We start from the raw sequence: 70,513 nt of genomic DNA on the forward strand, positions 1-70,513 counted from the left end.
TATGCGAATAGTGTGATTTCTGTGGGAGCCTTGGACTGTGCAGTATCAGTTGACCTCTGGAAAGTCATCTCCTGTGATTGATCCTCAATAAAGATTGGACACAAAGCTTCCATGGTTACCAGTGCTCCGTGGTGTTGCCATGCATCACTGCTGGGAAAATTAAGCACTGTCCATTTGACCCTGGGAGAGGACAATTGGAAACTTGGGTCTGATCTCTCTTGGACTCTGCCCTCTGTGCCTTTTTCCAGGGCTGATTTTTTTTTTTTTTCCTGCAGAGTGGATAATGAGAGAGACAGAGAGAAAGGTCTTCCTTTTTGCCATTGGTTCACCATCCAATGGCCGCTGCGGCCAGCGCATCTTGCTGATCCGAAGCCAGGAGCCAGGTGCTTCTCCTGGTCTCCCATGCGGGTGCAGGACCCAAGGACTTGGGCCATCCTCCACTGCCTTCCCGGGCCATAGCAGAGAGCTGGCCTGGAAGAGGGGCAGCCGGGACAGAATCTGGCGCCCCGACCGGGACTAGAACCCAGTGTGCTGGCGCCGCAAGGCGGAGGATTAGCCTGTTAAGCCATGGCGCCAGCTTCCAGGGCTGATTTTAATGTTTCCTTTCATCATAATAAGCTGTAACCATGAGTTGATGAGTCCTGTTTTCCCCTCTGGGGAATCTTTGAGCCCAGGACTGGTCTTGGAAACCCCTTCTACCTTAAGTGAATGCGTATGTCTCGTCAGGAGGTGAGATGGATCAACAATGGTCCTGAAATAGGCTCATGGAGAATGGAATTAAAAAATAAGTTTATTTTACTGCAAAAAAATTTTGAGATCTATACAGATAAGTCTTCAAAAAGTTCATGAAAAATGTGAATTATGGAAAAACTATGCATCTATTTCAATTTTTGTACCAAAATAAATTTGTCTTTTAATTCCATTTTTGACATACCCTCATATATTTTGAAATCAAATATATCATGACGTATACTGACATTCCAAACGAACTACCAATCTACAGGCTATTTCATAGTCACTAATCTTACATCTGGATCCCCTATCAACTACAATAAAAATACCTGGCTTTCACTGGTACCAAATAATCATTTTTATTTATCCTTATAGTACAGCAATGTCAGAAAAGCAGCAGCAACTCTGCCACAAAAAATACGATTACTTCAAACCATTTAAGGCTTTGTTCTTATGTTTGCTCATTTTTATCCTTACAATTGATTGATTGAATTAAGGTGATCCCAGTGAGACTATATGGTCAAATTACTGCTTTTAAAGTCATTTGGAATAGTTTCTCTTTGAAAATTGCTGTTAGCTGGATATATCAATCTACCTATATCTATCAATCTATATATATAATCACATTTTATTTTTGGTTTTCAGAGATGAGTGTTGTATTTAATTTTATAATTTAAAAAACTGTTTCTCTAAAGACAAATTTTTGCAGTGTTCAAAGATGTTCCTCCCTCTTTCTCTATAAAATGATTTTAAATTTTTTATTCATTCATTGATTTTGTAACATAAGCAAAAGCAGAGAAAGAGAGAGACAGAACTTAGTTCTTCCCTTTCTTAAGTAAATGGTAGCATACTATATGCATGTTTTTCTTCATTTTGCTTTTTTCACTTAGCAATACACCCTAGAGATCACTTCATTACAGTATTTATAAACCCTTATTCTCTTTAACACTGAACTATATGTCACTGTGTGACCGGAGTGCTGTTTATTTAGATGTTTGACTGCGTCAGGTTATTGCCAATCTTCTACTACTGAGAATGGGTCTATAATAGTAGCCTGTGCATGCACCTTGTCACATTTTGGCCCATGTCTCTTTGGGATTGTGTTCTAGAATCCAGAATCAGTTATCTTTCTGTGAGATGACTCAGCCTCAAATCCTAACAAGAGCAGGAAGCAGGTCCTGTCGAAACTGCAGTGGAAAGGTGGCCTGGAGACCACAGAGTACCACAGATGGGTACTTTGCACATGGACAAAGCACAAGTACTTTCAATTATTGACTGGGCTTTGGAATTGTAAGACGAGAAATATTGGATTTCTTGAGTACTTTTATGCTCATTTCATTAATTCAGTGAATATGTGTTGAGCACATGCTTTGTCCAAATACTGTTTAAACACTGAAGTTACAACGGCGTATACAGAGAGGGAAGTCACACTGCTCAAAATCACACAGAACCAGGGCCCCTGGTTTTGAAGTCTCCCAGAGGTATTCCATAGCATCAACCTTGTAGAAAAGTTGAGGAAGCAGAAATAGCACAAATGCAACCCTGCCGTTTGGTCTCATCTGGTCCAGAGAACAATTCCTATTCATGGGGCTTGGGCAGTGTTTGGTGATGGCATTGTTGCTGCTTGACTGTACCCTAGCCAAGCCACACAGCTCTCCTGGGTCACAGAATGGGTTCAAAGACACTGCAGGATGTTTTAATTTCACGAGAGAGACAATAGAGAGAAGCAGGAGCAAAAAGATGAAAGCAACACGTTGGGAGAGGAGGAAGGCTGCTCCGAGCTGATAGGCCACAGGGGCTGCTCCTGGGGAAGGACTAAACAGCAGGCTATGAAGAATCGCATGGAAGCAACTCACATTTCTTTAAGTGTCTGGCTCTCTCTGGAAAGAAAAAGTCTAGTAAAGCCCAGAACTGAAATAGCTAGGCCTGAGTTTGGGCCCCATCTCTGGCGCTAACCAGCTGTGTGATCCTTGACAGTTCCAATATTCCGAACCTTGGTCTCTTCATCTGAGGTTCACAATGCCTGGCTGATAGTGTGGCTGTGAAAAGTTCAGTGCGTCACATCTTGAATATGCTTTATGACATCCAGGGCTGCTTTCCTGAGCTGGTGACACACGTAGCTCTGTGTTCCAGCCTGGACAACCTGTAGCATGGATACACAAACCACAAGACAGCTAGATTGCGAAGCTGACCAAGGCTGGATTTTCTAGAAAAGTAGAGATGACGGTGAATGCGAGGAGAGGACCTTCTACTTCATCTTGTCCCAGCCTCCTGTTAGCAATAAGGGGAAAAAATTCCCTGTAGCTTGTCACTGCTCGAAGTCACACAGAACCAGGACCCCTGGCTTTGGCACAGCGGGGTAAGCCACTGCTTACAATGCCAGCACCTCATATCGGAGTGGCAGTTTGAGTCCTGGCTGCTCCACTTCCAAACCAGCCCTGTGCTGATGCGCCTGGGAAGGCAGAAGATGAAGGTCCAAGTACCTGGGCCCTTGCCACCCATGCAGGAGACCTGGAGGGAGTTCCTAGCTCCGGGTTTCAGCCTGGCCCAGCGCTGGCTATTGAGACCATTTGGAGAGTGAACTAGCAGATAGAAGATTAATCTGTGTCTGTGTCTGTTGTCATGCTGCCTTTCACATAAATAAGTAAATACCTTTTTGAAAAGAGATTGTGAAGTGTTTCAGCAGTGTGTGTGACGCCTCTCCCGGATGCCCGAGATGAGACACTGGGATTCCACCTCACAAGGCTCCTGCTCCAACACAGCTGCAGCCTGTGCTGTCTTTCCAGCCGTTGGAAGTAATTGCCCATTGGCACAATCAGCCCATCTCCTTTCTGGGCGGCACAAAAGAAAGCTCAAAAGCATCTCGGTTTTGATTGCTAAGTGAGGGAAGGAGTGAAAGTAGCCTTAATTAAGAGTGCAGGTGTCTCCCTGAAAAAAAAAAATCCACTTCCGCCTGGCTGCCACTCCCGAGACTGTGTAGGCATCAGCTTGTCCACACACTGGCTCCCAGGGAGCTCCCTGTGCAGCCCAGAGCAAGCTCCCACGTGGAAAGCGCTGGATGCCTTGCTCCCCCTAGCCAGAGACCAAACTGTCTGGGCCCGACAGGGCTGCTGGGAACCTGGGAGCTGAATTTCAGGTGGGAACAAAAAGGCTTATTACTGAGGGTAGTTTTATTTTTATTCAGAAAAAAAAAAATAGAAGATTGTCACACCAAATAAGCTATGCTCAATTAAGTCTTTTGTAGAATTCCTCTGATTGATTTTCTGGGGAAAGGGATAAACAGAAACAGGATGGTTTCTTTAAAATATGTTTAGATTCTACTGCTCTGTGGGCCATTCTTTACTGGGTTTTCCCCCAACCTGGCTTCGGGTCTCCGTGAGCCCATCCACTGAGTGTTCTTCCCCCACCTGCCACTGGAGAGCCCCTGAGCTCAGCTGTGGCTCCTTTCTCACCGCTCCCCCTGGCCTGGAGCGTGTCCTCTCCACATCACCCCCCCGTGTATGCTGTGACTCCCAAAGCACACAATCAGCCCAGCTCTCTCCAGGGCTCCAGGCCCTGGAATCTTACTCCCTACAGCTCTTTGGATTATTCTCATTCATTGCAACTCAATCCTAGCTTGTATTTAAAAGGATTTCAGGTGGATCTCACACATATATAAAATATAAAATAGAGGCAAAAATCAAAGTGAAGACAAAAATGCTGTGCAATTGCTTGATGTGCATCATTAAATTTGAACTTGAGGGTCCTTGCAACCATTACTAAGAGGAAAACACAAGTTATACGTAGTTTATGGTGTCCTTAAGTTAAGAACATATGTCTAGAGTACATTTGTTGTTTATTAGTAGCAAAAACCCTGCTAGTTAGCAGACCTCAGAGAAAATTCTCTGGTGGATTCTCATGAACAAGTAATTTGCAACATAGTAAATGGTGTCCTCAACATCCTAATGATAAATACAACAATGAAAGACATAGTATTGTTTCAAGAAGTTTTCTGCAGTAGCATACAAAATAATAATGCCAAAGGAGATACATAGCAGGATTCTGGAAGGAACCAAGTAATCAAGCAAATTGAATATCCAGATTTAACAGTGTGACTTAGGACAAGGGTGAAGCAGCCATATCATATACTTTGTATAGTTTTTGGTAAGCATTATATATTTCAACATATAAAGTTTTTTTTCTTTTCAACTTTTATTTAATAAATATAAATATCCAAAGTACAACTTTTGAATTATAGCAGTTTTTCCCCCCATAACCTCCCTCCCACCCACAACCATCCCATGTCCCACTCCCTCTCTCATCCCATTCTTCATCATGATTCATTTTCAATTATCTTTATATACAGAAGATCAACTTAGTATATACTAAGTAAAGATTTCAACAGACTGCACCCACAAAGACACACAAAGTATAGAATACTGTTGAGTAGTAGTTTTACCATTAATTCTCATAGTACAACACATTAAGGGCAGAGGTCCTACATGGGGAGCAGGTGCACAGTGACTCCCATTCATATAAAGTTTCATATAAAGTTTCGAAATTTATTGATTGGCAATGGGTCGGTCCAAAGTCACAGTATCTCGAAGTTTCTGAGGTGCAAATACCTTTGTTAGATTTAAGTGCAGATGCACTTGCTTTAAAAGCCAATCAAGCATGCTGGGAGGGGGGTAAAGGTGACATCCTTTTATAGAGGTTGCAATGCCTAATGCAGACACTTGCCTGAGTAGAGGCCACTCCATCTGTTTCTGCAAGGAGTTGGCCTGAGAGGCTACCACTGTACAAAAAAACCATCCAAAATTTTCTTCAAACCAGGAATATATCAGCAACGTAGACTCCAAGCATGCCATGGGACAGCGCTACAAGAAGAATGGACAGGAGGAGGATTCATCGGACAAATGCCTAAGGGGTGACATTGAGAACTGGCTGACTACTAGTTGACAAAAAGGAGAGAGCAGAGTCTCAGGTTGGGAAAGACTTTCACTGTGTGGTCTTTGTTCTTCACCATATTGTCAGGGGCAAATCACCCCCTGTCCAGTCACGGCTGGTAAAAAGAAGAGGGGCCGCTGCAGCCCAGCATTACAGACGTTGGCTGTGGGCATCAAGGAGATGTCTTGCCAAAGAAAATAGCAAGAGAGGGACCCTGGCTGGTCTTCTGCTGCCAGGAGAGGAAGGATCCTGGATGGGGCCAGTGCCTGGACTGAGCTTTTATAAAGAGGCTCCCTGGGGTCAGGGTCAGGGTCAGGGTCTTCTTGAGGTGGGGCAGCCTTGTAGGCTCTGAGCCCAGGGCTTGAGCAAATGTGTGTGGGTCCCTTGACCTCATGCCCGTGGCCACCTGACTTCAGTGCAGCTGTGGCACCATGCTTCCATGCCGAGTCAAGCGCGTGCTACAATCTCCCTTCAGTTTTGTCTCAGGAGGACGCCACCCATCTGTGCCCCAGGCAGCTGGGAAGTAAGAGGAAAGCGAATGACAGAAACAACCCTGATAAAAGACAAACTTACAACAAATCTAGTTTTGCAGATCTCAATTGGCTTTTGTTTGTGATTCTAGAATCTGGCAACGACTCAGAATACTCCACTCCGCCACTTGTGCAAGGTTCTATTTGTATTCTGGGAAAAGGAAGTGAGGTCCAAAGACAGTTGAATTGGTGACAGCTAGGTGTTTGAATTGGCGACAGCTAGGTGTTTGCCTTATTTGAATGTGGTTTAAGCAGTTGGCAGTCTGTGATTGGCTGAAGCTCAGCTGCTGTGATGGGCTGTGACTCAGCAATTTGTTGCAAAGGCAAATCCCTTTGGTGTTTGCCCAAAATCCCTTTTGGGTGTTTGCTTTCTGACTAAATTAGGCTGCGACTCCTTCTCCGACTAGATTAGCTTTCATTTAACAACACTGAACCACTCACTATGGGATGTAAGTTGGTAGAAAACCTTATCAACTAGTCATCCCTTCAGTGGGACAAGCCTGCGGTACGTGCTGCCCTGTCTCCTGGTGTCCCTAGGAGTTGGAGCCCTAGTTGCCTACAGCAATAACCAGCTCAATAACACAGATCTTTCTGACTCCTTCCCTATCTCATTCTCCCAGCTTCACCACTTCTGAAATGGGCCTTAGGCTCTACTTTCAGAAGAAACTAAACTAAGCCCACGCCTATCCCAGAATAAGTGAAAAAAGGTTTCAGGAACACTCTTAAAGGCATCAGCAAGGAATAAGGTATTGGGAAACACAAAAGAAGTGTTAGGTGACCCGACTGCTAGAAGTAGATGCCAGTCACCACTCAAGTAATAGTTTTAGAGGAAGATGAAATTATTGCAGTAATTCAAGTTAGATTTTCTCTGTTTAACTTTGTTAAGTAGATATCAACTGCTTTGTCTGTCCCCTTATCTTCAACTTCTCTTCCCTTCCAGTAAGGGAAGTAAAGAGAAAATAAGGGCATGTTGCCCTTGGGTCAGTTTCTCTTGGCATCTAATGGTCAAAACCATTCAGACCCCAGCTTGAGTAGGTCACGTCTCTGACCTGTAGCTAGGATAGCTGACATGGTTGCTGGCCTTCTGTTACCTTGACTTACTGGACTATTCACCGAGACCTGCACCTGCAGCCCACACCACTGCACCTTTACATATATATATATATATATATATATATATATGATTTATTTTTAATGGATTGTATCTGCTTTTTAACTCTTTTTTTTGACAGATACTGAGAGAGAGAAAGAGAAAGGTCTTCCTTCCGTTGGTTCACCCCCGAAATGGCTGCTACGACCGGAGCTATGCTTATCCAAAGCCAGGAGCCAGGTGCTTCTTCCTGGTCTCCCATGCGGGTGCAGGGGCCCAAGCACTTGGGCCATCCTCCACTGCCTTCCGGGGCCAGAGCAGAGAGCTGGACTGGAAGAGGAGCAACCGGGATAGAACCCAGTGCCCATATGGGATGCTGGTGCCACAGGTGGAGGATTAACCAAGAGAGCCACAGCGCTGGCTCGACCACTGCAACTTTTAATCATCTCGGAGAATGGAATTCTAAGAGATCCAGGGTCCAAGTGTGCATACGCACTCCCTTCCTGGGAGTGGAGGAGCGAATGTGGAGCTATTTCTCCGCTGTGTGGTCCCTGTAAGGCCAGAGAGAGCGTCGTCGTGGGCTGTCAGGTTCAGAAGGAGTCAGGCCATGCCGCGCCATTTGGGATCAGAAGCAGCGAAACGAGAGGACATCACAGCAGGCACGCTGGCAGCCCCACAGCCTCGCTGTGCTCTTCCTTTTTTCCCTTCCTCCACTGTCACATCTTGGGTGGACTCTGCACATGACCTCGGACTACCGGCGAGAGCCCCCTGGAACATTCCTCCGAATTCTTATCATCTTTTCCTTTCTTTCTTTCTTTCCTTCTTTCTTTGTTTCTCTTTCCTTCCTTCCTTTCCTTCTTTCTTTTCTTTCCTTCCTTCCTTTCTTCCTTTCTTTGTTTTCTTTCTTTCTGAGAGGGGAAAGTTACTAAGACAGGCGATCCGGGACATGCTACCTCCCTTAAATTTGCCATGCTAAATTGTCCCTGAATATCTCTTACATTTGCAAAGAAAAAGATCCCTGACTCCTGAGTTTTCATGCCTTCATCAGAATCTGTTAAGCAGGGGTGCCCAAGAGCCAAGAGATTTCACTGGCTTTTTATAGGAGCTGTGCTAGCTATCTTTTCCACCAAATCAACTCTGAAGTCTCAGTGGAACCCATGTGACATTAATATTTCAAGGCCTGTTTTCCTGAGGAAGAAAAATATAAAGCGTAGTGAATAATTTAAGTGCATACCATGTGTGTGTGTGTGTAGTAGGCACTTTTATGTACATTATCTCTAATCTAATAGAGATATTTATTTGGAAACACTCCATTAACACGGAAGAAGAGGGAAAAAGAGAATTGGAACTAGAAAAACCTAAAACAAGACACATAGGACAAATAGAAAATGAATAGCAAAAGGGCAGACTTAGAACAAACTCTATCAATAATTTACATAAATGAATGAAACCCTCCAATTTAAAGGCAGAGATAGGATTGATCTGGGATAAGGCAGGTATTAGGGCCTCTAGCTGGAAGGCACACCTCCCCTACCCTATGTAATCCCATCTGCCTGTCCAATAACCCCTTTCCCAGGGTGCATCTCCCTTGCCCTGGGACCTGGGGGAGGTACCATGTAACCACTCCCCTTCCAAACTCATAAGGGGCTGGCAGCAGGGAGAGGCTCTGGCCCTCTGCCCACTCCATTCCTGAACAATGCCCACATGTGTGTTTCTTTCACTTTTTAAATAAACTTTATCACTTTATGCACTGTGTGTGTGCCTGTACTTAGAATACTTCTCTAGGTAAAAGGCAAAGACCTGGAATAGGAATTTAGACCCCATCTCACCCACAACAGAATGGACTTTAAAAGGAAGATTCAATATAACATGGATAGAAAATAATTTTTAAAATATCATGAAGATGGTAATCATAAAAAGTTGTTATATTCATATCAGTCAGCATCAAGTTCAATACAAAGTCCTTCTTACAGATGAATAAGGACTCTTCTTTCCACTAACAAAGTCAGTTCATCAGGAAGACATAATTATGTAAATGTGTGTCTAGGGGCCGGCACTGTGGCGTAGCAGGTAAAGCCACCGCCTGCAGTGCCGGCGTCCCATATGGGCACCGGTTTGAATCCCAGCTGCTCCACTTTCAATCCAACTCTCTGCAATGGCCTAGGAAAGCAGTAGAAGATGACCCAAGTCCTTGGGCCCCTGCACCTATGTGGGAAATTTAAGGTCCCGGGTTTCAGCACCAATGTAAGGCTGCCACAAAACACACCAGACACCAGAGTAAGAGAAAGGGTTTATTAGGGAAAACCCAGCAGACCGGAGGGAAGGGGCGAAGAAGGAAAAAGAGAGCGCGTGTCTGGGAAGCAGGTCTAATATCCCTTTTCCAGGGGTGGGCTGGAAGTAGGAATAGCGAATCCCACTAGGTTGGGGGTGGAGCTTGACCCCGGTGGTTGGGCCATGTGGCTACCTGGCTTTCAGCAATGGTGGCAGGGGCTAGGGCCTAGGATGTAGATCAGGTGTAGACCGCGCCATAGATAAGACTGCACCATTTTCCTAACAGGAGACCCAGAGGAAGCTCCAGGCTCCTGGCTTCAGCTCAGCGCAGCCCCATTAGGGAAGTGAACCAGTGGATAGATGAGATATCTCTCTCTCTCTCTCTCTCTCTCTCTCTCTCTCTCTCCTCTCTCTCTGCCTCTGTGACTATGCCTTTCAAATACATAAATCTTTTTTTTTAAAGATTTTATTTATTTATTTGAGAGGTAGAGTTACAGACAGAGAAAGGGAGAGACAGAGAGAAAGGTCTTCCTTCCATTGGTTCACTCCCCAAATGGCTGCAACGGCCAGAACTGCGCTGATCCAAAGCCAGGAAACAGGAGCCTCTTCCTGGTCTCCCATGCAGGGGCAGGGCCCAAGAACTTGGGCCATCTATCACTGCTTTCCCAGGCCACAGCAGAGAGCTGGATCAGAAGAGGAGCAGCTAGGACTAGAACCGGTGCCCATACGGGATGCTGGTGCTGCACATGGAGGATTAACTGCACCATGATGCCAGCCCCCATAAATCTTTTTTAAAAAAATATGTTTCTAATAGCAGAGCTTCAAAATAAATTAAGCAAAATTGACATTGAAGACCAATTCCATTTTTAATACTACAAAAAGCATAAAGTATTTTAAAATTTAACAAAATACCTAAAGTTCTCTAAATTCAAAACTAGAAAGACTTCTGAGAGAAATTAAAGAGACTTAAAAAATAGGAGAGCTATACCATACTCATAAATCAGAAGAATTAACACTAATGTCAGTTCTCTCAAATTGCTCTATTGATTTTAGGCAATCCAAATCAAAATGGCAGGCATTTATAAGAACAATATAAGAATTGATTCTCAAATGATGGTTACCTGCAACGGCACCCTGTATGAAAAATAAAGACTCACTGCCAACAAAAAACAAAAAACAAAGGAGCTAGAATAGCCGAAACAACCTTAAAGAACAACTCAGTTAAAGGACTCCAGCTGATTTCAAAACTTATCATATAGGCCAGCGCTGTGGCATAGCGGGTAAAGCTGCCACCTGCAGTGCTGGCATCCCACATGGGCACCAGTTCGAGTCCAGGCTGCTCCACTTCCAATCCAGCTCTCTGCTATGGACTGGGAAAACAGAAGATGGCCCAAGTCCTTGAGCCCCTGCACCCACAAGAGAGATCCAGAAGAAGCTCGTGGCTCCTGGCTTCGGATTGGTGCAGCTCCGGCTGTTGCAGCCTTCTGGGGAGCAAACCAGCGGATGGAAGACCTCTTTCTTTATCTCTGCCTCTGACTCTCTGTAATTCTGCCTGTTGGGCATTGCCTACAATATGGCTCCTGGCGGATGTTTGAGGGGTGTTCTGGAAACGTGGACAGTGCGTGATCTCTATACTTTGCTTAAGGTGCCCCTGTGCGTGTTCCACCCACACCTGAATGACCTTTTCGCTGATTGGCTCCCCTACTGCGCATGTCTTTTTGTAAGCTTTATAAGCCTGCACACTTCTTCAAGAAAGCGGTTCCTGCTTTGACAGAACTCACAGGTGCTTGTGTTGTGTTCATCACCCGTCGACCTTTCCTCTCCCATTCATCTTGTCAGGGAGTGTCTGTAATGGCCCCTGCTGGTCAGGGGCCAGCCTAGGGCTTGAGACCCCGATACTGCCTTTCAAATAAAATAAATCTTTTAAAAAAACATCATAAACCATAGTAATCCAGATGGAGAGACATTAGCATCAAAATCATCAAAAACTAATTGGAAGAGAACAGTAAATCCAGAAATAAACCCACATATAGATGGTTGATTGATTTTTTTTTTTTTTTCAAAAGTACAAATGTGACTCAATGGAGGAAAGAAAAAAAAAACTTTTCAATAAGTGGTGCTGAAACAGTTGGGGAGACATACAGGAAAAAAAAACTTCAACCCCTAAGTTGAGCCCCTTACCCCATACTCAGAAACCTAGATGAAAAGGATCATGTATCTCCATGTGAAATCTGAAAACTGTAATGCTTCTAGAAGGTGTATGGAAGATCTTCACAAGCAAGTTAGGCTCCTAAACAAGGAAGTCGGAGCACAGACAGGGTTAGAAGTTTATTTACATGACCAAGAGAGCAATGGCAATAGAGGGAAATTGGGTACAATACAGGGAAACAGATAAGTAAACAAATGAAAGAAAGTAGGACTCTAGCTTTTCACTATCTGAGAAAACATGAATGAACCTTGTTTGTTGGATTGGAACTGGTGGCAATGGTGTTAACTAGTTGTCTTCAATACGTAGAGATGAATACAGAAGCAAGCATGGAGGTCCAGAATTCCTGGTATGCGTGTATTACATTCCTGAGATCTTTCCACAGGTGGGGGTGGGGGGGAGCTGAGAACAGCATTTCCTTCCTCTCAATAAGTTCCTCTGATTTTCAGATCTGCACTTTGGAATACCAATCTCCACTAAACAGGACAAGTGCTCCCTGGAGAAACAGCTGATTTCAGGGCTGGGGTGGAATAAGCCCAAAAGGAGACTAGAATACCTTCTGCAGGTCAGTGAGGAGGTGTATGAAGAATGCCAGGGACGCATAGGTCAAAGGAGCAGGCTAGAAACAAGTTCCTGCTGGCAAATCTGGGACAACTTGAGTGCCGGGAAGTAAAATAGAAATGCAAGAGTCCACAGAGATTTCATACATTAATGAAGAAATCAAAAGTGTGATGGGAAATGAGATTTTTACATGGCTTCTAAGAGCCTCTCAACAAAATGGTTATCAGCTGCAATGGGAAATGAGCAACTTTAACATGGAAAACATTTGCAGATGCTGCCCGGATCCAGTGAAAATGAAACTCCCAGGGAACAGCAGTGATAGGAAAATTGAAATTCTGTGCCACCTGATAAAATGCAATGGACAGAACACAGCTTCCTTTCTATGATAATCTTGTCAAGAATACATGCGTTTAAATCATGAGGAACCATGAGAGGACCCCAGATTAAGAGATGGGACACAAAATAACGGATTTATAGTTGTCAGGTGTGTCACAGTCATGAAAATCAAGGAAAGCGGGGGGATTGTGCGAGGCGGGAGGAGACCAAGGGGGTGTGGTCACTAAAGGCAATGAGCAGCTCCCAACTGGATTCTTCTGCTCTCATGGACATTACCAACAGCTTGGCAAAACTTGAACACATTCCGAAGATACAATGGTGATAATGTGTCAGTGCTGAGTTCCTTGTTTGTTTTCTTAAGATTTATTTCATTTGTTTGAAAGGCAGAGTGATAGAGAGAGAGAGGGAGAGACAGAGAGAGTGAGAGCTTCCATTCACTGGTTCACTCCCCAAATGGCCACAATAGCTAGGGCTGGGTCAGAACCGAAGCCAGGAGCCAGGAGCTTCTTCCATGTCTCCCACATTGGTGTGGGGGCCCAAAGACTTGGGCCATCTTCTGCTGCTTTCTCAGGCACATTTGTAGGGAGCTGGATCAGAAGTGGAGCACCTGGGACTTGAACAGGTGCCCATATGGATGCTGGCATTGCAGGCAGAAGCTTTACCCGCTATGCCACAGTGCTGACCCCAAGTTCCTGGTTTTGATTGTTGGATTAGTATCCTGCAGGAGAGGATCCTTAGACTGAGGAAATATACGTGGAAGTATTTGGGAATTGTGTTAGTCCATTTTTCTAATACACAGCGCTAGAGACTTGGTAATTTATAAAAAGAGGTTTATTTAGCTCACAGTTCTGGACATTGAAAAGTCCAAGACCAGGCAGTCGCATCCTCTCAGCTTCTGGTGAGGGCTTCGTGCTGCTCTGTGCTCAGGCAGGGAAGTGGAAGGAATCACAAGGGAGCAGCACAAGGAAGACCACGTCCAGTTAAACCAACCCAGCCCCAGGGTGGCTAATCCAGTGCCTAGAGAGGAAGCGCTCACCCCTCCCACAGAAAAGGCATCTCGATGATCTACGCCCCTCGTAAAGGCTGCATCACTGTTCAACACTGTTGAAATTGGGGAGCAAATTTCAACATGAAGTCTGGAGGGAACAAAACACATTTCGGCTCTAGAAGGGGTGATGGGGCAGTGTATTGACAACTTATTCTCATAGTTCAGGAAAAAAGACTTTGTGTTGTCCTTGCATGGTTTTGGTAAGTCGGAGATTATTCAAGAGTAATGTGACAAGAGGGAAGGGTTTAGGGGAGGGATACTGGAGAATCACACATGCTTGGCCACACTGTACATACGGGCCCCTCCTACAGCCTCTCCCCGCCACTTACAAGGGAGCCCATTGCACCAGGCATCTGAGGACTCGTCGCCATTTTCTGGAACTGGAAAGACACTGAATGACGCCCGATCTGTATACTCTCAAAATAGGGTATGAATGTTTCTGAAATGCCCTTTGGGGGCCTGGTCTGAGTCACTACTAAGTGAGTTTTGGCTCTTTCAAAAGGTAGAACCAGTCCAACCTGTCCCCTTTAAAAAGGTGCAGGAGACGGGTGGGATGGGGTTGAAAAGCACCTGTTGAGTGAGAACACTCACCTTGGTTGTGGGTGAGACAGGTGTGGGGGTCATTCTTCCTTTGCACACCTCTCTTTGTCTCCACCTCTTTGCTTCCTTTTCTTCCTTGCTTGATACTCCCGGAGGCTGACCCCCACTGAGGCCACAGCCCAGCTCCCTACCACATGCTTTCCATCTGGTCTCTGCCAATAGGAGGCAGAGCGGGGCAGGAGAGTGGGAAGAGAACCCAACCCTGGACTTCCTCCGCTTTCACTCCCACGTTGATGCTGCTGCCTGGCAGTGATGTCTTTCTGTGGCTCCATCCCCTGCTGGAAACCCTGCCTCCAAACCTCCAGCTCTTGCTGGGTTCTTCAGAGTTTAATCCCTTCTCTCTCCTTGCCCTTTCAGGTCTGGGGGAAGCGATGGCTTTTCCAGGACATTGTTTTAGGAACATGTTTTCTTACAATGAATGAAAACGGCTAAGCAATATATGATGCCCCAAATAGAAAGGAAATAGTCTGCACCAGAGCCTTCCTTTTGTGCAAGAAGTATGCATTAATCTGCTTTTCATTACTATAATGAAATACATGATGTAGGCTACTTATGAAAGAAAGGTTTGTTTTGGCCCGTGGGTCCAGAAGTTCACAGCCCAAGGTTAGGTGGTCCCATGGTTTTCCATTGTCTGATGCTAGTGTTCTTGCTGCCAGAGCCAAGGCAACACAGAGCATCACATAGCAAGGAGCAGGTGTCTTGTTGTCTGTGTCCATGTGGTTTCTTTCTTTCTTTCTTTCTTTCTTTCTTTCTTTTTTTTTTTTTTTTTTGACAGGCAGAGTGGACAGTGAGAGAGAGACAAAGGTCTTCCTTTTTGCCGTTGGTTCACCCTGCAATGGCCGCCGCAGTAGACGCGCTGTGGCCGGCGCACCGCGCTGATCCGATGGCAGGAACCAGGTGCTTCTCCTGGTCTCCCATGGGGTGCAGGACCCAAGGACTTGGGCCATCCTCCACTGCACTCCCTGGCCACAGCAGAGAGCTGGCCTGGAAGAGGGGCAACCGGGACAGGATCGGTGCCCCGACCGGGACTAGAACCCGGTGTGCCGGCGCCGCAAGGTGGAGGATTAGCTTAGTGAGCCGCGGCGCCGGCGCCATGTGGTTTCTTATAAAGCCATTAGAATTTAATCCTGGGGGCTCCAGCCGAATGTTCCAATTCAATCCAACAGTCTCCAAGTCTGCCACCTTCAACACTGTAGTTGCATTAACTTTCCATCCAGTTAGACTTTGGGGACCAAGCCTTTAACACATGGGGCTGGGGCAGAGGGAGCGGGCACATTCAACATCCAAACCGTTGCAAAGTGGCTTCAACTCCAGTGATTTCAAGAACTGATTCACTTGGCTTTATGTTAAGCCATATGGAGAGGCTGTGAGTACAGATGAAAAAACTATGAAGGTATGGGAAATGGTATGGTTGTTCAATATATGTATTGACCATATGTATATGGCACGTGGCTTGACCTGGGTGTGACCTGGAGCAGAAATAGCAGGCGCTCCTGCTAAGCAGAAGCTGGGGGCTCATCACATGGGCCTCTCCGTTTTCTCTTCCCCTGCCGTGAGGCTAGCTCCATCCCAGAAGGTTGGCTGATCTTCAGCCTAGGTCCCAGGATGTGGGCGATGTGGAGGGAAGCTTAGACAACCCGGGACAACATGTTGCCTTGTGGTTGTGAATCCCCGACATTTCATGTTATTGCCACAGTGTAATTTGACTTTGATGGATACAAAAGACACATCCCAGGTCTGGCATACTCGTGGCACCAGCATCCAATATCTGAGTGCCAATTCAAGTCCCGGCTGCTCCTCTTCTGATCCAGCTCCCTGCTAATGTGCCTGGGAAAGCAGCGGAAGATGACCCAGTGCTTGGGCCCCTGCACCCACACGGGAAACCCAGATGAAATTACAGGCCCCTGGCTTCAGCCAGGCCCCACTTTAATTGTTGAGGCCCTTTGGGGAGGGAACCAGAGTATGGAAAATTCTTTGTTTCTCTACCCTCAAATCTTTTGAAAAAGATATTTCTTGAAGCTCTGGGCTCCTGGCTTTGACCTGGCCCAACCTCAGCCATTGCAGCCATTTGGGGAGTGGACCAGCAGATGGAAGACCTCTCTCTCTCTCTCTCTCTCTCTCTCTATATATATATATATATATATATATATATACATATGTTATGTATATACATATAGACTTCACATATATATATAACTTCACACACACACATATATATAACTCTGCCTTTCAAATAAATAAAAAATAATAAATCTTTAAAAAGACACTTGCGTGTGTATATGTAATGGATAAAATCAATTAAAAGGCCACACCCTGGGTTCTTGTTCAGAAACATGAGCTGGTGGTGCAAGCCTTCCCCACAACCAGCAAGAGCAAGATGCAGCTATCCACCAACAGGGAAAGTCAAGTGCAAAGGCAAGCACTTGGCTGAAAACCGAGAGGAGGTCCCACCCCCAGCTCTCGAGTCAGATGAACTGTCGGGTTCATTTTGATTTCTGATGAGGCAGCCTCTATTGAAATGGGTGTCCACATTAAGGTGGACAGTGATGCTTGTTAGTGGCAGTGTGCATTTGAGGTCACCTGTACACTCACCAGCATTGTCATCGTCTCCAGAGTGATCTGGTCTCAAAGTGCCGCTGGTTTTCAGAGTCCATGGGTTTTATGTGATGTGCCTATCAACCTAATTTTCTGGGCAGTCCTACGATTTTTAGTGTTATGATTTTCCAGAAGGCAAGGTTTTCCAGAAATGCAAATGTAGCATTACATCTGAGATGCCCGTGTTGCAACAGGTACAACTGACACACAAAAGCTTTGAATATTGAAAATACTGACTCTGTCTCCAGTCCTGCATTTTCCCCACGTGGTCATCCTGTGCATGAAGGTGGGCTCGGGGAGAAGAACAAAGACTTCAGAATCAGACGGGATCGACGGAATGATCAGTTAACACTGATGGCAGTGTTAACTCTGCTGCTGTCTTCTCCCTGAGGGTAGGTTAGGTAGAGGTTAGTATCAATCAACTGTGCTGCGGTCACGAGCCTGCAATCCTACGCTGCCACTGCATGGCGGCACTGTGACGAGTGCTCCCGGACGCGGTTCAGGGTGGGCACCCCTCCATCAAGGCTTGGAGAAGCCCCTTTGCCTCTGCTGTGTGCTCTTCCCTCCCTGATGGCTGGGGGAGGCCAAGTCCCGGGTCTCTGAGGATGGGAGACCCACTGATGTAGACAGTTGGAGATAAACAGAAGACAGGGTCTCTGAGTCTGTGTCAAAAACCATTAGGAGTGTGAGAAGGAAAACTGTGTTCTACTTGAGCCATTGTACGCATTTTTAGTCCATTTCTTACAGCAGTTTTTAAAGATTTATGTATTTGTTTCAAAGGCAGAGTTGCAGAGAGGCAGAGACAGAGACAGAGAGAGAGGTCTTGCATCCGCTGGTTCACTCCCCAGATGGCTGTAATGGCTGGAGCTGTTCTGATCCAAACCCAGGAGCCAGGAGCTTCTTCTGGGTCTCCCACATGGTGCAAGGGCCCAAGGACTTGGGCCATCTTCTACTGCTTTCCCAGGCCATAGCAGAGAGCTGGATCAGAAGTGGAGCAGCTGGGAATCGAACCAATACCCCTATGGGATGCTGGCACTGCAGGTGGTGGCTTTACCAACCATGCCACAGCGCCGGCCCCTACACAGTTTAGTTTTTTGTGATTGACAAAAATTCACTCAAAAACTAGGAAGTCATGGGCCTGGTGGTATGGCATAGCAGGTTAAGCTGCCATTGACAACGCTGGCCTCCCAGTTTGAGTCCTGGCTGCTCCACTTCTGATCCAGCTCCCTGCCAATGCACCTGGGAAAGCAGCCAAAGATGGCCGGAGTACATGGGCTCCTGCCACCCAAGCATCAGGTTCACTTCTTGGCTCTTGGCTTCGGCCTGGCCTAGCTCTGGTTGTTGTGGGCGTTTGAGGAGTGAAGTGGTGGATGGAAGATCTCTCTGTGTCTCCTTCTCTCTGTTGTGTTCTACCCTTCAAATAAATAAACAAATTGCTTTTTTATAAAAAGATTTATTTATTTGAAAGTCAGAGTTACACAGAGAGAGAAGGGAAAGCAGAGAGGGAGAGAGAGAGAGGTCTTCCACCTGCTGGTTCACTCTCCAATTGTCTGCAATGGCTGGAGCTGGGCCGATCTGAAGTCAGGAGCCTCTTCCAGGTCTCCCACGCAGGTGCAGGGGCCCAAGGACTTGGGCCATCTTCTGCTGCTTTCCCTGGCCACAGCAGAGAACTGGATCGGAAGTGGAGCAGCCAGGACTAGAACTGGTGCCCACATGGGATGCCGGCACTGCAGACAGTGGCTTAACTCACGATGCCACAGTGCCAGCCCCAGTAAATCACTTTTAAAAATGGGAAACTCAGAATCTCTCTAAAGATAAACTCCAAAATCAGCACACCCTGGATCAGAGCAGAGATAGCATCTGCTTGAGAGGAAATGCCAGCTCCCAGACCTCAGAGTTCATTGGAACAGGAGGAAAGTTGTGGAAAATCTAGAGAGACTTACGAATGGAGTGCTCTTGGCTGGCCAAGTGCAAACCAGGCCACCACAGGCAGAAGCCGGGGCAGGGCCTGTCTGGAAATGGACCTGGAGAGAGACGATCTCAGGGAGCAAACCCAACAGCGAGCATTCCCAGAGGGGCCGGAGCCCAGAGCTACACTACCCGGTGAGTCAGTTCTGCAGGCGTCTGGGCCCTGACCCAGAGCGCCCAGAGCCGGGGCCTTCCAGCTTCTCCACGGCGGCTGGACACCTGCCCGCACACACCGCACAGCGGATGGGAGTTCCCTAAAGGTCGCCTGCTTCTCCATTCCCATTCCATGCCAGGTCAGCCGCTGAGGGCAGGGAGCCGCGGGGTGGGCAGGCCTGGGTCACGTGGAAAGAAAGGCGGGTGTACTCAACAGTTGTAAGTAGTAAACTGACATTCTGTGAGGTTTTCAACTCACTTCAACTCTCTATGCCTCAGCTTCCTCTTCGCTACAATGGGAATCATAACAGTGCTTATCTCGTAGAGTTAGTGTGAAGATAAGGTGTTATATAGGAAGTGCTTAGAACAGTAGCTGGCCCAGAACACATGTTTGTACATCAGGCTCTGGGAGCTTGGTTAATGTGTGTCTAGCTTTGAGAACGGATGCCCGGTTTTCTGTCCCACAAAAGAAGCAACTTAACAAAACCATGAAGAGTGGCTAATTTAGCAAGCTGTAGATTGTCTCTCTGAAGCGGCCAGGGTCCTTCCTTAGCTGACAGAATGAACACTCAACAATGCCAAACCCCTCACATTTGCAGCCGTCAGTAAGGACTGCATGAAAACCGTGTCAAGTCCTTAATAAGCGTGCAGTCGACGCTTCCGTCGGTCAGTGATGGCCTTTGTCTCTCTTCTCAAACACCATACATCTGTGAACAGTCAGCTGGAAACTACAAACTGGGCAGGGATCCCTGGCAGCCTAAGGAGACTCACTTGCTGGGCTGACCGTCTGAGAACCTCCGACAATAATTCTGAGTCCCTGGACTGAAATAACTTCAGCCGGAAACTGTCGCCTCACCACCTGATGGTGAGGCCTGACACCCAAGTAAGATGCACTGGAGGCGGAAGGCATGTCAACGCCAGCCCCTTTACACTTCCGAAACGCCTCGCCTTTCCTCAGGGTGCAGCCCGTGCGGCACCGTCTCTGCCGCTTGCCTGAGCTCCCTCCGGCCGAGCTCCCTCGGCCCCTCCCTGTGTCCCCGTGGCAGCCTCTCTGTCCCAGGCAATGGCGTTCCTGATCTTAGCTCTTCCTCAGTAACGCGGCGTTAGGAGTCGTCAGATACCCTGCAAGCAGCTCAGTGCTTGGCACACAGTAGATGCTCACCAAGTGTTTGTTTGGGATTCATGCCACTTCCCCCATTTTCTCCTGTAGGCCTGGAGCTCAGGCGAGGGAGCCGTCTGAGCCCTGGCAGGGCGGTGGGGGTGGGGGCGGGGGGCTATTTCAGTGCAATCTCTGGCTGGGAGAAGCTACTTAGGAAGGGAGAAGGTTTGCTTTGACTCACAGTGTTGGAGGTTCCCAGTTCAAGATCAGGCACTCCCATTGGTTTGGACATCTGGTGAGGATGGACAATGGTGGAGGGACACTCACACCGAGAAACGGGAAGCCAAGGGAGAGAGAACAGCCAGGCCGAAGTCAGCTCACATAACCACCTCTTGTGAGAACTGGCCTCAGTGGCACAAGGATCTCCCACCCGGCCCACTTCCCAGACACCATAATCTGATCGATCCTCCATCCTTAATCCATTATCCCTTAATGTTAACCCATTAACCACTAATTCAAGACTCTGGGGACCAAGTTGCTAAGATGTGGGCTTCTGGGAGACACCTAAACAGTTATCTGGGAGAAAAGTCAGGTCAGATCAGGGGAGGTGGGGGGAAGGGGTGCTTCCCCTTCCACAGCTACCCCAAGCACGTGACTGTGGAACCTTGTACCGTGAGAGCTGCAAGGCACAGGAACGTATCTAGAGGGCCAGAGACACCCTCAGCAAGACACCGTGACAGCAAACATTCACTCAACAAACTCTGTGACACCAAGCATTGTTCATTTAACAAAGCTTTATCCAGCACATCCCAGTACCTATCTCTGTGACTCTCCCAGACTAGACACAGGCAGACCTGTACACAGGTTATGACAGTACCTGTGTCGGGTGGTGGGATGGGAGGCAACACAGAACCACAAGGAGGGACCCAGAGAGCGACTGCGGAGCCAGGCTGCTTTGGGGGATGGAGAAGAACAAGAGAGCTTCTGCTCCCTCTCTCAGGAGCCGCGTCCTTGGGTGCATAACTGGAAGAGCATCCCCCTCATCTTCCCTGGAGTGTGCGGGCTTCCTGACCCTGCAGCCTCCTGGGATACGACTCCACCTCCAGGCAGGGCTCCCCGCTGTTCCCTGTGACCACCGGAGACACCACCTGGCCCACCACGGCCAGCAGCAGCGGGACTCCAGCACTCTCGACTCCCACCTTGCCTCCTGGGATGCAGAAAAGGCCTATGGCAGGGAGGCATGGACTCACCAGATGCAAGCTCTACTTTGGCTGAAACAAATCCTACATTAAAAGGGAAATGAGGGAGCTGGTGCTGTGGCGGAGTGGGTAAAGCCGCCACCTGCAGGGCTGGCATCGCATATAGGCGCTGGTTTGAGTCCCGGCTGCTCCACTTCCAATCCAGCTCTCTGCTACGGCCTGGGAGAGCAGAGGAAGATGGTCCAAGTCCTTGTGTCCAGTCTACTGTGCCTGCGTGGGAGACCTGGAAGAGGCTCCTGGCTCCTGCCTTCAGATCAGCACAGCTCTGGCCATTGTGGCCATTTGGGGAGTGAACCAGCGGATGGAAGGCATCCCTTTCTCTCTCTCTCTCTCTCTCTCTCTCTCTCTCTCTCTCTCTCTCTCTCTCTCTCTCTCTCTCCACCCCCCTTTAGGCCCCTCTGTAACTCTGCCTTTCAGATAAGCAGATAAATATTTTTTAAAAAAGGAAATGAGAATTTCCTATAACTTTGCTACTGAGGGCACTGTGAGTGAAGCTCAGAATGTAACAAAGTGTATAAATGTAAACGTCTCCTTAAACCAGATTTACAGAGTTGCTTTCCTGATTCTGCGGAGAAGATGACAACGTTTATTGAAGAGTCAGCTGCACTTGGGTGAAGACCGGCTGCCGGGCCACAAGCCCTCGGCAGCCACTGCACTGCCAGAGCTCTCTGCCCAGAGCACAGAGCACGTGGTCACAGCCCCCCACCCCCCCACCCCCCGCCTGGTGCACCAGGGCCCAGCTGGGCTGCAAGGGGCAAGGAACGAGGCACCAGGCAGCAGGGGCGAGCAGGAGCCTGTTAGCACCAGGGAGGCGGGAGTGGGCCTGCCACTTGTTCTGACCTCAAGAGAAATCACCAGGACCCCAGAATCCGGAGCCATCTGCAAGCCAGCTCCATGTGTGTTTGTTGCAAATCAGTTCCTCCTCAAGTGTCTGAGAAGTGGGTTTGGATGCGAGTCATCCTGTCTCTGGGAGACCTGGAGGGGAAGGCCCCACTGACCAGAGCAGGTTCCCGTGGAGCCACCTGGGGCCCAGGGAAAGCAGAGCAGCGAGGCCAGGCCCCTGACCTTCCCCGCCGGAACTCATCCTCTAGTACAGCGACAGACACCTGCTCAGGTGACTGTGCCAGGAGGCCCAGCATAGGGCGTGGGACACCACGATGGAGTCCCCATGTGGAGGAGTGACCAGGATGGGCTTCTAGAAACCACCGTGACCCGCGATGGGTCTGAGGATGCTGACAGGCGAGAGCCCCATGACAGCATGGGCAGCCAGAGAGGGAGGTGGCCCCCGCTGGGCGTGTCTGGAATGTATGGAGCAGGTGTGGGTATGAGGCCAATGAGATTCCCCAAACCCCGAGTGTGGACTTAAGTCTGCTAAGTAAGAGGGAGTCCTTCGCACACCCGTTTATTCTTTAGTTCATTCAGCAGAAATGCATTGAGGGCAAGCCCTCTGCTGGGTGCCCCTCCCACCCCGCAGGTGCTGGGCACTCCGGCGAGCGGCACCAGCTCCTGTCCTCCTGACACTGGCACAGCTCAGCGAGTTCCCAGCAGCAGCACCCAGGGCTCAGCCCTGAGCTTCCAGGAGCTCCTGCCGTGCAGGGGTAAGTGCAGGCTGCAGCCTGGGCCAGGGGGCGGGGCAGGCCCTGAGCTAGGCGCAGCAGTGGGGGAGGCATCCCTTCACAGGGCAGCGTGGGCAGTCACGGGCAGAGTCCCCTAGCCCAGGCCTGCAACCTCTCCACCGCCCCCTAGCGGCAGACGTCGGGGAAGACACAGCCACGCTGATGTCCGGGCGGAGGAGCAGGAGGCTGCACTTGGAAGCAGCACACTGGAGCCCCCATCCCCCTGCAGCGGGTCTGCTCTCCGGCCTCAGGGGTCAGGGGTCTGGCGCCCCCTGTGCCTCTGCTCATCCTGCCTGTCGTTGTCATCCTCCTCCTCCTCTTCCTCCCTCGCCCTGGAAAGCTCTTTCAGCTGCTCTGGCGGCTCCTGGTAGGCGGCCCGGTTCCTGTAGGGTAGTAGAACAAGGGAAAGGCATGGCCCTCACTCTGGTCCCTAAGGGAGCTGGGCCCACCCAGGACCCCGGGCTGCAGGGTTGCGATGACGTAGCCCCCGAAGGTGTGAGCCTCTCGTGGTGTAGGCTGCGAGGCTCCAGCCCACACTGGGCCCTTGCCCCCCGCCCCCACTCTGAGATCAGAGACCGGAAGCCCAGGGACCTGGGGGTGGGGGTGGGGGGGTGCTCAGGCCCGGGACTGCACTGCACGCTGTGTGACTGGGGCCAGTAGCTCTGTCCTTGCTACAAACCTCGGGTTATGCAGATAAGCACTGCTCCCCCAGGGGAGTGGCTGTGCAAAGCTGGCATGCTCAACCCCGCTCCCACGGGCTGCCCGCCCGATACTCACGGCCGGGCGTCCTCCTTGTCCTCAACCTTGTCCTGTCGGCAGCAGCAGCAGTAGATGAGGATGCCGAGGAGGATGAAGGCCGCCACCACGCCCCCCGCAATGCCCGCATACAGGGCCACGTTCATGGAGGCTGCAAGAGAACACAGCGGCTGCATCTCCGGAGCCCCAGCCTGAGCCCCTGACATCCCCCACCCCCGCAGGTACCAGGCGGCTGGGGAGCCGAGGTTGGTCCCTCCCAGCTCTGGGCTGGTCCGGTCCTATTTGCCATGAAAGCTGGGGCACTGCAGCAGTGTGACCAGACAGGACCTGCAAACCCTGTCCAGGACTAGGAGGCAGGAGAGACAGCGGCCATGGGCGACCCAGGCTCTGAGCAAGTCCCCAGGTGTCCATCCTGCCGGTCCTATGCTAGGAGGCCCCTGAGCCAGATGTGGGTCCAGATGCCTCCCCATGCTTGCTCGGCCGCCCTTAGGGCACGCACAGCTGCAAAGATCTCTGGAAGTCAGCCAGAGGCTCTCCATCCAAAGACTCAATGGACTCGGACAAGTCTCGTGGCAAAGGGAACCTAGGTCACCACAAGTCCCCGGCAGGTGGGTGGCCCCCAAGAAGCTCCCCAGTGCCTCTCCATGACTTGGGGGGGGGGGTCTCAGCCCTCGGCACCCCCCCTTGCTTGCCCCAGAGGGTGCTTACGTAACCTGACGCCCACAGTAATGTTGCAGGATTCCTGCCCCATCTCGTTGCTGGAGGTGCAGAGGTAGAACCCCGAGGTGTCCGTGGAGATGTTCTTCAGGTACACCGTCTGGCCAGAGACTGGAGGAAGCACAGTCAGAGTGAGCAGAGGGCGGCTGGGCTCTGCGGAGGCGCAGGCTCTGCCCCTCCCATCCCCACCCACCGGGCACCGCAGTCTCTCCTGCGCCATGAAGGATGGCTGCGTGGCCCCTAAGCCAGGTGGGACGCACCATTCCAAAGGGCTCAGAAGACAGGCGCCTGGGGCTGGCGTCTGCCTCGGCCATTGACAGGGTTGCTGCCTTTGGTGGTCGCTTAGCTTCCTCAAGTGGCTGCTTCTGCACCTGTAGCCGGGAGGGTCAGCGCCTGTCCCAGGCAGGGTCAGTGCCCGTCCCACAGGGCACTTGTGAGCATGAAACGAGCTACCAGCGATGAGCCCGCCGCAGAACGCCCCGGGTGCAGCCAGCGCTCAGGAGCTGGGAGGCCCCGTGTGAAGCAGGTGGAAGTGCTTTCTAACTAGGAGATGCTGTCGCGGCCACCTGTGCCATCTTCAAGAGCGGAATCCCTTAGCTCAGATGCATGTGGAAGAAGTCATGAAAAAGCAAGATCTCTTGAGCTGTGCACGTCTGTGTGCGAGCGTGGGGGGCACGTGTATGAGCGTGTCTAGTGTGGTACATGGATGCATAGCATGATGTGTGACTGGGGGAAGGCTGGGGAAAATGCACGAGACTGTATGGGTGTGTAAAATGTGTGTGAGGAGTGTGGTGTGTGGTATGTGGGGTGGGGGGGAGGTGTGCATGTGTGTTTGGTATCTGTGAATGTGGGTGATGTATGTGAACACGTGTGTGTGTGTGGTGTGTGTGACTGGCTGGTGTGTGTGTGGTGGATGTGTGATGGGTGGGGTGTGTGTGTGGTATGTGTGGGTGTGGGTGACATATGTGGGTGGTATGTGTATGGGTGGTATCTGTGTGTGTGATGTGTGGGGTGTGTGTGTTTGGTAAGTGTGGGTGTGGGTCACGTATGTGGGTGGTGTGTGTATGGGTGGTATCTGTGTGTGTGATATGTGTGTGTGGCTGGTGTGTGTGTGGTGGATGTGTGATGTGTGGGGTGTGTGTGTGGTAAGTGTGGGTGTGGGTGACGTATGTGGGTGGTGTGTGGTATCTGGCTGGCTGGTGTGTGTGTAGTGGATGTGTGATGTGTGGGGTATGTGTGTGGTATGTGTGAGTGTGAGTGATGTATGTGGGTGGTGTGTGGGGCCTGGGGGGCTGGGGGCGGGTGTGATGTTGGGGCAGGGATGAGGCCGGCTTCAGCTTAGGCCCTCCGCCTTCATCTGCCACAGCTTAAAGAAACCACAGCTGCCCTCCGTGGGCCGCAGCTGCCTCTTGTGTGCCTTCCGCATCCAGGGCAGGGGCCGGACGCCACCTGAGACCCCTTCCCGGGACCTGCTAGCCTGCCGATCCTCCCCCGGAGGGGGCGCACGTGGTGCTCAGCCGTGCCTGCACGTCCTCGCCTGGGATGCTGTGTCCTGACTTCTCTGTGGGGAGAAGGGCTGGGGACCTCGTGGGAAGTCTGCTGCCCCCAGGTGGTCACACTGCGTGCTCAGGAGATGCCAGGGCCCTGCCTCTGCTCCTGTAGACAGCCGAGGCTGCCCGTCACCCTCAGGGGCACAGCCGTAAATGGGCCCAGGCATCATGGCGGCTTGGTCTCTTGCCAGTTCTGCAGTGTCCTGTGCACGGAGCCAGGGAGCAGCCCCCTCCCCACGGCGTGGACGGTCCTCTGCACCTGGTGTTCGGCACGTGCGCTCACACAGGACGACCTCCCACCCTCCCAGCACGCAGAGCTGTTTCCAGCTCCTGCTTCACAGATGTGACCGGAGGTCTGGAGAAATGAGGTGACTTGTTCCCGGTCACAAAACTAAGAAATGACAAAGCTGCTGCAAAAATCCCATTGCGGGTCCAGATCTCTCTAGAGCAATTGACAGCTTGCTTTTCTTTAAAAAACTATATGATAAAGGCCACGTATGCTCACGATAAGAACATTAGCTAGTGACTTATTTATCTATTTGAGAGACAAAGAGCTCCCACCAATGTTTCACTCCCCCCAAAAGTTCACGACCTCCAAGACTGGTCCAGGGCAAAGCTGGGAGCCAGGAAATGAAGCCAGGTCTTCCCACGAGGGTGACAGGGACCCAACCACTTCAGCCATCACCTCTGCCTTCCAGGGTCTGCATTAACAGGAAGCTGAAGGCTGGAGCTGGAGCTGAGCTCCAAAGCCCCAGAATTCTGGTGCGGAGCGTGGACAGCTTAGCTGGCCTCTCAACCACGAGGACAAATGCTCACTCCTCATCAATAAGCATCTATGGGTGACATAAAACGACTACTTCAATTTGACCCAGAAAACCTGGTGCTGATCACAGGTAGAAGCAAGATGCAGAGGGTCCCTGTCCTCTCCGTGCTTCCGGAAAGACTGACGGACAGGAAAGAGTGGTGACATCAGGGTGGTTACTGCTGACAACGGAGATGGTGTTTAAGCTTGCCGAGACACAGTAGCCCTCTAAGTGAAGAGCCAGACAAATCCATGGCAACACAGAATGAAATAAAACCCACCCGTGGGGCCGGCACCATGGCTCACTTGGTTAAACCTCCGCCTGCGGCGCCGGCATCCCATATGGGCGCCGGTTCTAGTCGCAGCTGCTCCTCTTCCGATCCAGCTCTCTGCTGTGGCCCGGGAGAGCAGTGGAGGATGGCCCAAGTGCTTGGGCCCTGCAACCGCATGGGAGACCAGGAGAAGCACCTGGCTCCTGGCTTCGGATTGGCGCAGTGCGCCCGCTGTGGCTGCCATTTGGGGAGTGAACCAATGGAAGGAAGACCTTTCTCTGTCTCTCCCTTTCACTGTGACTCTACTCTCAAATAAATAAATAATACAATATTTTTTTAAAAAGCCACCCATAATCTCACCACTTAGAAAACTCAGCTGTTTGACTTGGGGCTATTTTCTCCCAAATGTGCCACAAATCCAGTACTTTTTCAAATTCTCTCGAGATTCACAGCATGGGTGCCTGGGCCCGGGGAACAGCTCTGTTTCCTGTCCAAGAGTTCCACACCTCGTCCTTTTTTTCCTGGGGATATTGCTTACAGGTGACCTAAGTGTCTGGTGCGGGAAGACATCCGTGACCAAAGCGAGTGTAGACGTCGCCCAGTGAGCACTGAGCGTGTTCGTAAGGACCCAGCTCTCAGAGCTGTGCACCTGCTGATGCACGTGGGAGCCCCAGTGGAGACTTAGGTATTCATGGTCCCATTTTCCAGGCTAATTGGATTCTGTTCTTTTTAAGAGGCATCCTGAAACGACACACTTTAGGACCCTGGGCATGCTTAAGAGGGCGACAACCGGTGTCAGACTCCCACTACTGTGGTGGGAAGCAGTCTGTGTGTCCGGGTGTACACCCCAGGCTGCAGACAGAGGGAGGACTTCTCCGTCATCCCAGCCCGGCTGGTTTAGGGTGGGCAAACACCCATCTTCCGAGTCCCCGAGTCAGCTTCGTCCTCCCCGGGGCCGCGCAGCAGGCGGTGGCCGTCAGAAGCTGGCCTGGGATGAGGCAGTGCGCACCCTGTGCCACAGGACTCTCTTGGAGCTGGGGCTCCCACCAGAACGGATTTCCCCGCGATGGCGGCGACACCTTGTGGTCAAAGCGGGAAGCACACAGGTCCGTCCTCTGCCCTCCAGCTGCGGAGCAGCCCCCCCACACACCGGAGGTCAGGTGGGCAGGGTCTCTCCCACCGCATTCAAGATCCTCGCAGGACCATTCCCACGCCTCCCCACCTCCCTGTAACGGGCTCCACCCCCTTTTTGGGACTCAGATTCCTGCTCCTTCGCTGCTTGCAGCCCAGGTGGAAGGGACCCGGTGTACCTGTGTGTTCAGAGCAAGCCTTGCAGCACCTCGGCTGACCCTCCTCACAGCTCTCATCCCATTCTCCAGCTGGCGACACGAGGCGCCAGGGAGGTTTGTGAGTGCCTGCCGGCTGTAGAGCGGAGACTCCAACCCTGGACTCCTGATTTCACCCACCCTGTTCTTGTCGCTGACTGGCGTTCACGGACCCTGGCTCTGCTGCTAGGAATGCGACCTGCGGGTGAAGGCGGGGGCGAGGACCCCTCCTCTCCCCATCGCCCATGGTGGCCGCGCTGTTTTAGAAGCCAGAAATGAGCTTGCACTGACCCACACAGCGAGACCACAACGATGGATTCCTAGGGCTTGGGAGAGAGTGGAGGCCAAGGGCTTTGAGAGCCCCAGCCCAGGCCCCTCCCTCCCCCATCCAGAGGTAGGCTCCTGTCCTTACCATCACCAGCCACAGCCTTTCCCCTCATCCCACATCTGAACTTGAGGCGGGAGCAAGCTTTAGCAAAGTAAACAAGCAAATCCCATCTCCTTCTATTTGGTTTATGATTTATTTGACAGAGTGGAAGAGAGAGAGAGAGAGAGATCCTCCATCTGCTGGTTCAGTCCCCAAATGCCCACAACAGCAGGGGCTGGGCCAAGCTGAAGCCAGGAACCCAGAACTCCATCTGAATCTCCCACATGGGTGGTGAGGACACAAGCCCTCGAGCCATCACTTCGTACCTTTCCCAGGTACATTAGCAAGAAACTGTATGGGAAGCCAAATAGCCGGGACCCACACTGAAACTCCCATATGGATGTGGGTAATAGGAGATGTAACCTGCTGTACCACAAGACCCACCCTTCCCTCACTTAAAAAATGCATTAATTTGTTTTAAAGGCAGTCAGAGAGAGAGAGAGAGAGAGAGAGAGGTCATCCATCAGTGGTTCACCCCCAAATGCTCACAACAAGCAGGCTTGGGTCAAGCCAAAGTCAGAAGATGGGAACTTAGTCCATGTCTCCATGGGTAGCAGGGACCCCACTACTTGGGCCATCATTTGATGCCCCTAGAATGAGCATTAGGAGGGAGATGGATTGGAAGCAGAGCTACGACTTGGACCCAGGCACAGGGGTATGGGTCGCTAGTGCCCCAAGTGGTGACCTAGTTGCTGTGCTAACGCCCACCCCAGAAATCTCTCTTTAACCTCTTTTCCTGTCCTCAGGATTCTCCCCTTTTGAATCACTGAAGAACTGAGTTGTGGCTCCCACAACCACAGAAGTGTGCCCAGTGGAAGCAGGAGAGCTGGGACCAGGGTGGCCAATCGTGCGGCTGCCAGGAGGTGCCCGTGGCTCACGGGGCACTGAGACCATCTCACAGTGGGACGCTGATGAGAGCTGTGGCCCTTCCAAGCCTGCCCAGGGTCAGCACCACTTTCCTTTCTGATGGACCGCCCTTCAATCCTGCCATCCGTGCACCTGCCCTAGCCACTCCAAATGCTCACGATCCCTGTGCTCTTCCCCGTGCCAAGCCTACCCATCTGCAAGGGTAGGCCCAAATAAAAGCCAGTAACACCCAGCCCTCACTGAGCGACTACTGCCTACCAGACCCTGGGCTCGGTGCTTTACGTATGCTTTGATCTACTCATCACTACAATTCAGCCAAGTGAACAGCAGGTTGTCCCCACTTTGTAGATGTAGAAACCAAAGCAGGGAGAGACTAAAGAATTTGCCCAGGGAGTGGGTGTTTAGCCTAGCAGTTAAGATGCCTGTGACCCACATGGGTTTGGTTCCCAGCTCCACCTCCTGATTCCAGCCTCTTGCCAATGCAGACTCTGGGAGGCAAGGATGATGGCTCAAGTAACTGGATTCCCACCACCCTTGCAGGAGACCTGGATTGCGATCCGGCTCCAAGCTTCAGTCCCAGCCTAGCCGTGGCTGTTGCAGGCATCTCGATAGTAGACCAGCATGATGGCAGGGCTCTCTCACCCCGCCCCACCATCCCAAACAAATGTTTAAAACCACCGTGCCATTCTGCCAGACCGAGTGCCCTTTCTCAGAGAAACCTTCTTACATCTCTCCTGTGTTACCACACTCTGGGGCAGAAAATTAGGTTGTGGCATCCACTGCCCCAGGTCTTCAGCTTCAGGTCCCCTCATACACACCTTGTGGGAAGAAAGAGCAGATGCCACCGTAGCTCTCCATAGCAGATCTACCGCGCCATCCCTGGGGGGCTGGGCTGTGAGCCCAGGCCCGAGAGACCACGCAGTCCCAGGAGAGCTGCCAGGTGGGGTTCTAACAAAACTCCCAGACACGCAGTAAAACCTGGCCAAGCAGAAGTCTGCAAACAAAACTGGAAGCTAGTTGAAATCTATACTGTACCTCCTGCTGGGCACAAGGACGAGTGTGTCCCACTAGTGCTTTCGTGAGTTCTTATTTGTCCCCCTGTGAGTGACAGGTATATTTCTCAAATTCCTCTGCTTTGACTGAACCCCCAAACCGCACCTTCATCCAGCCAGACTTACCCAGGAACTGGTAGTTCTCCCAGCCCCTCATGTTTCACCTGCCCATACAGGTGTGCTCACACCCTCACCTGCTCAGACAGGAGTGCTCACACCCTCACCTGCTCAGACAGGTGTACTCACACCCTCACCTGCCAGACAGGTGTGCTCACACCCTCCCTCCTCAGACAGGAGTGCTCACACCCTCACCTGCTCAGACAGTTGTGCTCACACCCTCACCTCCTCAGACAGGAGTGCTCACACCCTCACCTGCCAGAGGAGTGCTCACACCCTCAACTCCTCAGACAGGAGTGCTCACACCCTCACCTGCTCAGACAGTTGTGCTCACACCCTCACCTGCTCAGACAGGAGTGCTCACAGCCTCACCTCCTCAGACAGGAGTGCTCACACCCTCACCTGCCAGACAGGAGTGCTCACACCCTCACCTGCCAGACAGGTGTGCACACACCCTCACCTGCCAGACAGGTGTGCTCACACTCTCACCTGCTCAGACAGGTGTGCTCACACCCTCACCTCCTCAGACATGAGTGCTCACACCCTCACCTGCTCAGACAGGAGTGCTCACACCCTCACCTGCTCAGACAGGAGTGCTCAACACCCTCACCTCCTCAGACAGGAGTGCTCACACCCTCACCTGCCAGACAGGTGTGCTCACACCCTCACCTGCTCAGACAGGTGTGCTCACACCCTCACCTGCTCAGACATGAGTGCTCACACCCTCACCTACCAGACAGGAGTGCTCACACCCTCACCTGCTCAGACAGGTGTGCTCACACCCTCACCTGCTCAGACAGGTGTGCTCACACCCTCACCTGCCAGACAGGTGTGCTCACACCCTCACCTGCCAGACAGGTGTGCTCACACCCTCACCTGCTCAGACAGGAGTGCTCACACCCTCACCTGCTCAGACAGGTGTGCTCACACCCTCACCTGCTCAGACAGGAGTGCTCACACCCTCACCTACCAGACAGGAGTGCTCACACCCTCACCTGCTCAGACAGGTGTGCTCACACCCTCACCTGCCAGACAGGAGTGCTCACACCCTCACCTGCTCAGACAGGAGTGCTCACACCCTCACCTGCCAGACAGGAGTGCTCACACCCTCACCTGCTCAGACAGGAGTGCTCACACCCTCACCTGCTCAGACAGGAGTGCTCACACCCTCACCTGCCAGACAGGTGTGCTCACACCCTCAACTCCTCAGACAGGAGTGCTCACACCCTCACCTGCAAAGACAGGAGTGCTCACACCCTCACCTCCTCAGACAGGAGTGCTCACACCCTCACCTGCAAAGACAGGAGTGATCACACCCTCACCTCCTCAGACAGGAGTGCTCACACCCTCACCTGCCAGACAGGAGTGCTCACACCCTCACCTGCCAGACAGGTGTGCTCACACCCTCACCTGCAAGACAGGAGTGCTCACACCCTCACCTGCCAGACAGGAGTGATCACACCTTCACCTCCTCAGACGGGTGTGCTCACACCCTCACCTCCTCAGACAGGTGTGCTCACACCCTCACCTGCCAGACAGGTGTGCTCACACCCTCACCTGCAAAGACAGGTGTGCTCACACCCTCACCTGCAAGACAGGAGTGCTCACACCCTCACCTGCCAGACAGGAGTGATCACACCCTCACCTCCTCAGACGGGTGTGCTCACACCCTCACCTCCTCAGACAGGTGTGCTCACACCCTCACCTGCCAGACAGGTGTGCTCACACCCTCACCTGCTCAGACAGGTGTGCTCACACCCTCACCTACCAGACAGGAGTGCTCACACCCTCACCTGCTCAGACAGGTGTGCTCACACCCTCACCTCCTCAGACAGGAGTGCTCACACCCTCACCTACCAGACAGGAGTGCTCACACCCTCACCTCCTCAGACAGGAGTGCTCACACCCTCACCTGCAAAGACAGGAGTGCTCACACCCTCACCTCCGCAGATAGGAGTGCTCACACCCTCATGCTCAGACAGGTGTGCTCACACCCTCACCTCCTCAGACAGGAGTGCTCACACCCTCACCTGCCAGACAGGAGTGATCACACCCTCACCTCCTCAGACAGGTGTGCTCACACCCTCACCTGCCAGACAGGAGTGCTCACACCCTCACCTGCCAGACAGGTGTGCTCACACCCTCACCTGCTCAGACAGGTGTGCTCACACCCTCACCTCCTCAGACAGGAGTGCTCACACCCTCACCTGCCAGACAGGAGTGCTAACATCCTCACCTGCCAGACAGGTGTGCTCACACCCTCACCTCCTCAGACAGGAGTGCTCACACCCTCACCTCCTCAGACAGGAGTGCTCACACCCTCACCTCCTCAGACAGGAGTGCTCACACCCTCACCTGCCAGACAGCTGTGCACACACCCTCACCTGCCAGACAGGTGTGCTCACACTCTCACCTGCTCAGACAGGTGTGCTCACACCCTCACCTCCTCAGACATGAGTGCTCACACCCTCACCTGCTCAGACAGGAGTGCTCACACCCTCACCTGCTCAGACAGGAGTGCTCAACACCCTCACCTCCTCAGACAGGAGTGCTCACACCCTCACCTGCCAGACAGGTGTGCTCACACCCTCACCTGCTCAGACAGGTGTGCTCACACCCTCACCTGCTCAGACATGAGTGCTCACACCCTCACCTGCCAGACAGGAGTGCTCACACCCTCACCTGCCAGACAGGTGTGCTCACACCCTCACCTGCTCAGACAGGAGTGCTCACACCCTCACCTGCTCAGTTGTGCTCACACCCTCACCTGCTCAGACAGGTGTGCTCACACCCTCACCTGCTCAGACAGGTGTGCTCACACCCTCACCTGCTCAGACAGGTGTGCTCACACCCTCACCTGCCAGACAGGAGTGCTCACACCCTCACCTGCTCAGACAAGAGTGCTCACACCCTCACCTGCTCAGACAAGAGTGCTCACACCCTCACCTGCCAGACAGGAGTGCTCACACCCTCACCTGCTCAGACAGGAGTGCTCACACCCTCACCTGCTCAGACAGGAGTGCTCAACCCTCACCTGCCAGACAGGTGTGCTCACACCCTCAACTCCTCAGACAGGAGTGCTCACACCCTCACCAGCAAAGACAGGAGTGCTCACACCCTCAACTCCTCAGACAGGAGTTTTCACACCCTCACCTGCAAAGACAGGAGTGTTCACACCCTCACCTCCTCAGACAGGAGTGCTCACACCCTCACCTGCCAGACAGGAGTGCTCACACCCTCACCTGCCAGACAGGTGTGCTCACACCCTCACCTGCAAGACAGGAGTGCTCACACCCTCACCTGCCAGACAGGAGTGATCACACCCTCACCTCCTCAGATGGGTGTGCTCACACCCTCACCTCCTCAGACAGGTGTGCTCACACCCTCACCTGCCAGACAGGTGTGCTCACACCCTCACCTGCAAAGACAGGTGTGCTCACACCCTCACCTGCAAGACAGGAGTGCTCACACCCTCACCTGCAAAGACAGGTGTGCTCACACCCTCACCTGCCAGACAGGTGTGCTCACACCCTCACCTGCAAAGACAGGTGTGCTCACACCCTCACCTGCAAGACAGGAGTGCTCACACCCTCACCTGCCAGACAGGAGTGATCACACCCTCACCTCCTCAGACGGGTATGCTCACACCCTCACCTCCTCAGACGGGTGTGCTCACACCCTCACCTGCCAGACAGGTGTGCTCACACCCTCACCTGCAAAGACAGGTGTGCTCACACCCTCACCTACCAGACAGGAGTGCTCACACCCTCACCTGCTCAGACAGGTGTGCTCACACCCTCACCTGCTCAGACAGGTGTGCTCACACCCTCACCTGCCAGACAGGTGTGCTCACACCCTCACCTGCTCAGACATGAGTGCTCACACCCTCACCTGCTCAGACAGTTGTGCTCACACCCTCACCTGCTCAGACAGGTGTGCTCACACCCTCACCTGCCAGACAGGAGTGCTCACACCCTCACCTGCTCAGACAGGAGTGCTCACACCCTCACCTGCTCAGTTGTGCTCACACCCTCACCTGCTCAGACAGGTGTGCTCACACCCTCACCTGCTCAGACAGGTGTGCTCACACCCTCACCTACCAGACAGGAGTGCTCACACCCTCACCTGCTCAGACAGTTGTACTCACACCCTCACCTGCCAGACAGGAGTGCTCACACCCTCACCTGCCAGACAGGAGTGCTCACACCCTCACCTGCTCAGACAGGAGTGCTCACACCCTCACCTGCCAGACAGGAGTGCTCACACCCTCACCTGCCAGACAGGTGTGCTCACACCCTCACCTGCCAGACAGGAGTGCTCACACCGTCACCTGCCAGACAGGAGTGCTCACACCCTCACCTGCAAAGACAGGAGTGCTCACACCCTCACCTGCCAGACAGGTGTGCTAACTCCCTCACCTCCTCAGATAGGAGTGCTCACACCCTCACCTGCCAGACAGGTGTGCTCACACCCTCACCTGCCAGACAGGAGTGCTCACACCGTCACCTGCCAGACAGGAGTGCTCACAGCCTCACCTGCAAAGACAGGAGTGCTCACAGCCTCACCTGCAAAGACAGGAGTGCTCACACCCTCACCTCCTCAGACAGGAGTGCTCACACCCTCACCTGCCAGACAGGAGTGCTCACACCCTCACCTCCTCAGACAGGTGTGCTCACACCCTCACCTGCCAGACAGGAGTGCTCACACCCTCACCTGCCAGACAGGAGTGATCACACCCTCACCTCCTCAGACAAGTGTGCTCACACCCTCACCTGCCAGACAGGAGTGCTCACACCCTCACCTGCCAGACAGGTGTGCTCACACCCTCACCTGCCAGACAGGAGTGCTCACATCCTCACCTCCTCAGACAGGTGTGCTCACACCCTCACCTCCTCAGAAAGGTGTGCTCACACCCTCACCTCCTCAGACAGGAGTGCTCACACCCTCACCTCCTCAGACAGGAGTGCTCACACCCTCACCTGCTCAGACAGGAGTGCTCACACCCTCACCTGCCAGACAGGTGTGCACACACCCTCACCTGCCAGACAGCTGTGCTCACACTCTCACCTGCTCAGACAGGTGTGCTCACACCCTCACCTCCTCAGACATGAGTGCTCACACCCTCACCTGCTCAGACAGGAGTGCTCACACCCTCACCTGCTCAGACAGGAGTGCTCAACACCCTCACCTCCTCAGACAGGAGTGCTCACACCCTCACCTGCCAGACAGGTGTGCTCACACCCTCACCTGCTCAGACAGGTGTGCTCACACCCTCACCTGCTCAGACATGAGTGCTCACACCCTCACCTGCCTGACAGGAGTGCTCACACCCTCACCTGCTCAGACAGGTGTGCTCACACCCTCACCTGCTAGACAGGTGTGCTCACACCCTCACCTGCCAGACAGGTGTGCTCACACCCTCACCTGCTCAGACAGGAGTGCTCACACCCTCACCTGCTCCGTTGTGCTCACACCCTCACCTGCTCAGACAGGTGTGCTCACACCCTCACCTGCTCAGACAGGAGTGCTCACACCCTCACCTACCAGACAGGAGTGCTCACACCCTCACCTGCTCAGATAGGTGTGCTCACACCCTCACCTGCCAGACAGGAGTGCTCACACCCTCACCTGCTCAGACAGGAGTGCTCACACCCTCACCTGCCAGACAGGAGTGCTCACACCCTCACCTCCTCAGACAGGAGTGCTCACACCCTCACCTGCTCAGACAGGAGTGCTCACACCCTCACCTGCCAGACAGGTGTGCTCACACCCTCAACTCCTCAGACAGGAGTGCTCACACCCTCACCTGCAAAGACAGGAGTGCTCACACCCTCACCTCCTCAGACAGGAGTGCTCACACCCTCACCTGCAAAGACAGGAGTGATCACACCCTCACCTCCTCAGACAGGTGTGCTCACACCCTCACCTGCCAGACAGGAGTGATCACACCCTCACCTCCTCAGACAGGTGTGCTCACACCCTCACCTGCCAGACAGGAGTGCTCACACCCTCACCTGCCAGACAGGTGTGCTCACACCCTCACCTGCTAGACAGGTGTGCTCACACCCTCACCTCCTCAGACAGGAGTGCTCACACCCTCACCTGCCAGACAGGAGTGCTAACATCCTCACCTCCTCAGACAGGTGTGCTCACACCCTCACCTCCTCAGAGAGGAGTGCTCACACCCTCACCTCCTCAGACAGGAGTGCTCACACCCTCACCTCCTCAGACAGGAGTGCTCACACCCTCACCTGCCAGACAGGTGTGCACACACCCTCACCTGCCAGACAGGTGTGCTCACACTCTCACCTGCTCAGACAGGTGTGCTCACACCCTCACCTCCTCAGACATGAGTGCTCACACCCTCACCTGCTCAGACAGGAGTGCTCACACCCTCACCTGCTCAGACAGGAGTGCTCAACACCCTCACCTCCTCAGACAGGAGTGCTCACACCCTCACCTGCCAGACAGGTGTGCTCACACCCTCACCTGCTCAGACAGGTGTGCTCACACCCTCACCTGCTCAGACATGAGTGCTCACACCCTCACCTGCCAGACAGGAGTGCTCACACCCTCACCTGCCAGACAGGTGTGCTCACACCCTCACCTGCTAGACAGGTGTGCTCACACCCTCACCTGCTCAGACAGGAGTGCTCACACCCTCACCTGCTCAGACAGGAGTGCTCACACCCTCACCTGCTCAGTTGTGCTCACACCCTCACCTGCTCAGACAGGAGTGCTCACACCCTCACCTGCTCAGACAGGTGTGCTCACACCCTCACCTACCAGACAGGAGTGCTCACACCCTCACCTGCTCAGACAGTTGTACTCACACCCTCACCTGCCAGACAGGAGTGCTCACACCCTCACCTGCCAGACAGGAGTACTCACACCCTCACCTGCTCAGACAGGAGTGCTCACACCCTCACCTGCCAGACAGGAGTGCTCACACCCTCACCTCCTCAGACAGGAGTGCTCACACCCTCACCTGCTCAGACAGGAGTGCTCAACCCTCACCTGCCAGACAGGTGTGCTCACACCCTCAACTCCTCAGACAGGAGTGCTCACACCCTCACCTGCCAGACAGGTGTGCTCACACCCTCACCTGCCAGACAGGTGTGCTCACACCCTCACCTGCAAAGACAGGTGTGCTCACACCCTCACCTGCAAGACAGGAGTGCTCACACCCTCACCTGCCAGACAGGACTGATCACACCCTCACCTCCTCAGACAGGTGTGCTCACACCCTCACCTACCAGACAGGAGTGCTCACACCCTCACCTGCTCAGACAGGAGTGCTCACACCCTCACCTGCCAGACAGGTGTGCTCACACTCTCACCTCCTCAGACAGGAGTGCTCACACCCTCACCTGCCAGACAGGAGTGCTCACACCCTCACCTCCTCAGACAGGAGTGCTCACACCCTCACCTGCAAAGACAGGAGTGCTCACACCCTCACCTCCTCAGATAGGAGTGCTCACACCCTCATGCTCAGACAGGTGTGCTCACACCCTCACCTGCCAGACAGGAGTGATCACACCCTCACCTCCTCAGACAGGTGTGCTCACACCCTCACCTGCCAGACAGGAGTGCTCACACCCTCACCTGCCAGACAGGTGTGCTCACACCCTCACCTGCTCAGACAGGTGTGCTCACACCCTCACCTCCTCAGACAGGAGTGCTCACACCCTCACCTGCCAGACAGGAGTGCTAACATCCTCACCTCCTCAGACAGGTGTGCTCACACCCTCACCTCCTCAGACAGGAGTGCTCACACCCTCACCTCCTCAGACAGGAGTGCTCACACCCTCACCTCCTCAGACAGGAGTGCTCACACCCTCACCTGCCAGACAGGTGTGCACACACCCTCACCTGCCAGACAGGTGTGCTCACACTCTCACCTGCTCAGACAGGTGTGCTCACACCCTCACCTCCTCAGACATGAGTGCTCACACCCTCACCTGCTCAGACAGGAGTGCTCACACCCTCACCTGCTCAGACAGGAGTGCTCAACACCCTCACCTCCTCAGACAGGAGTGCTCACACCCTCACCTGCCAGACAGGTGTGCTCACACCCTCACCTGCTCAGACAGGTGTGCTCACACCCTCACCTGCTCAGACATGAGTGCTCACACCCTCACCTGCCAGACAGGAGTGCTCACACCCTCACCTGCCAGACAGGTGTGCTCACACCCTCACCTGCTAGACAGGTGTGCTCACACCCTCACCTGCTCAGACAGGAGTGCTCACACCCTCACCTGCTCAGACAGGAGTGCTCACACCCTCACCTGCTCAGTTGTGCTCACACCCTCACCTGCTCAGACAGGTGTGCTCACACCCTCACCTGCTCAGACAGGTGTGCTCACACCCTCACCTACCAGACAGGAGTGCTCACACCCTCACCTGCTCAGACAGTTGTACTCACACCCTCACCTGCCAGACAGGAGTGCTCACACCCTCACCTGCCAGACAGGAGTACTCACACCCTCACCTGCTCAGACAGGAGTGCTCACACCCTCACCTGCCAGACAGGAGTGCTCACACCCTCACCTCCTCAGACAGGAGTGCTCACACCCTCACCTGCTCAGACAGGAGTGCTCAACCCTCACCTGCCAGACAGGTGTGCTCACACCCTCAACTCCTCAGACAGGAGTGCTCACACCCTCACCTGCCAGACAGGAGTGCTCACACCCTCAACTCCTCAGACAGGAGTTTTCACACCCTCACCTGCAAAGACAGGAGTGTTCACACCCTCACCTCCTCAGACAGGAGTGCTCACACCCTCACCTGCCAGACAGGAGTGCTCACACCCTCACCTGCCAGACAGGTGTGCTCACACCCTCACCTGCAAGACAGGAGTGCTCACACCCTCACCTGCCAGACAGGAGTGATCACACCCTCACCTCCTCAGACGGGTGTGCTCACACCCTCACCTCCTCAGACAGGTGTGCTCACACCCTCACCTGCCAGACAGGTGTGCTCACACCCTCACCTGCAAAGACAGGTGTGCTCACACCCTCACCTGCAAGACAGGAGTGCTCACACCCTCACCTGCTCAGACAGGTGTGCTCACACCCTCACCTCCTCAGACGGGTGTGCTCACACCCTCACCTCCTCAGACGGGTGTGCTCACACCCTCACCTGCCAGACAGGTGTGCTCACACCCTCACCTGCAAAGACAGGTGTGCTCACACCCTCACCTACCAGACAGGAGTGCTCACACCCTCACCTGCTCAGACAGGTGTGCTCACACCCTCACCTCCTCAGACAGGTGTGCTCACACCCTCACCTCCTCAGACAGGAGTGCTCACACCCTCACCTGCTCAGACATGAGTATTCACACCCTCACCTGCTCAGACAGTTGTGCTCACACCCTCACCTGCTCAGACAGGTGTGCTCACACCCTCACCTCCTCAGACAGGTGTGCTCACACCCTCACCTACCAGACAGGAGTGCTCACACCCTCACCTGCTCAGACAGGAGTGCTCACACCCTCACCTGCCAGACAGGTGTGCTCACACTCTCACCTCCTCAGACAGGAGTGCTCACACCCTCACCTGCTCAGACAGGAGTGCTCACACCCTCACCTGCCAGACAGGAGTGCTCACACCCTCACCTCCTCAGACAGGAGTGCTCACACCCTCACCTGCCAGACAGGTGTGCTCACACCCTCACCTGCTCAGACAGGAGTGCTCACACCCTCACCTGCCAGACAGGAGTGCTCATACCCTCACCTCCTCAGATAGGAGTGCTCACACCCTCATGCTCAGACAGGTGTGCTCACACCCTCACCTCCTCAGACAGGAGTGCTCACACCCTCACCTGCTCAGACAGGTGTGCTCTCACCCTCACCTGCTCAGACAGGAGTGCTCACACCCTCACCTGCTCAGACAGGAGTGCTCACACCCTCACCTGCCAGACAGGAGTGCTCACACCCTCACCTCCTCAGACAGGAATGCTCACACCCTCACCTCCTCAGACAGGAATGCTCACACCCTCACCTCCTCAGACAGGAGTGCTCACACCCTCACCTGCTCAGACAGGTGTGCTCACACCATCACCTGCTCAGACAGGAGTGCTCACACCCTCACCTGCCAGACAGGTGTGCTCACACCCTCACCTGCTCAGACAGGAGTGCTCACACCCTCATGCTCAGACAGGTGTACTCACACCCTCACCTCCTCAGACAGGTGTGCTCACACCCTCACCTCCTCAGACAGGTGTACTCACACCCTCACCTGCTCAGACAGGTGTGCTCACACCCTCACCTGCCAGACAGGAGTGCTCACACCCTCACCTGCTCAGACAGGAGTGCTCACACCCTCACCTGCTCAGACAGGAGTGCTCACACCCTCACCTGCCAGACAGGAGTGCTCACACCCTCACCTGCTCAGACAGGTGTGGTCACACCCTCACCTGCCAGACAGGTGTACTCACACCCTCACCTCCTCAGACAGGAGTGCTCACACCCTCACCTGCCAGACAGGTGTGCTCACACCCTCACCTGTCAGACAGGAGTGCTCACACCCTCACCTGCCAGACAGGTGTGCTCACACCCTCACCTGTCAGACAGGAGTGCTCACACCCTCACCTGCTCAGACAGGTGTGCTCACACCCTCACCTCCTCAGGCAGGTGTGCTCACACCCTCACCTCCTCAGACAGGAGTGCTCACACCCTCATGCTCAGACAGGTGTGCTCACACCCTCACCTGCCAGACAGGAGTGCTCACACCCTCACCTGCTCAGACAGGTGTGGTCACACCCTCACCTGCCAGACAGGTGTACTCACACCCTCACCTCCTCAGACAGGAGTGCTCACACCCTCACCTGCCAGACAGGTGTGCTCACACCCTCACCTGTCAGACAGGAGTGCTCACACCCTCACCTGCCAGACAGGTGTGCTCACACCCTCACCTGTCAGACAGGAGTGCTCACACCCTCACCTGCTCAGACAGGTGTGCTCACACCCTCACCTCCTCAGGCAGGTGTGCTCACACCCTCACCTCCTCAGACAGGAGTGCTCACACCCTCACCTGCCAGACAGGTGTGCTCACACCCTCACCTGCTCAGACAGTTGTGCTCACACCCTCACCTCCTCAGACAGGTGTGCTCAACACCCTCACCTACCAGACAGGAGTGCTAACACCCTCACCTTCTCAGACAGGTGTGCTCACACCCTCACCTCCTCACACAGGTGTGCTCAAACTCTCACCTGCCATACAGGTGTGCTCACACCCTCACCTGCCCAGACAGACATGCTCACACTCTGGCTTCATTTCTAGCCTCTTGCTTTCTTCAACCCATGCTGAACTGAAAGTCCTCCTGGACGTTATCCCAGATGGACATCTTTCAGGCCTGTTCATTGATCTTCAGGAACACTGGGTGCAGCTGGCTGGGCAGCTGGTGGGCACCAGGGTCCAGGCTCCCCAGGGGAATTCCCAAGCCAGCTGTTCCTGGGCTGTGACAGTGGGATGTTTACACAGCTCTTTTTTTTCCCCAATTTGTTTCCTTGTTAAGGTCAAATACCAAGTGGTCCAGTACAAAATTGGTCTCCTCGCAACGGTGGCTGAGAATGTGGGCCCCCTGTGGGCTTGATGGTATAAATGGACAGGCTGTAGAAGGGTGGTGTGGAGTGGGTACAGTCTGAGATGGACTGGTGTGGATAGGGAAAGGGGAAAGGAAACTCCCCACCCTTGGGTGGAGCTGCAGGGTTAGACCTAGGTGTACACCTTAGGACAAAGTCCTAATGGAAATCAAAATAGAACCCAAAGCTTGTGCAGAGAGTGGTGCTTGGTGCCTGCCTCCCAAAGAGCCCCAGGGTGCTGGAGATAAAGTGAATAAACATTTATGATGGGCCTCCACTGAGTGTGCCGGGTCGGTTTTATTTCTTACAACAGCATATGGGGCACATACTGTTATGAGAAGCTGTGGCTTAGAGAGATGGCCCAAGAGAGATGGCCCAAGACAGTGCAGTGGCAGCTGCAGGCTGGAACACGGGGGCTGGCCCACCGGGGATCTGATTGGTCAGTCCCTGTCTCCTCTCAACAGCCCTAACCAGGCCCCTCCCTGCTGACCGCCTTACCCAATGACTGGTCCAGTGGCCGCTCCTGGTTCAGCAAGTTGTAGCTCTTCCAGCTGTACTGCGGTGCCGGGGAGCCCTCCTTGGATTCGCAGGTCAGCTGGATGTTGTTCCCAATCACAGTCTCTCCCACGATGCCGCAGTCCGGCTTGGAGGGTGGCACTGTGGGGAGGAAGGACCAAGGAGGAGGTGTGAGTCAAGAGGGCCTTGGTGACAGCCCCCTGGCCTGGCAGACCCCACCACACCGCCTGGCTCAGGTCAGCACAGCTTCAGCCGTTGCAGCCAATTTGGGAGTGAACCAGTGGATGGAAGACCTCTCTCTCTCTCTCTCTCTCTCTCTCTCTGGCTCTACCTCTCTCTGTAACTGTCTTTCAAATAAATAAAATAAATCTTAAAAAAAAAAAAAGGAAAAATCAACAACAGCAGCAATCTGTGGCCAGCAAAGCCTAACATGCTGGCCTCTGGCCCTTTGCAGAGATTTCTCCCCTGATTTTGCAAGAAAGGAATCCTCAGGGCCCCCGGGATAGAAGGTTCCCCTAAAACGCACACAGGAGTCAAGGGCAGGAGGAACCCTTGTAGGAGGGTGCAGAGAGCCCTGGGTCTGGGGGCAGGGGCCACGGCTCTAGCTCCAGCTCAATCAGGAGCCATGGGCAAGTGTCCCCTCTGGGCCTCGGTCTCCTTGTCCTTATGATGGACCTAGGGAGGATCTTTAAAATCTTTCACTCTAGAGAATGCACGAAGCCACCCCTTGTAAAGCTGCTGTAGGGCCCCGATGCATCTTTAGTTTCAGTGACGGGGACAGGCCACACGGACATCTTTTGGGGTGAATGACTCAATGATATTTGCCTCCCCACCAAGCAATGGGGCAGGGTGGGAGAGGGGGGACAGGTGTTTGAACGCCACTTGGGGCTCCCACACCCTACAAGGGAGTGCCTGGGTTCCAGTCTCAGCTCTGCTTCTTCTGGGTCCAGTTCCCCCTAATGTCCCCCTGGGGGGCAGCACTGAGGGCTCAAGTACAGGAGTCTCTGCCACCCACGTGGGAGACCCGGATGGAGTTCCCGGCACCCAGCTTCAGCCAGGGTGTTTGTGGACAGGACCCCCACCCCCACCCAGGGTCTCTGTCTCAAAACAAACAAACAAATCAGCCAGATCTAGTTCGAATAGCCCCTCCGCACGCGTGCGGGCCGTGATCTCTGATTCCCAGGGGGCCCCTGCTACTCCCAAGCCCAACGCAGCTGGAGGTGCGGAGGGAGTTGAGCTCCCAGGCGTCCTAGATGCCTGCGACTCCCGCTGAAGACATTAGGGGGCGCCAGAGGCCGGAGAGACGGCCGATCCAGCCCGCCGGCGTTGGGTACCGGATCCCGGGGCATGAGGGCTTCCGGCGGTGCCCTTGACCGGGCTGCACCCCCAGTCAGGGCTCAGGGGCTTCCCGCGAGGTCCCCCAGTGCGATAATTAAAGCCCTTCTGCTTGAAAGTAACCCAGCTGCAAGAACCACCGGGAAAGAAAATTTTTTTTAAAGTTCTTTTACTGGGTTTATTAACATGTACGATACAGGGATCTCTTCTCCTGTTAGAAGCGACACGTTGGTTTCTTTCTTTTCTTCTTCTTCTTTTTTTTTTTTTTTTTTTTTTTTTTTTTTTTTGACAGGCAGAGTTAGACAGTGAGAGAGAGAGAGAGAGAGAGAGAGAGAAGAGAGAAAGGTCTTCCTTCCGTTGGTTCACCTCCCAAATGGCTGCTACGGCCGGAGCTACACCGATCCGAAGCCAGGAGCCAGGTGCTTCCTCCTGGTCTCCTATGCGGGCGCAGGCGCCCAAGGACCTGGGCCATCCTCCACTGCTTTCCCAGGCCACAGCAAAGAGCTGGACTGGAAGAAGAGCAACTGGCTCCCCAACCGGGACTAGAACCCGGGGTGCAGGCGCCGCAGGGGGAGGATTAGCCTAGTGAGCCTGGGGGCCGGCCGACACGTTGGTTTCATACTGCCTTCTTGTGGGTCACCCAGGCCTGGGTAGGGGTGGGGGAGAGGTATGCATCCTTACCTGGAGTTCCCCCCCCCAACCAGCTGGAGTCCTGGATATGAGAGCTAATTAAGACCCCCAGCTCATGGAGGCAGGGAGGGGGGAATTGCAGCTTTGTTCATAGGGAAGAATGGGTAGGAACTCAGTGCCCATGGCTCGACCGGCGACTCCAAGCGTGCAGCTAACACGTGGCCAAGGAAAACCAAGTTGCAGAGGGAGCTTTGTGAGATGCCCTGACTTTACCAAGAAAGAAAGGGAAGCAGTGTGTACACTGTGTGTGTGTGTGTGTGTGTGTGGGGCCAGCACACGCGGAGGGAAACCGGAAGGACCGCCCATCTGGTAGGGGGCCTAAGGAGCCCTTGGCTACCCTGCCCACAGTGCTGGCATGTGCGGTGTGACTCGCCATAGCTCTGCCACCACCCTCTGTGATTCAGAATAAAATGCACGGTGGGGGACCGGCACAGTGGTTAAGATGGTGCTTGGCTTCATGACAGGGTCCAGCTTCCAGCCCAGGCTCCTCAGCTTCTGACCCAAGCTTGCTGCTAATGTTCACCCTAGGGCGCAGTAGGTGAGGATTTTAAGTGCTTGGGTCCCTGCCACCCACATGGGAAACCCAGATGGAGTTCCTGGCTCCAGCCCTGGCTGTTGTAAGCATTTGGAGAGGGAACCAGGATTTTAAAAATCTGTGTGTGTGTGTGTGTGTGTCTGCCTTTCAAATAAAAATAAGTATTTTTAAACACATAATAAAATATTACATAATAAAAAATAAAATCCAGTAAGTAAGATAAAGGGGGAAAAAAGAAGAAAGAAAAAAAAAAACAAACAAAACATTTTAGTGTTGCTGCCTCCCAGGTGGTGCCACTTCTATTGGACACAGACAAGGTGCATATTAAAAAGTTTCCAATAGGCCAGCGCTGTGGCTCACTTGGCTAATCCTCCACCTGCGGCGCTGGCACCCCAGGTTCTAGTCCTGGTTGGGGCGCCGGATTCTGTCCCGGTTGCCCCTCTTCCAGTCCAGCTCTCTGCTGTGGCCCGGGAGTGCGGTGGAGGATGGCCCAAGTCCTTGGGCCCTGCACCCCATGGGAGACCAGGTAGAAGCACCTGGCTCCTGGCTTTGAATTGGCGCAGCGCCGGCTGTGGCGGCCATTAGGCGAGTGAACCAAAGGAAGGAAGACCTTTCTCTCTGTCTCTCTCTCACTGTCTATAACACTCTCTCTCTCTCTCTCTCTCTCTCTCTCTCTCACTGTCTAACTCTACCTGGCAAAAAAATTTTTTTTTTTTTTTTTTTTTTAGTTTTTGACAGGCAGAGTGGACAGTGAGAGAGAGAGAGAGACAGAGAGAAAGGTCTTCCTTTTGCCGTTGGTTCACCCTCCAATGGCCGCCGCGGCTGGCGCTGCGACCTGCGCATCGCGCTGATCCGATGGCAGGAGCCAGGTGCTTCTCCTGGTCTCCCATGGGGTGCAGGGCCCAAGGACTTGGGCCATCCTCCACTGCACTCCCTGGCCACGCAGAGAGCTGGCCTGGAAGAGGAGCAACCGGGACAGGATCGGTGCCCCGACCGGGACTAGAACCCGGTGTGCCGGCGCCGCAAGGCGGAGGATTAGCCTAGTGAGCCGCGGCGCCGGCCTGGCAAAAAAATTTTTAAAAAAAGTTTCCAGTGACCTTGACTTTCTGTCTGTGGTTTCCTTTCTCTGGGTGTCACATAAGAATGTGGATTTGAGGGACCTGCAGTGCCGGCCTCCCGTGTGGGCATGGGTTCCAGTCCCGGCTGCTCCACTTCTGATCCAGCTCCCTGCTAATACACCTGGGAAAGCAGTAAATGGCCCAAGTGCTTGGGCCCCTGTACCCATGTGGGAGACCTGGAAGACTGGCTCCTGCTTTTGGGTTAGCCCAGCTCCAGCCATTGCAGCCATTTAGGGAGTGAAAAAAATCTCTTCTCTCTAACTCTGCCTTTCAAATGAATTAATTAAAAAGAGAGAGAGAATGTGGATATAAAGATCTGCTATGGCCTCTGGTAAGTGGTTGCTGCTGACACGAGTATTTCCAAAGCAGTGGCTCCTGGCTGGCAGTGCACCTGGGGGGGGGGGGGGCGGTGGTGGCGTGAAAGCTCACTGCCTGGCAGGGAGTCAGCGTGCAGGTGGGACTCAGAATACCAAGCGGAGGCACCATAGGGGTCATTGCAAAAGGATGTAGGGTTTTCCTTTTCCTTCTTAGTGAGCCTGGCATGAGCAGAGAAGGGGTTGAAGTGAGGGCAAGAACAGACAGAGCGAGGAGCCACTCCAGATTGGCCTTCTCTGCTCTTGGGAGCTGCCTGCTGCAGGGAAGAGGTCAAAGGGCTTGGGAAGGCTCCCTGCAGGCCAGGCCAGGGCAGGTGGCTGGGCTCCCTGTTGGCGGGGAGTGCCTCTGGCTTTCTCTGGCACCACCGGACAACTCGCGCGAGCGATGCAAACACTCACCGAGGACCAGGAGGCGGACGCGCGACTTGGAGTTGCCTTCCAGGTCTGTCAACAGGGTGACCGAGCACTCGTAGGTGCCGTTGTCATCCATGGTGAGCTGCCCGATGGTGACCGAGGCGTCCGACTGCTCGGCATTGGCTGATATGTTGGCGCGGTTCTGGTAACGGTCCCCGTATATGTAAGTTTTTTCTAAAAAGTTCCAGATGACCACTTTTTCCTGGGAGAAAGCAGAAATGCCACATGGTCATCACCCCACAGACCTGACCTTGAGCCCTCTCTCCCACCATCCCCAGAGCCCAGAGCACAGACTGGACAGTGGCTCTGAGCCGTCAGCTCTCACCCCTGGCACCCGAGGTGGATTCCTTTTGCTGTATCTACTTATACTTGGCTCTCTGTGGAAATATTGCAAGGTTAGCACGTGGCAGGGTGGGCAGACAGGCAGTCCTCACCACAGGAGCACACGAGACACAGGTGGCAACACTGATAACACACTGTCACCTCGGGCATCACTCATGCCCCTTCTATTCCAGCCCCTTGTCTGTTCCCACTTGTTCAGCCGATTGATACCTGCAGAGCAGCTGCTGTGGACCAGCCATCGTGTGAGGCAGTCACCCTTGGCTTCCGAGTCCATCTTTCAAGCCAACAGTCCCCATCCTAACACTTCCGGGTACCTGACCTTGCACAAAACGTTTGAGAGCTCCTCCACCAAATGCAAATGATAGTCATTATAACGGCGCCAATCTTGTGAGGACTGGCAGGGTGGGCAGGGAGGCAGTTCCTAACTCAGAAGCAAGCGTGAGTCGACGGGGCTGACCCAGAGCCCAGCACGGCTGCCTCCTGACACCTTGGCCAGGAGGTACTGTGTGCACAGCTGTCAGGGCCTCGCCTGCCATGGCAAACTTCCGTGAGCACCATTATTATTATTATTATTACTATTATTTTTAAGACTTATTTATTTATTTGAAAGGCAGAGTTGCAGAGAGGCAGAGGCAAAGAGAGAGAGAGAGAGAGAGAGAGAGAGAGAGAGAGATCTTCATTCTCTGGTTCACTCCCCAAATGGCTGCAGTGGCCAGAGCTGGGCTGATCTGAAGCCAAGAGCCAGGAGCTTCTGAGTCTCCATGAAGGTGCACTTTAAAAGGTGACCTGGGGGGGAGGCAGGAGTGGGAGTGGCGTTGTGGTGTAGCAGGTGAAGAATTCCATGTGGGCACCAACTCCTGGCTGCTCCACTTCCCATCCAGCTCCCTGCTAATCACCTGGGAAAACCAGCAGAAGATGGCCCAAGTGTTTGTGTCCCTGCACCCATGGGGGAGACCCAGAAGAAACTCCTGGTTTTGGATTGGCCCAACTCTGGCCATTGCATCCATCTGGGGCATGAACTAGCAGATGGAAAATATCTTTCTCTCTCTTTCTCTCTCTCTGCCTTCTAATAAATAAATGAATCTTTATTAAAAATTGACCTCATTTTTAAATTTGTGAATAGATGCTACATTTCTAAAAATTAAAGAAATGTGAACCTGACCACTAACAAGATACATATTCATTTATCGAATTGGCAAATATCAAACTGAAAATACTCTGCAATGGACGCATAGGCGTCATTGGTGAAAATGACAATTGGTAGGACATATAGTGAGGATAAGTTGATATTTTTAATCAAAATTTCAAAGTTGCATGCCCTTTGACCTAGAAGTTCCACCTTTAACAACATAGATATTCACATCTGTATGTAAGATATACATATGCAAATATATGCAGAAACATACATATAGAGATCTTTATATTTATTACTGCATTATTTGTAGCAGCAAACTATAGGAAACAAATCAAATGTCCATCAATGGTATTTATAGTACCTTCTTAAAAGGCGATGCTTTATGTATGTGCTTTAAAAAATGAGACAGAGATAAATGTACTGATATATAAAAAGAGCTCAAGATAAATTAAGAGGGAAAAAGTCCAGGGCTGGCGTTGTGGCGTAGCAGATAAAGCCTCTGCCTGCAATGCCAGCATCCCATATGGGCGCTGGTTCAAGTCCCAGCTGCTCCACTTCCAATCACTCCCTGATAATGCACCTGGGAAAGCAGTGGAAGATGGCGCAAGTGCTTGGGCCCATGTACCCATGTACCCATGTGGGAGACTTGGAGGGAGCTCCCAGCTTGGCCATTGAAGCCATTTGGAGAGTGAATTAGAATATGGAAGATCTCTCTCTCTCTCTCTCTTTCTGTCTGTCTCTATCTCTGTCTCTGTCTCTGTCTCTCTCTCTCTCTCTCTCTTCTCCTTCTCCCACTCTCTGTGTGACTTTGCCTTCCAAATAGATAAATAAATATTTAAAAAACAGAAGTCCAGTGCAGAGCAGTATGTACGCGATGTATACAGGCAGACATATTTATATATGTAATAGCAGTCTTCAAAAGTCTGTAGAAAATGTGCATCCTGAAAAAAAAAGCATGAATCCCCCAAATTTTGTACCAAACTAAACTTATTTTTAATTCTATTTTTCCATGTACTGTTTAAAAATTTATTTCATTTATTTGAAAGAAAAGAAAGATGAGAGAGAGAGAGAGAAAGAGAGAGAGAACGAGCAAGCTTCCACCCTCTGGTTCCCTCCTCAAATGCCCAAAACAGTCAAGGGTGAGGCCAAGCCAGAGCTGGGAGCCAGGACTCAATCCAGGGCTCTCTTGAGAATGGCAGAGCCCTAAGTACTTTTGCCATCACCCGCTGCCTCCCAGCGTGTGCATTAGAATAAAGATGGAATCAGGAGTGGAACTGGGACTTGAATCCAGGCACTCTGATACAGTCTGATACACTCTGATACCTCCGTGAAGTGCCCCAACAGTGTGCAACAGTGTGCAACTATGCTTATGCATGCCTGGCCGGGGTGGAGGAGAGTGTGTGTGTGTTGGGGGGGGCGGGGGTAGAAAACAAAGATTAGGATGTGGAAGCAAGGTAGGAGAGGGAGGGAGGGGTGGGAAACAGGACTTTTTTTTTTTTTTTTTTTGACAGGCAGAGTGGACAGTGAGAGAGAGAGACAGAGAGAAAGTTTTCCTTTTCCATTGGTTCACCCCCAATGGCCGCTGCGGCTGGCACACTGCGCTGATCCGAAGCCAGGAACCAGGTGCTTCCTCCTGGTCTCCCATGTGGGTGCAGGGCCCAAGCACCTGGGCCATCCTCCACTGCCTTCCCGGGCCATAGCAGAGAGCTGGCCTGGAAGAGGGGCAACCGGGATAGAATCCGGCTCCCCAACTGGGACTAGAACCGGGGGTGCTGGCGCCACAGGTGGAGGATTAGCCTATTGAGCCTTGGTGCCAGCGGGGACTTTTCAATGTAAACTTTTTTGATGTTTTGATTTGTGAATCATGGATTATATTATCTATTTAAACATAAATATAGAAAACAATGCTACATCATACACTCCAAAAGAAAACAAATAGGCAAAAAAAATCCACTCCATAAAAGTAAAATTTGGCCTAAGAGTGAGGCTAAGCCTAAGGAGTGGCCAACTAGAACAACACAAGGTAGATCATTCCAGAATGGCCAGTAGAAAGATATCTTAGGGCCATTGACTTCTTCAAATTAAAGATAGAATAATCTGGATCCAACATTCACCGCTGCTTCCTCACCCACCCAGCTGAGATGCTAATGCTTATCCAGCTAACATTTATTGTAAGACTTCACGGCGTTTGCCTTCCAAGAGGTCATGGTCAAGTGATAGTAATTTCCATGACACCCCAGCCTCTTAAGGCTCCTTACCGAGTGGCTCCGCAGAAGCTTGTCCCATTGGATCAATCCTTCTCGGGTGGAGGAAGTAGTCTGGTAGGTGCACGGAAGGGTGACGCTCTTTCCCCGGGCAGCCCGAATGACTTCCTGTGGGGTTTCCACGGAGATGCCTCGCACCGTCACCCACACTGGAAAGAAAGTAGGAAGCGGGAGAGAAAAATGAAACGGCCTGGGCACTCAGGCTCATTGCTCACGGGACGTCTGAGGGGCAGCCTTGCTCTTCCTGCCACATCTGGTCTCGCTACAATGGAGATGGATCTTGGCCGTGGTACTCCATCTGCTCGCCCCCGCCGGGGTGAAAACAAACACGTGTGCCCTGGTCCGCCTTACCTCCCCGCCTCAGCATCACGAAGGGGTCGCTGCCGTGGTGGTGAAAGTCTGGCTTTGAACTTCAGCCCTGCCTCCTAGCAGCTGCAGAAACCTGCCTGAGCCTCAGTGTACTCGTGGGTAAGAATGGGAGTCCTGATGCTTACTTCCCAGAGTTGTTGGGGACCCGAAAGCAGATAATATGCATCCATATTTTTTCTTAATGCCTGGCACACATAAATTTAAGGAATAGGATGACACTGAGGTCAAGCACTAGAAGGTTTCCCCAGAGAAGTTTTTATGCAAGTGTCTCAGAAACAAGTAAGAAAAAGAGGACAGGCACTCAGCATCTCTGATCTCACCCACCCCTCTCACCCTGTGGCTCTCAGCGGGAGGTGGGCTCCAAGTCCCCCTTCCTTGAATCTGGGTGGGCCTTCACTTGGCCTGGTCCTCTGGAGATGCTTACCCAGGAAGCCCAACCTACACTCGGTAAGGGAGCTAGGCCTGTAGGACTCCCCCTGAGGTGTTTGGGACAGCCGACTGCATCGCTTGGATACAGAGGTGTGCAAACCCAGCCTCTAGCTGTTCCCGCTGATGACAGGGGTTCAGAACTGGGATTTCCATTTCCAAATTGAAGATTCATGAGTAAAATAAATATTTTTATGGGGGCCCGTGTGTGGTACAATGGGTTAAGTCATCACCTGTGATGCCAGCATCCCATATGAGCGCTGGTTGGAGTCCCGGCTGTTTCATTTCCAATCCAGCTCCCTGATAATATATATGGGAAAGCAGTAGAAGATGGCCCAAGTGCTTGGGGCCCTGCACCCACATGGGAGATCCAGATGAAGTTCCAGGCTCCTGTCTTTGACCTGGCCCAACCTCAGTAATTATGACCATTTGGGAAGAGAACCAGAGGTTGGAAGACCTCTCTGTCTCTCTCCATGTCTCTCCCTCTCTCTCCCTGAGTGTGCCTTTCAAATAAATAAGTCTTTAAGATTTATTTATTTATTTGAAAGGCAGAGTTACAGAGAGGCAGAGGCAGAGGCAGAGAGAGAGAGAGAGAGAGAGAGAGGTCTTCTATCTGCTGGTTCACTCCCCAATTGGCTGCAACAGCCAGAGCTGGGCAGATCGAAGCCAGGAGCCAGGAGTCTCTTCTAGATTTCCCACGCGGGTTCAGGGACCCAAGCACTTGGACCATCTTCTACTGCTTTCCCCAGCCATAGCAGAGAGCTGAATCAGAAGTGGAACAGCCAAGACTAGAACTGGTGCCTATATGGGATGCTGGCACTGCAGGCGGCGGCTTTACCTGCTGTGCCACAGCGCCGGCCCCATCAAAAAAATAAGAATTAAAAAAAAAATCATTCTAGGCGCTGGATCCTGTCCCGGTTGCTCCTCTTCCGGTCCAGCTCTCTTCTGTGGCCCGGGAGGACAGTGGAGGATGGCCCAGATCCTTGGGCACTGCACCCACATGGGAGACCAGGAGAAACACCTGGTTCCTGGCTTTGGATCAGCGTGGTGCGCCGGCCGCAGTGTGCCAGCCGCAGCAGCCGTTGCGGGGGTGAACCAGCAGAAAAGGAAGACCTTTCTCTCTGTCTCTCTCTCTCACTGTCCACTCTGCCTGTCAAAAAAAATAAAAAATCATTCTGAGTGATGTGACATGAGTAGACAGGCAAAGCATGAGGACAAGAGTAAAAGCAGGGAAATCATGTTAGAGAGGATTTCAAGAGGCCAGGTGAGGGCCCACAATGGTTTGCACATGGGTGATGGTGGTGGAGACATTGAGAAGTCATCCCAAATGGAATGTATGTAGAAAGTAGAGCTGGGGCCAGCACTGTAGCACAGCAGGTTAAAGCCCCAGCCTGCCGTGCCAACATCCCATATGGGCACCGGTTCGAGTCCTGGCTGCTCCTCTTCCAATCCAGCTCTCTGGGAAAGCAACAGAAGATGGTCCAAGTCCTTGAGCCCCTGCACCTGCATGGAAGACCCAGAAGAAGCTCCTGGCTCCTGCTTTGGATCAGCTCAGCATAGCAGCCATTTGGGGAGTGAACCAGCAGATTTAAGACTTCTCTCTCTGGCTCTACCTCTCTCTCCAACTCTGTCTTTCAAATAAATAAAAATAATTCTTAAAAAAAAAAGTAGAGCCCATAGGGTTTGCAGACTAGATGTTGTATTTAGAGGAAAGAGGAGGAGGCGGGGTGAATTCCAGGATTTGGCCTGAGCCACTGAACAAGGCGACTGTCATTCACTGAGTCGGCCCTGGTGGAGGGAGGCACAGCTCTCAAGGGGAAGAGCATGAGTCTGGCTGGGGCCACATGAGGTGTGAGATGCTTAGCAGTCTTCCCAGTGGAGTTCTTTTTTTTTTTTTTTTTTTTTTTTTGATAGGCAGAGTGGACAGTGAGAGAGAGAGACAGAGAGAAAGGTCTTCCTTTGCCGTTGGTTTACCCCTCAATGGCCGCTGCGGCCAGCACACTGCGCTGATCTGAAGCCAGGGGCCAGGTGCTTCTCCTGGTCTCCCATGTGGGTGTGGAGGTTGGGCCATCCTCCACTGCACTCCCTGGCCACAGCAGAGAGCTGGACGGGAAGAGGAGCAACCGGGACAGGATCCGGCGCCCTGACCGGGACTAGAACCTGGTGTGCCGGCGCTGCAGGCAGAGGATTAGCCTATTGAGCCACGGCGCCAGCCCCCAGTGAAGTTCTTAAAGAGGCTGCATGGTGAGCCTGGAGTCCCATGGGGCAGTGTGGAAGGCAGACACATCCCTGACGCTCACCAGTTAGCCATCACTGTAGACCAGAGGATACTCAGAGGGAGAAGAGAAGACAGGGAAGGCAGTTGGGACTGGACCCTGGAGCCACTGCAGTTCTTAATTGTGGGGATAATGAGGGGAAGAACTGCCCAGGGGGAGAACCAAAGAAAGGTTTCCCAGAGGCCAAGCAGGAAGTGGGTTTCGTGAGGATAAGGGGGCCAGTTGCCCCATTGCTGCTGGTGTGTCCACCAGGGAGCTGAGAGGATGGAGGGCTGAGAGGCTCCTCTGGCCTGGCAATGTGAAGGAGACCTTGGCACAAGCAGATGCTGTGGAACAGTGAGGATGGAGCCCGGATGCAGTGGTTTCAAGAGCAAATGGTACAAGGAGAAGTAGGCTCACTTGCTGGAAAGAGCAGAGGGGAAAGGGCCAGAGGAGCTAAAGAAGGCTGGAGGATCAAGAGAGATGTGTGCCTTGTTAACGTACACACATATGGGCGTGGGTGTCGTGGCACAGAGGGTTGAACTACTGTATTGGATGCCAACATCCCATATCAGAGCTTCACTTCCAGTCCTGGCTGCCCCACTGCCAATTCAGCTCCTTGCCAGTACACCTGGGAGCCAGCAGATGATGGCCCAAATATTTGGGTCCCTGCTACCTGTGTGGGAGACCTGGATGGAGTTCCTGGCTCCTGGCTTCCATCGGCCTCGCCCAATCTTGGAGGTTGTGGGCATTTGGGAAATGAACTGGCAGATAAAAGATCTCTCAATAGGTAGATAGATAGATAGATCGATCCTCTATCTTTTTCTGCCTTCAAATGAATAAATACATATCTTGTTTAAAAATTTACTATGTGTCTGATGATTTTTAAAAATATATTTTTGACACTGTGTTTTTTTGGCAATGAGAAAGAACCAAGAAAAAATGCAGACATAAATGATGTTCTTTAAAAAAATTTATTTGAAAGGCAGAGTTACCAAAAGAGAGGGAGACACACACACACACACACACACAGAGAGAGAGAGAGAGAGAGAGAGAGAGAGAGAGAGAGAGAGAGAGAGGTCTTCAATCCACTGGTTGACTCCTCAAATGGCCACAATGGCAGGGGCTGGACCAGACAAAGGCCAGAGGCCAGGACTTCTTCCTGGTCTCCCAAGTGGGTGCAGGGGCCCAGGGACTTGGGGCATCTTCCACTGCTTTCCCAGGTGTATTATTAGGGAGCTGGATTGGCATGGAGCAGCCAGGACTCTAACAGGTACCCACACGGGATGCTGGCATTGCAGGGGGCAGCTTAACTCTCTTTGCTACAGTGCTGGCCTTAGAAATGTTCTTCTAGGCAAACGGGACTGTGAGTAGGGGCTAAGGGAAGGCAGGCCTTAGGAAGACCCCAGACCAGCCGCCCACAGTAACAGGACGTGGGGTTGGTAGCTTTGATGGTAGTACCGTGCACAATTTCCTTCTGACTGCTCCTGGGATGAGAGTGCAGCATGAAGAAGGCAAAGTGTTGCTGACTGTGCCGGCTGTCACCCAGCTTGGACACCAGTGTCCAATCAGAGTTTCCCTTTTAAAATGCAAATAGCTGTCTGGGAAGGGTTAAAGCATTAGGGCTGTCCCTATTTAGCATGAGGTACTTCTGAAGTGAAAAACAGCCCCTGAGCATGGGGCACGTCTTTCCCCTCCTCGGCTCCGGTGCCAGGAGCCGCGGAGAACAGGTTCAGATGCTCTCTGCCCGAGTTGCTGATGCCTCCCACAGGGCCAAGGCTTGTCAAGTGACCCTCAGCATCACCCGCAGTCTCACGGCCACCTTCAACGGTCATTGTCATTGCTAACAGGGGACCCCTGCCCAGGAGGTGTCCGCTTGAGCAAGCTCTTCTGGCCACCTGCCCAGGACCAGCTCAGCTCTCTCGCACGTTCAGAGCCATCCTGTGCACCGTGTGCTCCAGGCCTGGAGAGAGTCACGGCGACTGCCACTGAGCCCACGTCACCTCTTCCACACTTGCCTGGGCCCGTGTTCCTTGGCAACCCTTGAGACCCTTCTCGGGCCTCTCCATGGCCTGCATAACCACCCCCTTCTTATCAGCCCTTCTAGAAGTTGCTACTCAGGGACTGCTATTGGCAGAACCCTAGTACCCATGCACTGTGTGTTTGGTTTTTTTTTTTTTTTTAGATTTTATTTATTTATTTGAGAGGCAGAGTTATAGACAGTGAGAGGAAAAGATAGAAAGAAAGGTCTTCCATCCTCTGGTTCACTCCCCAAATGGCTACCACGGCCAGAGCTGGGCTGATCTGAAGCCCAAGAGCCAGGAGCTTCTTCCAGGGCTCCCATGCAGGTACCAGGGCCCAAGGACTTGGGCCATCTTCCACCGCTGCTTGCCCAGGCCATAACAGAGAGCTGGATCAGAAGTGGAACGGCCGGGACTCGAACCACTGCCCATTTGGGATGCAGGCAGAGACAGCCCACTATGCCAGAGCGCCAGCCCCACGCATGCATTGTTGATTCCCCACTCTGTGGAGGTGTCTGATGGCACTAATTCTCACTGCTGTACTAAAGAGAACCAACCCTCCCAGCCATCCCTTCAGACAAGCGTGAGTGCAATTCTCTGCTTCCTCGGGATGAAGGGATTCATACGCCAACTGACAAAGGAAGGAAAATGAGCCAATAGATGGAGCAGGAATTCTCAGCACCTGTGAGTCCCGCGTTGCAGGAGTCACAACCCCACGGAGGCATCAGATAGGAATCACACAGGTAATTATAGGCATTTTTGCCTTTATTCTAATGCTCTCCTGTTTTTTCTCCCTATTGTGTAGATGGAAAATTGAGGTTCCGAGAAGCTAAGTAATTTGCTCTATGCAGATAGACAGCTGACAAACAGTGCAGCTGCTGTCATGTTTGTCTCAAAGAGGCAGCCCCAGGGCCACACAAGGTCTTACGAAAAATGCCTCCACTCTCCCGAGCAGCACTGACAATTCCTTCCTCTGTGTCACCCACTCCCCGTGAGTACCTGCCTCCTGGTCTTTCTCTTCATGCAAGACGGTAGCATGGCCAGGGGCACAGACACTGTTCCAGCCTAGCATCCTCCTTCTTACCTTTCCTCGCTGTGAAACCTCAGGGCAAAGTGATCATGGTGCCTGCAAGCCCAGAGCGGAGGGGTTTGTCCTGGCTGCCTACGCATCCGATTCCTAGACTACCTCACGGCCCCCACCGCCCCCCGCCCCGCCCCATCCAGAACTCAGACGCGCTTTCTGCCATCCATTGGCAGGTGTTGAACCCGTGCCTGCTGCACAGAACCAGCTCCCTGGAGGTAAGATAGGTGCCCACAAATCATCCTGTTACCCTGGCAGAGTTTATGGGCATAGACTACACTCACACACACAGTCAAGTCATCTCACCCAAACTCCACGTCCAATATTTGCTGGCAGAAGAAATAGCAATGAAACCTTTTTTAGAAGGCCGAGGGCTGGCAACAGCCGTGGGAAAGATGCCCGGTGTTGGCCAGTGCCTCGTGGTTCTCGGGGGCTTCATGTCCTTGTCATGGGGAGCCCCTGCCGGATGAAACAGGCCCGACTGTCTGGATTCCAAAAGTCCTGACTGCGCACTGCCCAGGAGGCCAATTGCTCCTATGACCTCTCTTTCCCCTCTTAACTGTCCCCGCCTTGGAAGCATCCCTCCGATGCTTGTATTCCCGTGTCTGTACCGCTGTGTCCCTGAAGCACACTTGGTCCTGACCGTTCCAGGAGTTAAGTGCACAGGTTCTGGAGCTAGAACCCCTCCCTTGTAACTCCAGGTCCTGCACTTCTCAGTCGGACCTTAGCCATTGACATCAGCTCTCTGTCGCACAGTCCCCTCCTGAAAAGTGGCTGTGTGCGGATTAACGTCACCACTCCCCATGAGTATTTGCCTCCTAGTCCTCGTGTCTTATGAGACCTTATTATGCAACAGGTAGCATGGCCAGGAGCGCAAACACTGGAGCAAAACTGTCCCGGCTGCCAACCTCCTTCTTACTTTTCCCTGCTGTGTGACCTTGAGCTACTCCAGTGCCTTCTCTGTGCCTCAGCTTCCTCAGCTGTACAAACGAAGAGAATCGCGCTTTGTAACTCAAGCTTCGGGTGAGGGTTGAAAACAACCCAGAGAGACTCTTGACCACGTCACGTGGCTGCCGTTTACCCTGGCACAGAAGCACGCACGCGGCAAGCATTCTGTGCTGATACGTCATTCTCCCCCATCACCCTCTGGTTCCTGTATCTTCATAGTCCCAGGGCTCGGCAAAATGCCTAACCCTTATGGGCTGCTCAAGGAAGTGCTCTTTGACAGCAAATAAAGGAGATCCAGAGAACGTAAGCTTAAAGGATGGGTGGCTTTATAACCAGACAACCAGTGGAAGAGCCTGTCACATGGGGCCACCACCCTGCTAATGCAAATCCCAGGAGGCTGCAGTGATGGCTCAAGTGCGTGGGGTCCTGTCCCCTAACATTTGGGACGAGGCTTGAGTCCCTAGCTCCTGACTTCAGCCCGATCGGGCCAACCCCAACCTCCGTGGACCACGGAGGAGTAACGCGGTGAGTGGCAGCGGCTGTGTCTCTGTGTGTGTCTCTCTGCCCCTCGGATTTGAAAAGAAAGAAAACACAAAAGCGCACGTCCCAGGGATTGCTAGAAATCGTACCCCCCCCCAAGTAAAATAAAGGACTTAAGGAGAAGGGAAGCTGAGTGGAGCGAGGCCTCAGATGGAAAAGAGGTCATTTAACCTCCCCGAGGGGGTGGGGCATGGAGCCCCAGCTGGAGGCCATGATGATTGCTTGTAAATAATTAAGGTTTGTTAAGAAGATAATAAACTGTCTCTCGGGAGCCTGACGGAAAGTAATACATCCGTAATACATCCGAGGAGGGTAATGAAATGCTCGATGGAACTGGCAGCTGGAGGCACACACAGCACACCAGGGGAGCCCTTGGGAAACTGGCAGCCATGCCCTCCACTTAGGAAAAGCCGCTCCCTGGGAGAAACTGCCTTCCCTGCAGGGCAGGAGCCACTGGAAGCCCACCCCCCACCCCCGCAGGACTAGCTGCCCCCCCCCCCACCTGCTGTTGAGGAAGTGCTGGTCTCCAGGGAGAAAGAACCACCACTTTGCACCTGAATCCATGCCCAGGTGGGAACAGCCCTTGCAGGCTTGCTACCTGGCAGCTGGGGAGGCAGGGCTGGTTTGGATCTCAGTGAATGTTTGTTGAAGGGATCTTCAGGAGGCTACAAATCTGGAGCGAGTCAGTGTATTTCAGCTTAAGTCCTAGCTGAGTGGCTACACGCTGGGAAAGGGAGCAGCAGCTTGTTCGTGTCCCCCACCCTGGGAGCTCACCCAGACTGCCCAGCCCCTGGTGCTGGCTGGCTCTTCTGCACAGGTCGTCCTCACGTGTGTACAGACTGTGCCCCACAGCAGAAGACCAGCTCCCCTGACCATGATCTGTATCTCAGACTCTGATGTCCACCACTCACTGGCTTCGCCCCCACAAACTGGATACTAATGAGTCCTTGTTAACTAAGTGGTTTGTGGCCCAACACCTGCCCAGGAAGGAGTTAGAGGTCATGATCAGCCTGTACCCTAATGGAGCCTAATTAAGTATTAATGTGCAAGTGTTAAGGGGGTGGGGTGTGGGGAGAAGGGAGAGAAGAGAGCCAAGTTAAAATCATGAAGAGGGGGCTGGCATTGTGGCATAGTGGGTAAGGCTGCTGCCTGCAGTGCCAGTATCCCACATGGGCATCAGTTCGAGTCCCTGCTGCTCCACTTCTGATCCAGCTCTCTGCTATAGCCTGGGAAAGCAGTGAAAGATGGCCCAAGTCCTTGGGCCCCTGCACCCATGTGGAAGACCTGGAAGAAGCTTCTGGCTCCTGGCTTCAGATAAGCACAGCTCCAGCTGTTGCAGCCAACTGGGGAGTGAACCAGCAGATGGAAGACCTCTCACGTGCTCTCCCCCCTCCCCCGCCTTTCAAATAAATGAAGAAATATTGTTTTAAAAAAATCAGGGAGAGACAGGGCCAGTGTTGCGGCGTTCTGTCAGCAGAAGCAGCGGCCACCACGTTCTGCCCACGGCCCAGGCCAGGTGTTTATGTCCCTGACTCATCAGGGGCAGGAAAGGAGGAAGTGAACCAAAGGTCCCTGGGTAGCAGAGGGGGGGCCCTCAGGAAGGAAGCAGGCACCAAGTGTGACAGCTGGTGCCATGGGCAGAGGCAGGCAAGAAACGCAGTCTGAGCACCGTCTGTGGGTGGTCTGGGGGATGCTAAACTTCACTTCCAAACCCAATCCGTCCTCCATCCGCTGCCTGGGTAGTGAATCCACGTCAGTGACCACACAGTCAGTGAGGGCACAAAGCTCCCGCAGAACGCAGGTTGTGAATCTCCCCTATTGCCTCCCCAGCCAGTCCCTGTTAGCCGTCACACCCTGGGAAGAGCCCAAGACAGATGACTGTTGAGAGGACCTGGTGAGCTTAGGAAAGTGGAGCCTGGGGAGAAGCAGCAGCAGTTTGAAGAAAGCAGGCACGTGCGAAAGGCAGGAGGAGACAGAGCGAGCCCACTGGCCTCCCGCCAGGTGTGCAAGGCCAGGTGCTCATTCACCAACAGCCAGCCAGCAAGTGTGCCCCTGGCATAGCGCCGGGCCTCGGGCAGACACCGGCGGGCAGAGACGGACACAGTTCCTGCTCCCACGGTGTTCAGTCCCCTGAGTGAGTCACAGGGTAATTAATAAGTCCTCCCAGGAGAGGTAAACAATCACGCTTCATAGGATTGCACAGTGAATGAAAGGCAGCAAGACAGAGGACTGGGGAAAGAGCAGAGGTTGTCCTGGAAAGGGTTTTTTTTTTTAAGATTTTATTTATTTACTTGAAAGAGTTACACAGAGAGAGAAGGAGAAGTAGAGAGAGAGAGAGGTCTTCCATCTGTTGGTTCACTCCCCAGATGACCGCAATGGCCAGAGCTGCACCGATCCAAAGCCAGGAGCCAGGAGTTTCTTCCAGGTCTCCCACATGGGTTCAGGGACCCAAGGACTTGGGCCATCTTTCACTGCTTTCCCAGGCCATAGCAGAGAGCTGGATCAGTAGAGGAGCAGCCGGGACTCGAACCGGCGCCCATATGGGATGCTGGCACTGCAGGCAGCGGCTTTACCCGCTATGCTACAGTGCCTGCCCCTGGAAAGATTTCTGAACTGCCATTGAAGATGAGCAGGAGGGAACTGCAGAGAAGGAGCCTGGTGGGATTGGGGTGAGGGCACTGGGCAGTGGCCAGGCTGGGAGAAGGTAGAGCATGTTCCAGAACCAAAACCAAGCCAGTTGGGGCGATGGTACCAAGCGGTGGCTTGGGGATGTGTGACACCCCAGGGGCATATCTTTAGCCTCCTGCTACCACTCCACACACACATGCAGGCCAAGTAAGATGAGCATACTGATCCCGCCAGGGCAGCTGAGGACAAGTCCCATGGTCTGCTCCCTTTCAGCCAGCTTGCATGCGGCTCCTCCCCACCAAAACCCTCCCAACAGAAGCAACTCTAGGAACCCAGCATGTGCGCTGGGTTCTAGCCGAATAGACCGTGAGCACGAGAGGCAGGGGAGGAGAGAAAAGTGAACAGAGCAAGGCATAGGTGGCCTGAATTTGTAAATCAGGAAGGAAGAGATTGAGGGTGGGAGGGCAATTTTAAAATATGGTGGGGGCTGGCGCTGTGGTGTAGCGAGTAAAGCCGCCACTTGCAGTGCCGGCATCCCATATGGGCGCCAATTCAAGTCCCGGCTGCTCCACTTCCAATCCAGCTCTCTGCTACGGCCTGGGAAAGCAGTAGAAGATGGCCCAAGGACCTGCACCTGCAGGGAGACCCGGAGGAAGATCCTGGCTCCTGGCTTTGGGTAGGCGCAGCTCCAGCTGTTGCAGCCATCTGGGGAGTGAACCAATGGATGGAAGACCTCTCTCTCTCTACCTCTGTCATTCTGTAACTCGCCTTTTAAACAAATAAACAAATCTTTTAAAAAATTGAAAAAATAAATTAAAAAATAAAATACAGTGCCTATACTCTGAGGCTCTTCTCATAGAGAGGCGGAGTTCAGGCCCCCTCCTTGGGTCGGGCTCTGTGACTGCTTGACCTGCAGAGTAGAGTGGAAGACAGTGTCCACCTCCTGCCTCCCTGGGCGTCTGCTCTTAAACTCCAGCCACCACGCTGGGAGAAAGCCTGGGCTTCCCTGGGGAGAGGCCACAGACAGAGGAACCAGCTCTCCAGCCACCAAATGCACCATCTTGCAATCCCAGCTCAGCCACCCGAGCTGACGCTGCATGGAGCAAGGACCAGTGGGTCCCTGCAGAACCCTAACCGAACTGCAGGTTTGAGAGCACAATAAATGATTATTATGGTCTTTAGTTACTGGATTTGGGGGGAGGGTGTTTTATCCCATGGCAATAGAAAATGTAGCAGATGTCTGCTGGGTTTCTCACTTTCCCTTCTAGATGGCTAAGGGTGCCACTTATCAAGACAGAGATCGCTGGGAAAGACCCCGCCTTGGGGTCATAGATCATATGTCCTGCTTTCAGTTTGTGAGTCTGGAGCGCTGGGAGATATCTAAGCAGAGAGTGCTGTGGGCTGTTGGACCTGTGGGACTCCAGCTCAGGGGAGCGTGCAGGTTGTGAGTCAGCGTGGAGGCAGTGGGCGGAGCTGCAGCTGGGAGAGGAGCCAGCCCTGTGCCTGAAGAGCTCTGACCACTCCACAGGGCGGAGGAGAGCCAGGCTGTAAAGGGGACAGGAAGGGTGAGGCCAGCCGTGGAGGAGAACCAGAAAAGGATGCATCACGGGAACCGGCAGAGCAGTCTCGGGAGGGAGGGAGGGACCAGCAAGGTCGGAGCACGTGCCGGGCCAGGTGACCCAGTGACCGGCTTCGCAGTAAGCAGCGTGAAGGGGTACCAAGGAGCCCCGGGAGGGCAGAGGACAGGTGAGGCACACACCTGTGCCCGTGAACCAGCCCTGCCCTAGAGCCTTCTTGCACTGGCCCCTGGACCTGTAGCATCATCACGTGGGTGCGTATTAGGAATGCAGCTCTCAGGCCTGCTACCTGGACTCTACCAAGTCAGCCTGCCCTTGAGCAAGCTCCCAGGCGACTTGTGTGCACACTCCAGTGGGAGAACACATGCACCTGTGCCTGCTGAGTTTTCATCAAACCAGAGGGAAGACAGTAACTCTCAAAGAAACTGAGCTGGGAGCCTCGTGCAGGGTCCAGAGGCGACTCTCCATGGAACCTCCTTCTCCCCAGGCTCCAGTCTCTAATTCACAACGCAGCCTACATGCACATAGGCATCAGGTGGGCGGCTCTTGAAAAATCAGAGATGCCCAGAGCCTGCCCCCTGTGGGCTGTGATTTAGCAGGTGAACGCCGGGCATTTACTTTTCCTGCACAGGGGATTCTGATGGGCAGCCAGGGGTGACAGCCACTGCTCTCAACTTTCAGCCCCTTCCACGTGTCCATTTCGCTCTGATCATTCAGGATATCCATTTGCCCTTGGGGGCTGGGCCCTTGCTGGCCACGGTAATCCTGATGCTATCTCAGAGAGACAGTGCATTTTGCCTCAGGCACACCAGCCCTTCCTGCCTGCGCTGGCTTTTCACCTGTGCTCAGGTACCAGCAGGTGGAGTCCAGGCCCCAGGGGAGAGCCAGGCTTTGGAGACTGGAGCGGCACAACCCAGGGGCACAGAACATTTGAGGGCAGGCCACCCCATCTCGTAGCTGCGTGTGCAAGGTGACATCACCCTGAATATCATGCTTTCAGGGTCAAGATTAACTGGGTAGAAGGCCACTCTCTTCTGTGACTCTCATCAGATGTGCACAGCTGAGACTGAGCCTTGCAAAGTGCACCCTGCAACGGCATGGAGCAGGATGACACGGGGCTCACACATGCTGCCCGGACAGGCCAGACCCTGGGGAACCTCCCGAACTTGTGTGACCAACAGGACTTGAGAAGGGATGGCACTTGAGAAGGGATGTGTCGGGGCCAGCGCTGTGGTGCAGCGTGGTAGAGCCCTGGCCTGCAGCACCAGCATCCCATATGGGCGCCGGTTAAGTCCCGGCTGCTTCACTTCCCATCCAGCTCTCTACTGTGGCCTGAGAAAGCAGTGGAAGATAGCCCAAGTGCACCCATGTGAGAGACCTGGAAGAAGCTCCTGGTTCCTGGCTGTGGATCAGCTCAGCTCTGGCCGTTGCAGTCATTTGGGGAGTGAACCAGTGGATGGAAGACCTCTCTCTCTCTGTCCCTACCTTTCTCTGTAACTCTGCTTTCAAATAAATAAAATAAATCTTAAAAAAAAAAAAGAAGGGATGCATCGTGCCTCTAACAAGACACCAGGGAAAGATTCCAGCACATCATAATCAGACTCCAAGAAGTCAGCGATTGGGAACGTGGCTCCCATCAAAACCCGTTACAAAGCAAGCATCTCTGAGCGTCCGGAAGCCTCTACGTGGGGAGAGAAAAGTACTTTCCCCATCTGGTGCTACATTTTGTGATAATGGATTCTGTTATTTCTCTGTGGCTCTGGGACGAGTGGTGTGTGTGTGTGAGAGAGAGAGAGAGAGAAAGAGCGAGATGAGGTCTTCAAAAGCCCCAGGGGCTCCAGGCAGTGCTGCTCAGTGGTCTCTGGAGCTCGCTGGCGGCTCCCCTCTGCGGCTGCAGCTTCCATCACGTTCCATCTTTCCCTGGGCTCTGATCACTGAAAAACTTCCCAGAGTGAAAGAGCCTTGGTTTTTGTGCAAAATTGGAGGATATTCTCTAAGCCCTTAGGAGTGTCTTGGCACGTGATAGCTTTGGTGGGGGGGGGGGGGATAATGCTGGACTCCTCCCCAGGGACCTCACCTCCCTTTTCCTGGCACACGTCAGCTAGATCAGAGCTCGCGGATGCTCGGCCGCCCGAGTCTGGTTAGAGCCGCACCACTCACACTTTCCCACGCTAACAGGAACGGCAGCGGTAACCGCTGGCGTTTACAGAGTGCTTCGTGTGTGCCTGGCACTGCTCTAAGATCTTGGTGTGTGCAGACCCAGCCGGCGTCGTGACAACCCTACGGAAAGGACAGCGGGCATTTTGCACACTGTAAGTGGCCCTCTCCATTTCCCAGACTAGAAAGCTGGGGTTTTGCAAGATGAAGTGATTTGCCCACACGGCAGTCAGCCGAGGGTGGACCAGGGCTGGGGACAGCCTCCTGGAGTACCTGTGGTGGCACTGACGCGTCAAGGCAGGAGGAGGGCGGCAGCGTCTCCCGGGCAGGCAGGTGCCTAGGCGGTGTGTCATTGGCTCTGCTTCAAGGTGTCAGCACGTGGCCATCCTGTTCTTCAGTTCCCTAGCGTACTGACTTAGGACACCTCCCTGCGACCTTCTGTGATAGCTCTGCCTCCCCAGACTCTGAGCAGTCCTGGGCACAGTCTCCCCAGCCTGGTGTTTCTCTGCCTGTTCATCAGAAAAGAGTGTCATTTGGCACGACCAGATGCAGACAGGAAGATGGGAAAGGCCAGTAGGTCCTGTAGAAGCCAATTCAACTTCCACCTCCTCCAGGAAGCTTTCCAGGAACTCCCATCTGGACTTCCTTTGTCTACAAAGGCGTAGGTTTGTGTGCCGAGGTTCCAATGAGGCAGTGTGGGAGGCAGTATCGTGGGTTTGATTTGTGACAGCCTTCCTTGCTCCTCTGTGGGTAGCAATGGCTATTTCACCACCAAGTGTTTCCCAGGTACAAGCTCTGATTTCCGGGCCTCTCTGGCCCTTTCCCCCACAAGTATGCCGACAATGAAGGCGCTGGGAGCCTGACTCTGGCCTGGGCAGGCCGGGCAGGACAGGAAGGCAGCAGGAGCAGCAGGCACACTTTATCGCTGGCCTGAAAACATGCCCAGGACTGGTTCTGCTGGCCGGGGTCACCCAGGGGTCAGGCCTCCTTACGGGAGGGGCCGGAACGGCCGCTCTGGGCGACTCAGAGTTAAGACCACTTTTCTGCCCGAGCTGGGTCAGCTTTTTGTGGCAGGGTTTGTTTCCTACGGCAAAATTGCCGCTTTTTATGCATGACTGGGCTCCAGCCAGACTCCGCCGGATGCAAGGAAGTGTATCGGCAGCGCCCGTGGAGGGAAAGTTGCTAGCCCAGCCCGGGGAGGAAGCTCACTGTGCTCCACCATCCTCTCTGGGGGCTTGAAGTCTCCTGCCGGTCTGGGCTCACTCACGACTGCGGCCACTCCAGGGTTCCCTTCTGCTGTGGCGCCCTCTCAGTAGGGAGCTGCTCGGATGCAGGCCAATGAGCTGATGAGGGGGAGACTCTGACCTCCGCCACACGGACCTCCTGCCAGCAAGTGAGCTGGCCGGAGCTCACTGACCATTCCCGGCTCTGTCTCCAACCCGTCCCCAGCACCCAGCTGCCCCCCACTCCAGGACCCTAAGGCCATATTTGTGAGTACTTTTTTTTTTTTTTCATCTTTTTGGAAAGCAGGGGAGGGAGGGAGAACGAGAGAGAGAAAGAGAGATCTTCCATCTACTAGCTCACCCCCCTCCCCAAAGCCCACATTACCTGGGGCAAAGCCAGAAGCTAAGAACTCAACCCTGGTCTCCCACATGGGTAGCAGAGACCCAATTACTTGAGCCATCGCCCGCAGCCTCCCAGCGTGGGCATTAGGAGGAAGCTGGAATCAGATGTGGAGCCGAGACGCTGACCCAGCAGGCACTCCCCGACACGGAATATGGGTGCACCAAGTGGTGTCTTACCTGCCACCCAAATGCCTGCCCCAAAGCTGGATTCTGAGACACGGGGCAGGAGAGGGAGCCTGGGGCCCGGGAGGACCTCGCTGGGCTATCGGCCAGGCAGGCCTGGGCTTCCCTGGCTGAACTACAAGATGAGCCCCAGACCAGAGTCCCCTGTGGGGCTCCTGAGTTGCCTGGTTTAGCTCTTCACATCCTCATTCCCGCTGGACCCCGGCAGCCCACGGCAGGTTCTGGGTGGTGAGCTGTTGGCCCAGACACCCGGAACTAAAAGCACTCCCAGGTTTTCCCAAACCGCACCCCCCGCACACACCCTGCAGCTTCCTGCTCTTCATTCTGCTCTCTTCCTGTGGCCAGGAACCCTAAGCCAAGGCTTCATCCTGCCGCAGGGGCTCGTGGGTCCCACACCGCTGCCTCGCTGTTTGGAGCCTGACTTGGCTTTGTCCGGTCGTCTAATTTCTCTCGGAAGGGTTTCCCCTGGTCCAGAGCTTCCAGAACTGCTGAGGTGCCCGGTCTTTGGAAAAGGCCTTTCTGGCGTTGTTTTTGGAAGAGTTTGCATCTTGGCTAAGTTGCCGTCTTTCTCTGCCTCAGTTTCCCTGTGTGTGATGCGGATATGATTGCTGTCCCCGTGTCTTTCTCTGGTGTTAAGGCAGTGGTTAAAACCCTAGACAGTGAAGGTATCTAGAACCACATCCCGGATTTCCCGGGACTATCTTGATGTCAGACACTTGGTGCCCGTCTTGGGCCTCACCCTACATAATCCTGAGAGTATTTCAGATTCTTTATTCCAGCCATGAGCTGAGGTTTTATGGACTGATATGCAAATAAAAGCCACTCTGGTTCTGGGCACTGGCCTGGAAGGTGCAATGCTGCCCAGCAGGAGCACAACCGTGTCCCGGCGGCCCCTCCTGGGGACACTCCGGGAGCCTCTCCCCCGCCCTGAACCCCGTGTTTTGCCCCGCCCTGGGCCCTGGACAGGGAAGGGGGCCACTCACCTGCACAGAGCACCCACGGCACAGGCCACATCTTCCCCCACCACGGTCTTGCTCCCTATGTGTCCCCGATGCAGCCGGGCACTAGCAGGTGCCACACTGGTCTGGGCTGACAGGTCACAGCTACAACTGCCCCTGGCCAGACCCAACCTGAGCTCCCTGCAATTCTCTTCCTGCCTTCCTCTGTCCACAGGCCCCACCCCTTGGGCAGACTGGCAGGTGAACTCACCTGTGGCGCTGGGCTGGTGCCCCACCTCCTCCAGCAAGGATCCCAAGAGGAGTCTGCGCCAGCTTCCCCGAGAGCCTGTCTCCTCCTCTGTCTTCCCCTGTCGAGTAGGTGGACAAAGTCCTGGGCTTAGCCCTAAGGTGTGGGCCTCTCTGTAACCGACAGGAATTGGTGCTTTGTAATAAAAAGGGAAACTATCTGAGAGGCAGGGTTGCAGGGCAATAAAAGGAGGGCGGAGCCCGCGTTTGCAGAAGCACTTCGCACTGTGATCTGTTCCTTTGCTTCTCTCCTCTCCCCCAGTGCCCTGCCCACAGCACACTGGAGACACGGTCCTGGAGAGCACAGGCAGACCCCATCCTCAGAGTTCATAACCAAGGGAAAGTGGTCAGCACACGAGGAAACGAAGCTCGTCTTGGAGGCCATGACCACGTTGTCTCGCACTTCGTGGACTGTTCCTATTCCAAACCCAAAACAGGTAAAGCTGTTGTCTGCAGCACCGGCGTCCCTTATGGGCACCGGATCGAGTCCTGGTTGCTCCGCTTCTGATCCAGCTCCCTGCTAATGCACCTGGGAAAGCAGTAGAAGATGGCCCAAGTGTTTGGATCCCTGCACTCATGTGAGAGACCTGGAAGAAGCTTTGGCTCCTGGCTTTGGCCTGGCCCAGCCCCAGTTGTTGAATATATTTGGGGAGTGAACCAGCAGAAAGATGATCTTTCGGGAACACCACAAGTCTCCATGAGCAGCCCTGGTATCAGTTCTCCCATTTATATTCTATAGTTTGGTGGAATGTACACAAGTGATAGTGTGCGTATATGTTGTTCTACAATGAGGTTTTGGTTCATTTTTATTTTTAATTTAGCAAAATGCCACAGAGGTTTCTGTATCAATATATATAGTACTATCACCTTCTGTTTTTCTGAGTCCAAGTAAGTTATTTGCCCATATTTCTTCTAAGTTGTTAACCCGCTTCTGGATGTGATAAGTATTGCAATCACTTTTCCCAACATTTATGTGTGTGTGTGTGTGTTGTGTGTTCAGAATTTTCTCAATCAATTATTTTATCAATCCCCTGTGCTACTAGGTATAGTTGGCATACAAAGGTCATTATATTCTATTTTATTACATTTTACTCAGTCACCTTTCTTAAAATCTCCGGTTGTGTGTAATAATTTCTCAACATTTTTAAAAACCATTGTCAAGTTGATCTTCCTAACAAACAGCCCTGATGTATTTTCAGGTCCTATCACCAATTCTGTAGAATCTGAGAATTGAAATCAAACTCCTTACATTGGCCTTTAAGATGTTCTAGCCCTTGTTTTCCAAACCAGACTGTCTTGCACACCTATTTTCTAGAATGTGTGGTTTATGCCCTGACCAGAACTCATCCTTTCCGCCCTAGAACTTTGTCCGTGCAGTCTCCTCTCTAAGTCCTTTCCCTTCTCTATCAGTTGTTATAATCCGACTTGGTTTTTTTTAAAGATTCATTTATTTACTTGAAAGTCAGAGTTACACAGAGAGAGAAAAAGAGGCAGAGAGCAAGAGGTCTTCCATCCGCTGGTTCACTCCCCAGTTGGCTGCAACAGCTGGAGCTGCGCCAATCTGAAGTCAGGAGCCAGAAGCTTCTTCCGGGTCTCCCATGCCAGTTCAGGGGCCCAAGGACTTGGGCCATCTTCTACTGCTTTCCCTGGCCATAGTAGAGAGCTGGATGGGAAGTGGCTTTACCAGCTACGCCACAGCGCCGGCCCCCTGACTTGTTCTTAAAAGCCGGCTTACTTGAAAGTTCATGGGAAAATGGAAGTAAAAACATACATTTACTTTGTTGGAAAAATATTTGAAATTCCAATGGCCGCTGTGGCCGGCGCATCGTGCTGATCCGAAGCCAGGAGCCAGGTGCTTCTCCTGGTCTCCCATGCGGGTGCAGGGCCCAAGCACTTGGGCCATCCTCCACTGCCTTCCCGGGCCACAGCAGAGAGCTGGCCTGGAAGAGGGGTAACCGGGATAGAATCTGGCGCCCCAACTGGGACTAGAACCCAGTGTGCCGGCGCCGCAAGGCAGAGGATTAGCCTGTTAAGCCACGGCGCCGGCCATCATAATTTCTTCATAATATGTATTTTCCATGCAGAGGAGCCAGCACTGTGGCACAGTGACTTAAGCCACCACTTGTAACACCTGCATGTCTTGTTAGAGCACCAGTTCAAGTCCCGGCTGCTCCGCTTCCAATCCAGCTTCCTGCTAATGTGCCTGTGAAGACAGCAGATGATAGCCCAAGTACTTGGGGCCCTGCATCCCGTGTGACCAGGATGGAGTTCTTGGCT

General features: G+C 53.1%; 1 protein-coding gene across 1 annotated transcript; it reads right to left on the reverse strand.

The window, feature by feature from the left end:
- Positions 1-23,237: 23,237 nt before the first annotated feature.
- GPA33 (glycoprotein A33) lies at positions 23,238-51,549 on the reverse strand. The gene is made up of 7 exons (XM_062190195.1): positions 51,534-51,549; positions 51,177-51,331; positions 47,427-47,643; positions 42,958-43,116; positions 24,455-24,574; positions 23,768-23,897; positions 23,238-23,373 (listed from the first exon to the last, which is right to left on the reverse strand). The coding sequence occupies exons 1-7, from the start codon at positions 51,547-51,549 to the stop codon at positions 23,238-23,240; spliced, it is 933 nt and encodes a 310-aa protein (XP_062046179.1).
- Positions 51,550-70,513: the final 18,964 nt, after the last annotated feature.

The sequence above is a fragment of the Lepus europaeus genome, chromosome 5, assembly GCF_033115175.1.
Source record: "Lepus europaeus isolate LE1 chromosome 5, mLepTim1.pri, whole genome shotgun sequence".
NCBI lineage: Eukaryota > Metazoa > Chordata > Mammalia > Lagomorpha > Leporidae > Lepus > Lepus europaeus.

Excerpts from the sequence above, each read along its gene's own strand:
- GPA33 (XM_062190195.1), bottom strand. Across the intron at positions 47,644-51,176 it reads AGCTTCTGCGGAGCCACTCG|GAAAAAGTGGTCATCTGGAA; the intron begins GTAAGGAGCCTT and ends GCTTTCTCCCAG. Across the intron at positions 43,117-47,426 it reads CGTCCGCCTCCTGGTCCTCG|TGCCACCCTCCAAGCCGGAC; the intron begins GTGAGTGTTTGC and ends TCCTCCCCACAG.